Raw genomic sequence first — 72,089 nt, forward strand, 5'->3', positions numbered from 1 at the left:
AAAGGTTACTGAGTCCACACCTACTGAATCAGAGTCTCTTGGGTGAAGGCCAGGAGGTTTGTGTGTTTTCAAGACTCCCTTAAGTGATTCTAAATTGCAGCCTGGGTTGGGAACCAGTGACTGTGCAGAAGTGTCTGGGAGGAACGGAGACTTTCTCATGGATCGACTCTCCACCTCCACTATAAAGCTGTGCACTCTGAGCAGAGACTGGGTGCCATGGCATGGAGCAGTTCAAGTTAAAGGCAGTGCTTCTTTCTCTAAACAGCTGGTGCAAGAAGCACAGACGCTCACATCAGCACAGGTTTGAATATGCTTGTCAAACTGTATTTCCGTTTCACTTTAATGGGTAACAGATCTTGGAAACTGAAGATTGGCTAAGGATTGGCAAAAGTGTTTTAAATGCCCAAGTAATAGTAATTGCTTCACTAGAATTCAATTAACTTCCTTTTGGCCCTCAGTTGTTTTACTTTTTGTAAGTTTCTAGTTGGTCTGTCTGACATTTGATGCTTACTAGGGTGTGTGCAGAATTGCACTGAAAAGAAAGTGTTCCTGGTCAGATTAAAAATCAGGCAAATTTATTCTTTAGTTTCTTATGTCTGGGTCTATAAAGTGCAACTGAATTGGGTGCAGGACCATACAATTAGCTCCAGAAAGTTCTCTAGAAGATATCCTGGTGGCAGATAAACAGCAACCTATTCCTGCTCTTTAGCTCATGGCTTGACTATGTGATGACATGCGGTCATTCCATGGACCCAGTTTTGCCAGCTAGCCTGGGGATGGTATTCACATGGCATTTTTGTAACCACCAGCCTCCTTGGAGCCTGTGGCAGACACTGTATCAATCATGTCATCCTTTTGCACTGAGCCTTGATGTGGCCTTCTGAAGAGTGATGGAAGGCACCACTACCAATTGACCAGAACTGCCTCACAGAATGATCTGTAGTGCGGTGGAGTAGGCAAAGTGGGGAGAAGAAGGGAAGAGACTCTGTTTCTGACCTTGAACAGACCACTTCCTCTCTCAGCATTTTGTGTTCCTCACATATGAAATGAGACAGCTGGTTCCTTTTCAGTTTTCTTCTTTTCCTTTACTTCTTGTTAGTGTATGGCTTTGTTGTAGTTAGAAGTATCGATTAATGGCTACTGTTAGTCATTTTAAAATGGAAGCCAGCTTATTACCTACCTATTTTTACTTTTTCAGTTTAACATTAGATTATCTCTGAGACCTGTTTGTTTTAAAAGAGCAACATCTATGACCTTGTATATTAACTGCTGTTGTTATACTACAGCTTAGGCATCTGTAAATAAGTGTAATACTTCGTGATGGAGATGGGTAGAAATAAATTTACATGAAACTCAGAACTGGCTACTTAGAATAAGGTGTCCCTGAGAAAAGGAATTCATTTGCCCTGAACCTCTTTTTTTCACACCTTTTCAATTTTCTAAAATCTAAAATATCTAATGTCCTACATTATGATTGGGTTGGCACGTTTTCTGTTACAATCAGCTCTTAGATTGTTGACCAACTTCCAGACAGAAACCTCTAAAGCTGGAAGCTGACAAAGTAGAAAAAGAATGGAAAGTCAGAGGTAGTGCAGCAACTTATCCAGGAGTTCCTCCTGCCTTAATTAGCTATTGACCCAGGGCACTCTTCTCTCTGCAGTGGAACTGATCACACCCTTTTAATGAAGCACTTTGGTTGGGGAGGTCTGCTTCATCATGGTGGGGAGGGGTTAGTTTCACTACCTACAGTTTGTTTGGTAGCATAGAGTAGACATAAAGCACTTACTGAGAGAACAGTGTCTTTTTTTTTTTTTTTTTTTGCGGTACGCGGTCCCCTCACTGTTGTGGCCTCTCCCGCTGCGGAGCACAGGCTCCGGACGCGCAGGCTCAGCGGCCATGGTTCCCGGGCCCAGCCGCTCTGCGGCATGTGGGACCTTCCCAGACCGGGGCACGAACCCGTGTCCCCTGCATCGGCAGGTGGACTCTCAACCACTGCGCCACCAGGGAAGCCCGAGAACAGTGTCTTTTGAAAAAAATTTTTTTATCCTAGAAAAGATCAGTTTAAAGGTAAAAACAAACCACTATACTAAATCTTACCCATCAGCTTCTACTATAGGTGATGACACTGATCTTAAACTGATAAAACCTTAAAGTTCTCTCTTTAAATCTAAAGGACCCATGAATAATCCTTTTTTAGAGATGTGGTGCATGAATAAAGTGCTGTGCTCTTTGAGGGTGTTATTCAAAATACAAAAGGTGTTATTCATAATATCTCTTTTACTGTAGAAAATACATGCTTGCTAACTTGGGCTTCAGCTGTTCTTAAAAGAAAATCTGTAGATAGAGCAAAAGGGCAAAAGGGTGACATCTGGCATAACAGACTTTCTAAGACGGTTTCAGTGCAAAGCCTGCATTAAACAGCAGAAGCAGGAAAAAAATCTATTGAAATAAAAAGAAAAAATGAGGACAACGCAACAGTGACGTCTAAACTTTAGCAAACCTGTTTAAACCCAGCGCAACCGTTTTGTTGTTGTTGTGACTTGAAATGGGACATCACCTCTAATATTGGCTCTGAAAGACAGGAGAATATGAATGTGATATTTTCTCAAGTGGAAAAGGCTGAGTCTTTTCATAAATTTCCAACCACTGTATACTTCACCTTTTCACCTGAGTGAGTAGTGCACAGAAATGTCCACATTATTACAGGATCTCCTCCACTTGACTTGTGTGGATACTTGCTAAACGTAATGCATCAAATGCTGCTTGAAGTGATAAAGAATATATATCATCTCCAAAACAACAGTGGCATAGAAATTATGATCCCTGTAGCTTGAAAAGAAAATAACATACTGCTTGATACAAAGGACAAATTAGGATAAAGTTTCTAAATCATTTAATTACTCAAGACACTGAAAGATAAGAATCATTATAGAGAATTACCTTTGCAGAAAGAAGGTTTAAGACTAGCAATTTCATGGGCTTCCTTTTTTCTTAAAATATATTTTGCCTGTATCATCTCAGCTCAACACTGAGTGGGTAAGTGAGAGGGAGGCAGGAGTAGAGCTATCAATTCTGGATGATCAATAGCCAATTGCTTGACAGCTTTAAGGCAGTGATTCTGCTGGATTCTGAGTGACTGAGTCCTTTGGTTAGTTCTGATCTGAGCAGTCTCAAACAGTCTGTGTCTGTTGCTTTTGATATGCATGCACATCTGTGAGGTGATCAAGCCATGGCAACAGTCCTGTAAAAATCAGCCTTTGTGTTTGGCTTTGGACCCCATTCAGTTACACTGGAGCTTGAACTTTACTGATGTAAAGGACTTATGCTGTCACCCTAGTTTCTCACATGGAGATGAAAGTGAGAGTGTTATCTGTGGTAAGACCTTGATCTGCACATGACTAGATCTCAGTGGGAGTATGGCATGTGAATTGGAGACACAATATGGCCCTTGAAATCTGTTTATAAATAGAACCTGTGTTGCCTTACATGATTTATAAAGCCATGATTCCAGAGATTGAGCAATATTTGTTGAGAGAGAGAGTAAACTAACAAATAACAGAATGCTACTTTAAGCAACAGGTATATAAAAACCTTTTTGGGGTAGAGTTTCTGGGCCCGGACATTGGGCCCATAGAATTTTTGTTTCTAATGTCCCATTAATTCTAATAGTAAACATGTAGGCCCCACTATTTGATTATTTTAAGTTAAGGAGAATTACAAAAAAAGGAGACTGGGGAAAAAGTATGAAATGAAAGGAGGATGAGGTGCTGAGAACTTCATTTAGAGGGGATATATCTACAGCATCAATAAGAAATTTAATTCTTTTGAATGTCAGGTTGGCCTGATGATAACCATGGGTTTAAATGTTTTCTCTTGTTTATCTGTGAAAGTGGTTACTCCTTTAATGAGTTAGCTAGGGTTCCAGGGTCTTTATTCTATTAGACTGGGTTTGGATATTAAAAAAAGTAGATCCCAAATGGAAAAGAATCAGTCGGGCATGGATGAGTGTGAATATTTAGAATTAAGGAGGAAGTAGAGAGGAATGACTAATGGCATAGGCTCTGAGATAAGATTGTTTCTAATCCTAATTCTACCACTTACTATCTCCATGAATTATTATGCCCAAGTGTTCTTCTTTGCAGCCTGAGGATAATATGGATAGATGTAGTTGGATGATGCTCAAAAATTATTCTACTTTCTGTCTAGTTTGCCTTCCTCTCTGCAGGGTAGAAAACTACAAACTGCATTTCTGTGAGTGTTTGCTTCTCCCTGTAAAGGATGAACTTTTACAGGAATTGTTCTTCTGCCATAAGCAACTAGAAAGATGGAGAAAATTTATAAAAACAAATGTTTTTTAAAATTGGACAACAAGCACTGCCAGACTGTGATCCCTGAGAGAAGGGGAACAAATGAAGTGTTCACTGCCCAAGAATATTTCCCAGGTCACAACATGGGGAAGGGACACCAAAGAAAGCCTGATAGCCTTGCTAAATCGAGGAGGTAGAGACTAGAGTCAAGGGAAGCCAAGGTAGCTATAATTTGCAAGATCAAATGTTAGAAAGGAGAAAGCTGTAAAGAGAGAGAGCACCAAAGATTTTAGGGGGGTCTTGTTTAGTCTTTGAGTAGTACTGATTTATGTAAATATGAGGTGAAATATCATGAGGCTGGGGGAAATTAAAAAAGCATTGGAAGTCAGTTGCCAAATAATTCCAGAAACATATAAGGCTAGGAATGCATCACATTCCTTCCAGCCAGAGTGGCTAAATTTAATAATACACAAACCACTGGACAAAGTACTCAGAAAGGTCATGCTTTAGTAGTGAAGATAGATTATTCTAGAGGGAAGACTGCTCTGTGCATGCAGGGGAAAAAAGTTTAAAGCCACAGAAGGATCAAAGTGAACTAAGTCACTTTATAGCAGGTCATAACAAAGTTGGACATTTTAAAGAGAATACAATAAAATCTAGCATTCATTATCTTTAAATTTACAATGTCTGGCATCAATGAAAAAATTCCCTGGCATGCAAGGAAGTAGGAAAACATTACCCTTGACCAAGAGAAAAATCAATAGAAACAGATATAAACTGATAAAAACAATGGAATTGACAGAAAAGGATCCCAAACAGCTATTATGAATCTTATTAATTTATAAAAGAAAAAATTAAACATTAAGGAGACCCAAGTAGAATTTAAAGCAATGAAAACACAATGTATGAAATGAAAAATGCACCAGAGAGGATTAATAACAAATTAGGGATGAAGAAATGATCAGTGAACTTGAAAACATAGCACTAGAGATGATTAAAAAGGAAGCATGAAGAGACAAAAAATATTGAACAAAATTTAAAAGAGCATCAGCTATCTGTGGGACAATATCAACATGTCTCACAGACGTTTAATTTGAGTCCTAGAAGGAAAGAAAGATGGTTGGGTAGCGAGAGGGCAGAGGACAGAAGTATTTGAAGAAAACATTGGCCAAAAGTTTTCCAAATTGGTGAAAACTTAAACCCTTGGATCAAAGAAGCTCAAAGAACCCCAAGCCAAATAAAAGTGCAGAAAGCTACGTCAGTGCACAATATAATCAAATTGTCCAAAAAATGTTATAATAAGAAAAAATCTTAAAAGCTGCCAAAGGCACAAAATGTCATTCAAGCATGAAGACAAAAGAAAAATATTTTTCAAACAATTGGGAGCGAAGATAATTGTTTTCCAGCAAACCTGTACTACAATGAATGTTAAAGGAATTTCTTTAGGCAGAGGAAAATTGGTAACAGAAAAAATATGTATAAAAATAACTGAAAAGTGGCCAGAAATAGTAAGTATGTGAGTAAATACAAAACACGTTTTTATCTCAATTAGAATCTCTCAAAAGATAAAAAATAATTGTTAAAAGCAAAATAATACATTGTGGGATTTATAACACATATAAAAGTAAACAGTATGAAAGCAGCACAAAGAATGAGAAGAAATGGACGTACACTGTTGATATAAACAATATTGAAATTATTATGTAAGGCAGATTGCAGTAACATAAAGGTGTGTTTTAAAGGTTGTTGTAGAGCAACCCCAAAAAAACCAAACAAATATATATGGAAAATAAGCCATTAGTGGAGATAAATAGAATCATAATCAAATACTCAATCCAAAAGAAGCAGGAAGAGGAAAAAGGAATAGTGAAAAATCCAGGCAGTTAATGAGGAAGAAAAACAGCAAAATAACACATTGAAAATACTCATAATCACAATAATGGTGTTGTCTAAGCACTCTAAATGTAGACAAAAGACTCATATTGAGTGAAAAAGCAAGACACAACCGTATTGTATATAAAGGAACCCATTTGAAATGTAAAGAGAAAAATAGGTAAAGAAAAAAAAGGATGGGGAAAGATATACTGTGCAAACCATAATCAGAAGAAAGCCAGAGGCTATACTAATATCAAGATAGACTTAAGAACAAGAGTTTTTTTTTTTACCAGGGGAAAAAAAGAGACATTTTATAGGTAAAAGGGGCCAGTTAAAGAAGGTATAACTGTACTAAATGTATACTTTTTCAAATAATAGTGCTTTCAAAATACATGACCCCAAAACTGATAAGACTGAAAGAACAGAAAGATCTATACCTAGAGCTGAAGATTTCGGTACTCCTCTCTCAGAAATTTATATGACAAGTAAACAAAAATAAGCTACGATATTTCTATGGACTGAATGTTTGTGTCTTCCCGAATTCAAATGTTAAAGCTCTAATCTCCAAGGTGATAGTATTTGGAGAATGGGGCCTTTGGGCGGTAATTAAGCTTAGATTAGATCATGAGGGCCCCTCATGATGGAACTCATGCCCTTATGAAAAGAGGACGAGACACAAGATCTCTCTCCACCGGCACCCACCAAGGAAATGCCATGTGAGCACATAGCAAGAGGGTGGCCACCTGCAAGTCAGGAAGAAGGTCCTCACCAAGAAACAAATCTGCTAACACTGGGATCTTGGACTTCCCAGCCTCCAAAACTGAGAAATAGATTGTTGTTTAGGCTGTCCAGTCTGGCATTTTGTTAAAGTAGCATAAGCCAACTAAGACAGTGACATTACATTTTCTGATTCATGACAATACATTTTCTGATTCTGATTCACCAGGCCTATTCAGGCTGGTATAGGCCTCCATTTTCTTTAGATATTCTTTATTTTTTTTCTTAGCAAGGTCTTATCATTTTCAGTGTGAAGAGTATACAGAATTTTCACATATTTTGTTAAAATTTCCGTATTTCAAATTTTTGGATACCAATGTAAATGCTATATTTTAAATCATTCATTGCCAGGATGTTTATAAAAATACTATTGATTCTTTTTTTTTAGGAGCCATTTTATTTTATTTTAATGGAGTATAATTGCTTAACAATGTTGTTAGTTTCTGCTGTACAGCAAAGTGAATTGGCTATACATATACATATATCCTCTCCCTCTTGAGCCTGTCTCCCCTGCCCCGCCCGTCCCACTCCTCTAGGTCATCACAGAGCACTGAGCTGAGCTTCCTGTATTGATTCTTTTTTTTTAAAATAGATCTTTATTGGAGTATAACTGCTTCACAATACCACGTTAGTTTCTGTTGTACAACAAAGCGAATCAGCCATATGCATACACATGTCCCCATATCCCCTCCCTCTTAAGCCTCCCTCCCATCCTCCCTATCCCACCCCTCTAGGTCATCGCAAAGCACTGAGACAATCTCCCTGTGCTATGCTGTTTCTTCCCACCAGCCAACTGTTTTACATTCGGTAGTGTGTATATGTCGACGCTACTCTCACTTCACCCCAGCTTCGCCCTCCCACCCCATGTCAACAACTCCATTCTCTATGTCTACCTCTTTATTCCTGCCCTGCAACTAGGTTCATCAGTACCTTTTTTTTTTTTAGATTTCATATATATGCGTTAGCGTATGGTATTTGTTTTCCTCTTTCTGACTTACTTCACTCTATATGACAGACTCTAGGTCCATCCACATCGCTACAAATGACTCAATTTCATTTCATTTTTATGGCTGAGTAATACTCCATTGTATATATGTGCCACATCTTCTTTATCCATTCATCTGTTGATGGACACTTAGGTTGTTTCCATGTCCTGACTATTGTAAATAGTGCTGCAATGAACATTGTGGTACATGTCTCTTTTTGAATTATGGTTTTCTCAGGGTATATGCCCAGTAGTAGGATTGCTGGGTCTATAGGTAGTTCTATTTTTAGTTTTTTAAGGAACCTCCACCTTTCCAGCATTTATTGTTTCTAGCTTTTCTGATAATGGCCATTCTGAATGGTGTAAGGTGATACCTCATTGTAGTTTTGATTTGCATTTCTCTAATAATTAGTGATGTTGAGCATCTTTTCATGTGCCTCTTGGCCATCTGTATGTCTTCCTTGGTAAAATGTCTATTTAGGTCTTCTGCCCATTTTTTCGCTGGATTGTTTGTTTTTTTGTTATTGAGCTCCATGAGCTGTTTGTATATTTTGGAGATTAATCCATTGTCACTTCATTTGCAAATATTTTCTCCCATTCTGAGGTTGTCTTTTTGTCTTGTTTATGGTTTCCTTTGCTATGCAAAAGATTTTAAGTTTAATTAAATCCCATTTGTTTATTTTTGTTTTTATTTCTGTTACTCTAGGAGATGGGTCAAAAAAGATCTTGGCTGTGGTTTACGTCAAAGAGTGTTTTTCCTATGTTTTCCTCTAAAAGTTTTATAGTGTGTGATCTCACATTTAGGTCTCTAACCCATTTTGAGTTTATTTTTGTTTATGGTGTTAGGTAGTGTTCTAATTTCATTCTTTTACATGTAGCTGTCCAGTTTTCTCAGCACCACTTATTGAAGAGCCTGTCTTTTCCCCATTGTATGTTCTTGCCTCCTTTGTCATAAATTAGGTGCCATATGTGCGTGGGTTTATCTCTGGGCATTCTATCCCATACCATTGATCTATATTTCTGTTTTTGTGCCAGTACCATATTGTATTGATTCTTGTATATTTATTTTATAACCTTCAATCTTACTAAACTCACTTATTAGTTTTAGTAGCTTTTTTTGTAAATTCATTAGACTTCATTTTTACTCAATCATTTATCTTCTATTAAAATCAATTTTATTTCTTTCTCACCAATTTCTATGTCCCTTTTTTTCTTTTTCTTGGCTCATTGACCTCAGCAATAAAAAGAAACAAATCACTACTGATGTATGCAACAACATGTAAACTCAATAGCTTTAAACTAAGTGAAAAAGCCAAACACAGAAGAGAATGTAGTATTATTTCATTTATATGAAATTCTCAAAGGCAAAACTATAATGATAGAAAGTAGATCCATAGTTGCCTCGCACTGTTGTGGCAGGTGATGAGTGACTGGGGAGGAACACCAGTGAACATTTTAGGATGAAGGGAAGGTTGTATATCTTGGCTGTGGTAGTAGTTAAATAACTGTATAATTTCTCAAAACTCATTGAACTCTATTCTTACGGTGGGAGAATTTTATTTCATGTAAACTGCATCCCAATAAAGCCACTTCAAAAGCTGCATATTCCAGTCTCACTTGCAGCTAGGGCTGTGGGTGTGATAAAAGTTAAACAGTAAGATACATTTCTTGAAATTTAAAAGGCTGAAGTGAGGCAGATGATGTACTTCTGCTTTTTCTGCTGGCCAAGATGTATTGGAGGCATTTCATTTGTTCTGTGGCAGCATTAAGCAGAGTTCACCAGTCATTTGCTTTATAGGTGCCAAGTGGCAGACATGGGACATCCATTCTGCTAGTGCAGATTGTAGCTAGCATGGAATGATTCCTAGGCTGACAGCTAGAACAGCTTCTAATTTATGGCAGTTCTCTGATTGTGGCAGCCACCTGGTTGTTGTGGCTTCCTGACCAGTGTTAGTTTTGAGACCAATGATTTTCTGATCTTAGAAGAGGCAACACTGATTTTGTGGTGTGGCTTTTGGAACTGTTCTCTTTTGATTCTATAAGCTATATAATACCCTGTAATAAAAACTCATTTAACTTAACTAGAGTGGAGTTTGTTCTTTAACTAAATGCTAATATAGTACCCTGTAGACATATTGTGAGAAATAAATGAAACTAGGTATGTAAAAAAAACTTAATATTGTCCGGTGCTTAGTAAAGAACTCAATAAATATGTATTGTTATTGTGATCTGATGCTAAGTAAACACATGGTGGGCAAACCAACTTGGGAGTATAAAATAGTTGACTTTTTGCTCATTGTCTTAGTTTGGGCTGCTATAACAAATTATCATAGACTGAGTGGCTTAGAAAACAATTTCTGACAGCTCTGAAAGCTGGAAGTCCAAGATCAAGGTGCCAGCAGACCCACTGTCTGGTGAGGACCTCTTTCCTGGCTGATAAATTGCTGCCTTTTCATAGAATCCTCCAGTCACACAAAGCAGCAAGCTTTCTAGTAACTCTTACAAGGATGCTAATCCCATTCAAGAAGGTTCTGCCCTCATGATCTCATCCAAATCTAATAACCTCCCAAAGGCATTACCTCTTAATACAATCAATTTGGGGGTGAACATGAATTTTGGGGGAACACAAACATTCAGTCATTAAGATTCATCTATTCAGAAGTTTTTCAGTCTATGCTAATTTGCATTATATGATCTGGCCCTTTCCTACCTGCCCTAATCCCATAATCTACTGCTCTCCAGCTTGCTTATGGGACTCCAGATAAACAGGTCTAATGCCCCGTCTCAAATATGCTAAATTTATATCTGCCTGAGGGAATGAATGCACAATACTAACTTAATAGTCCTGGGGAATCTCATTTCTGAATCTTAAGTAAGTTCAAGAGGCAGATGTCTTATGTCAAAAAACCTGGAAAGTTAAGTGTTGGTGTTTGATTATAAATCATAAAAAATAAGAGATGATCCAGAAGATGGAAGGTTGGCAAATGTCATTCTGATTTCTTTCAAAAATAGGGGAAAATTACATTGGAAAACTATGAAGTGACAGTCCTAATGTAAATACCTAGCAAAACTATTTAATGGATGTTTTAAATGAGTTTGAATGGTTGGGGAAAAAAATGTATTAGCAAGATATTAGTTTATAGAGAAAACCTTCAGCCAGGTGAAATGTGCTCTTTCTTTTTAAGGGATGGTTATATGACAGGTAGGTTAAGGGGATGCTATGGACATACTTCAGCAAGGAATGTGACCAAGTTATAATATCCTTAGGAATGAGATGGAGAAATGGAAGCTGGCTCTTAACACAATGCAATGATCTATCTGACCCAGTTCATCTAATGTGGGACCAATTAGTGAGTGCCCACTGGCAGGCTCAACCTCATCTAAGGCTCTGAGACCATTTCTGACCCAGGTCAAGATTTAGGTCAGTAATTTAGTGACTTAGCATGCAAGTCAGCATGATATCTTATTTTCCCAGACATCTTGCTTGAAATCTTGATTTGGGATCTTGGAGTCATTTTTGATATCCCTCTCACTTATGTTCATTGTGTGTTAAGTATTGATTAAATTTATCTCATCCAAATCTTCCCTACAGTCATTTGTCTTAGTGGCTATCTCATCTTCTTTCAACTGTTGCAACAGCCTTCTAACCAGTCTTTTTGCCACAGGGGCTCTGCTTCTCCCAACTGATCCTCCATCTTGTTGTCCCTTATCTTCCTAAAAGTCAAATCTGATCATGTTACACTCCTGATTAAATATCTCAAAATAAAATGAAAACCCCTTCATAACCGACCTAGACCTGTATTTCTAGATTTACTTCCTGTGTCTGTTGGAGTACTCAAACTTTGCAGTTTTAAAACTTACTAAAAAGCTGCAATAATCAATACAGTGTGGTCATGACATAAGGCGAGACATATAGAGAATGGAATATAATTGACAATCCAGAAATAAACCATACATTTATGTTCAACTGATTTGACCCAGGTGCCAAGACAGTTGAATGGGCAAAGGATAGTATTTTCAATAAAAGTTTTCAAGCACAATTGAATAACAACATCCCTAAGATTGAATATGGACCCTTATCATATACAAAAATTGACTCAAAATTAATCAAAGACCCAAATGTAAGAGCTAAAGTATAAAACAGTTTGAAGAATACATAGGTGTAAATCTGTGTAAATTTGTGACCTTAGATCAGAAACTGGTTTCTTAGATATGACAACAAAATCAAAAGTAATCAAAAAATAGATAATTGGCTTCACTAAAATTAAACATTTTCATGCTTTAAAGCACATTATCAAAGTGAAAATATAACCCACAGTATGGGAGAAAATACTGTATATCATGTATCTGAAAAGAGACTACTATCCAGAGTACATAAAAAGTTCCTATAACTCAACAATAAAAAATAAATTGAACCCATTAAAAACTTGCAAAGAATTAAATAGACCTTTCTCTGAAAAAGATATTTATATAGCCAATAAGCATGTTGATGCTCAACATTATTAGCCATCAGGAAAATGCAAACCAAAATCACATCCACTAGGATAGATACACTTCAAAAAGTCAGACAATAACAAGTGTTGGTGAAAGTGTATAAAAAATGGAACCCTTGTGCATACATTTCACTTTGCTAGTAGGAATGTAAATGTTGCAGCTGTTTTGGAAAACAGTTTGGCAGTTAAATGCATAGAATTTTCACATGACTCAGTAATTCCACTCCTAGGTACATATTCAAGAATAAGGAAAAGATCTGTCCAAAAATGTGTACCTAGTATTCATAGCAGTGTTATTCATAATAGTCAAAAAGTGGAAAAAATAACAAAGTATCCATGAAGTGATGCATCGATAAAATATGGTATATCCATGCAATGGAATATTTTTTGGCAATAAAAGTCAACAAGGCGTTTATACATCCTAAAACATGGACCAATCTCAAAAACATTATCCTAAGTGAAGGAAGTTGGTTACAAAATGCCACATTTTGTTGATTTCATCTATGTAAAATATTCAGGATAGGCAAATCTATAGACATAAAGTAGATTGGTACCTAGAACTAGTCAGGGGGGTGCGATACTGCTAATGGGATCTGGGGTTTCTTATCCGGATTACGAAAATGTTCTAAAATTAGATTGTGATTATGGTTCCACAGCTCTGAATATAATAAAATACACTGAACTATAGACTTGAAATAAGTGGTGAATTTTATGCTGTTAGTTATAGCCTAATAAAGCTGTAATGAGAAAATAAGTTTTTACTAAAGTGGTTAAAAATTTGGAGAAAAGTGAGAGAAAAAAGATCTTAAAATTTCTTTCTCCTTACAATGTGTGAGAATGAGGAAATGCAATAAAGGCCATGAAAAACGTTTTATGTCAGCTTTCTACTAAGTAATTTTCCTGGCATCTCATTGAGGCAGAGAGATGAAAGCTATCTTCAGGAACAAATGAAAGAAAAAGAGCAAAAAACTTTAGCAAATCATCTAATTTCCTGAAGAGGCAGACTGCTTCCTACGCTGTCACAATAACATACAAAGGCAAGAGTACGCCCGTCATATAGGCAGTAACCCAGTACTTCATGAAGTATTTTAATTCCTAGACTTTACAGGATGTTTTTAAGTTTCAATTAGGTTAGAAATTGTCTTAGAGATCCATCCGAAGATGCTCTTATTGTATACACAAGACTATTCATGAAGCTCTATTGGCCAAGCAGAAATAATCCAAATACGTATCCATCAAAGGAGCTGGTTGAATAAACTATGTTACATACACACAGTTGAGTATTAAGCAGCTATAAAATAGATTGAGGAATATATGTACCATTGCAGAGCTATCTTCAGGGTATATTCTTAAGCTAAAAAGCTCAGTGGAAAATGGCGTGTACAGTGTGTTATCACTTATCTAAGAAAAGAGGAGTGGACAGAGGTAGTAGTTTGATAGTAGTTTTAAAATAAATCTTTTGTAGACTTGACTTTTGAATTGCCTAAATATTTTATCTGACTCTAAAACAAAGTTTAGAGACTACTCTTAGAGATTAAAAGTAAAATAAAATTAATGGACAAATCATTTAACTGTATTAAATTTATATTTTCTAAATTATCGAGGGAAAAACAAAACCCATTTTACTTCAAAGGATTCTAGCTACGTATTTTGGCATATGTCAACTAGCTTTTCATGGTTCAATGACCTAAAAAGATTTATTTAATGCTTTCATTAGAATTTTTTATCTTACAGAACACGTATTAAGTGGCTGCATAGTACTAATTTAAATTTATCTGATTTAAACCTCACAATGACACAGAAGTGTTAAGATCTGCTTTTTCCAGCTGTGAATGAATACTAAGACTTTGAGACATTGAATGACCTGCCCAAGATCAGTTCGACTCACCCAAGGTAGACAGCTTGACTGTGTAATCTAATGCTCTTAACCAAGACCATACTGCTTGTTATTAAATTGATATTAATCTAAAGGCTATATAAGCATCATAATAGGAATTAATACTTAGACAATGCATGGTTCACTTTTATTATCTTTTCCATTAAGGGAAACTTTTTGCATTTTACACATCAGTTCAAGTAAGAGTTGATTCAACTAATTCTCCTACCATAAAACAGGTAGGTGTGAAATTTGAACATGTCTGTAACACTCAAAAGAATAACATTATTAAAAGAAATGATTAATCAATAAAAGTAGTGTAAATAGGACTCAAATCATTTAATTACTGTTTACTATTGTTTACTAATTGTTTTTTAATTACTATCAAAGGGGTAATTTTGGCCATTTTATAGATACATTTTGATTAAACTTCTTGGGAGCAGTGATGCCTAATGTATATTCTCATAACACTTATTACAGTGCTTTATATAAGTAACAAATGTTTGTTCAATTAATATATGAAAACTTGCTACAAATAAGAACAGAATCCAGATTCTATAAGAAACAATAATCAGCTTTTAAATGAGTAAAGTTGATAGCCAAACTCATCAATTTTCCTCCATTTTGATTTTCTTTTTGCATCACTTACTCATTCCTTTCACAAACATTTGTTGAGCAGAGTGCAGCAGGCTCTGTGCATTGGCTGTCCCCTGTAGAGCCCTCTGTATGCCTCTTTCACTAGGTGAGCGTTCTACCTCATCTGGAATCCTTTAAGGACATGTCTAAGAGACTGAGCCAAATGACAGGTGGGACTTTCTTTTCCTGACTCTTTTAGGCAGAAATTACTAACTCACACGCATACAGACACCTGTCAGATAAATCTCAGTAAGTGCAATGGGCCAGGTAAAGAGACCATAGGGAGTGTGGTGGGTTCCCAACAAACTGGGGACAGCAACACTGCAGATCTCTCTGTTGCCACCATTATAGATTGTGGGACCAAGGTTATAAGAACTTCCAAAAAAGATGGGAAACTGGATTTTTACTTGAAATATTATAATCCAGAAATTTTGACAGTGAAAAAAATAAAGCAAATTACAAAGTGGAGAGCAAAAATTTTAAAATAACATGTAAACTCCTACATAGTTCTGGCTGAATAGAATCTGTTTGCTGACTGAATTTGGCCTGTAGACCAGCACCACATGGACCTCTGCTTTACAATATGTTCTGAATTTCATACCCTTGTCATCTCTTCCCTAGGGGATGAATACTGGGCAAGTTTATACTGTTTAGAAAAGGCTTCAACTTGTAACCAGAGTCGTGACCTTATTCTATGATCTCACTAGGATAGTAGCTCAAAATACAATAAACCCAGCATCCATACAAAATCTACATGAGTTTTTATAAATTTTCTCTTCAAGACCCAGAAGCATAATTTTATAGCTTCTTCACACATGTGTTAAAGTTGTTTTTTTCTTTAATATTCCCCAATACTTCAGACTTTTGTTTCAGTCATTTGTACTTTTTTGACTTTGTTCTTAGAAACTAAGCACACTCAAACTCAAACCAGAGTTTGATGAAAAAGAAATGGTTTTGGAACGCATTAACACTTTCAGGCCTGTGGCCTGATTTCTGTTTCTTACTTGTTTCAAGCAAACACAGTATCGTTGTCTATTTGAACTGAGACTTTGCCTTAGTTTTTTTGTTCAAAAAGACTAAGTCTCTTTGAACTAAAGACTGTCAGTTTTTAGACATTAGGAACGTTGTAGTTGGTCCTTTATGCTAAAAACTCTAGAGACTAGAGTCATAGGTAAAGAGACTAGAGTCATAGGTAAAATAGATTGAGGAATATATGTACCATTGCAGAGCTATCTTCAGGGTATATTCTTAAGCTAAGAAAAGGCTTCTTTTCTCATGCTGTTTATTTGCATAAAATGAAAACTGTCTGGCTAGACTAAGAAATTTGAACTTAAGTTTCTTCTTCCCCACTTCAATTTGGAAGGAATATTAGAGCTCAAGCAATATCCCATTAAGAATGAGGAGTGGTGACTGATGTCTGACAGCCAGTGGTCAAGGAAGTAATATCTCTGGTGAAAGGAATCATCAACCTTAACTGCAAGAATATAGGTAGAACATTGTGGTAGATGTTGGCCCATTCAGTATCCAATTTACTTTATTTCTAGTGTGTCTTCTGTACTTCAGAGTGTAGACAGTAAGACTTCCTTCAATACTAGGACTTGGGATGTAATGTGAGTTCTCTCAACTAGATGTACTTTCATGAGACTTGAATTTGGAACTGGGATTTGGAGAGGCTGGGATACATCTAGCAGAAAAAAATGTGGTTCTGGAGCCAGTTGGTTGTCATAGAAACACCCTAATTCCACAGCTTCTAGTTGAAGCAAGGACAGAAGTTCCCTTGGTGGTCCTGTCCTGCACTGTAGTTTGGGAACTATTCCTAGACACTCAGACTTGAGTCTCTTTCTTCAACCCTCTTAATTCTATAAATCACCTAAAATCCTGTAATAAATCCCTTTCAATATAGTAAAGTTGGAGTAAAGTGTTAGTCACCTACTAAACTGTCCTGCAGCAAGGCTAAGCACCGAACCTCAAAAGAAACACCGTGACTACATTTCCGGGTAAGGTACTGTGTAAGAAGAGAAAGTTAATTTGAAAGTGAAGGCAAAAGTTCAAAGAGAAGGATTCCTTGACCAAGCCTCTTACTGCTAATTTCAGGGATTCTGTCTCCAATCATCCAATCATGTTGAAAGAACTTCTAATCTCCCATTACTAACCCCTGGTGGTGGGAGTGGGGAGAGTAGTATAATTGTGATTCCCTGGTGACTGGCCAGTCATGTACCACACAAGATCCCCTTGTGCTATAAATTTCAGGGGCTCCGGAGCTTTTCCCGTTTCAGAACACTGTAGGGATGGCTCTGACAGTCTGAGCAGAGACTCACATGTACCCATTTGGTAAGGGCTCAGATATTACCTGAAGCCTTAGTTTATATCACCACTAGGAAAATAGTATGCCCAAATCACGTATAAAAGCTTGAGACTAGGGAATCTCTAGGTTTGTTTTATATGCTTACCAATATGTCACCACTGAGCACCACGCAAAATGCAGGCCCTATCTCCCCAGGAACCTGCTTCAACAACTGTCTTCTTTCTCTGGATCACCAGTCTCTCCCCACTATGGGCTCTTCCTCCTCAAACTGTAAATATGCTTTGTTCTTTCCCACATTAAAAAGATTCAACCAACCAAAAAAAAAAAAAAGATTCAACCCATCCTCAATCCACACTATTTGCCAGTATCTTGCCTTTCACTGTCTAAAATTCTTAAAAATGCAGTTGGGGGTATCCTGGCTGAGACACTCGGCCCTAATCATTTTGAAAAACCTAAACCATAGACCCTAGAAACTTTGTCATTTCAAAATAGCAAGCAGATTTTTTAAGGGCAAAATAAAATGGTTTTTTGTTCTGGAAAAATATTTAATTAGACATCTTTGTTAGATAAATATAAAGCAAACATTTCCCTGTTGTTCTTGTGGAGAACAGAACACTATTAACCCAAATCTGATATTTTTTTGGACCTAGAAGTTAAGTATTATGTTGGTAGTACAAACTGTTCTGTATTTCTGGAGTAGATTAACATCTCTGAGACGTTCTTTGCCTTTGTTTATGTGATGGGAGGAGATGAGAACTATTTTTGGTCCTGAATAAATTTAGAATGACCAGTATTGCAAAATGCTGCTTGGTCTTGGGGGAATTGTGGGCATTCTTATTCAAGAGGTTAAGGAAAGAGATAAGTAGTTAAAGAAGTTAGATGACTGCAGAAAGGACATGGAATTGTTACAAGGTGGATTACCTGCACCTGGCATTGAAGAGCAGTTGAAAGAGGGAACCGGACTGGTTCCAATACTCAATGTTATATAAATCTGATTGATGCAGAAAGTACTGATATTGGATAAATTGTCCATAAGGAAAGGCTATGATCCTATGAATGGGAAGAATATTTTCTCTAAAGGTGGAAAAGATTTCTCTATCAATTATTCAACATTCTTGAATACACTTCATTCAAGTATTATATAACCTGGCACAGGAAATGGGGATTTAAGGTCCTGAGTGGCAGTACTCCAGTAAAAGTGGTGTCATGATCTGGCTTTTTTATACCATTCACTAAAATGAACCAGGGCTTGTTGGGAAAAGTCTGCTTCCAGGACTGGGACAGAGAAAGTACAAGATGAGCCTGGGAATTTTATTTTGCTAAAAAATAAGAATGTGCTAATAGAAGGGTGGGGACATGTCAAAGGGCATAGAATCCAGCTCCAAGTGGCTCCCGATGGTCAAATATGGCATAACTTGAGCATCAAAATAAAAAATGACAGTATTGATCATAACCAATTGAATAAAATAATAAGACATGAGTTCATACTGATATAAATAAGTGAATAAGTCAAACATTTGATTATGAGTAGGATATTCACATAATCTCAAAATACCTCCCCATAAAAAAACTGATTACAAAGAGATAGAGTAATTTCACAGCTACTATCCAGGCAGATATTAGTTTAATCAAGAGAATCAAAGCTAACACCACTAATGATGGGGAAAATGGTAATCATGTAGCAGCACATAATAGATGCAATAAGAACACTGTATCACTTCTGTGACATTCCTGCTCAAGATGCAGAACCTGAACCTAATCATGAGGAAGCAGCAGATAAACTGAGGAACATTCTACAAAATAACTAGCCTGTAATCTTCAAAAGTATCAAGTCTTTGAAAACCAAGGAAAGACAAACAATTTCAAACTGAAGGAAACTAAAGAGAAATGACAAATGTGTGTGATCCTGGACTGGATGTCTTTTGCTGTAAAAGACATTAAGGACATATGTTAAAGCTTGAATGGACTTTGATCATGAGATGGGAAAACTTTATCAATGCATTTCCTGATTTTGATGGTTATGTAGGAATCGACAAATAAAACACAAAAGGTTAATGTCATCCCATTTTATTCTCAGTGGCCAGTAAGGCCTGGATATTTGTGTGAGAAAACAGTGATGTACACTCATTGCTTCTAGTTCTTTACCTCTCATTCATGCTTTAACATATCGTAAGTTTTCCTTCTTTTCTTTCTTCTCCATTTTTAACTGCTCACCAAGGACTGCAGTAAAACCTTGGCTAACCAAACTTGTCTCACATAGTGTCTGTGTGATCTTAGAAACTTTACTTCACTTGTGCATCAGTTCACTGTAATCTATTACATGGGAAAATTGTGGTTGAGACTTAAATACATATAAAATGCCTAGAATCTAATGATTAGTGATGTTGAGCACCTTTTCATGTGTTTGTTGGCAATCTGTATATCTTCTTTGGAGAAATGTCTTTTTAGGTCTTCTGCCCATTTTTGGATTGGGTTGTTTGTTTTTTTGAGATTGAGCTGCATGAACTGTTTGTATATTTTGGAGATTAATCCCTTGTCAGTTGCTTTGTTTGCAAATATTTTCTCCCATTCTGAGCGTTGTCTTTTCATCTCGTTTATGGTTTCCTTTGCTGGGTAAAAGCTTTGAAGTTTAATTAGGTCCCATTTGTTTATTTTTGGTTTTATTTCCATTTCTCTAGGAGGTGGGTTAAAAAGGATCTTGCTATGATTTATGTCATAGAGTGTTCTGCCTATGTTTTCCTCTAAGAGTTTGATAGTGTCTGGCCTTACATTTAGGTCTTTAATCCATTTTGAGTTTATTTTTGTGTATGGTGTTAGGAAGTCTTCTAATTTCATTCTTTTTACATGTAGCTGTCCAGTTTTCCCAGCACCACTTACTGAAGAGGCTGTCTTTTCTCCACTGTATATTCTTGCCTCCTTTATCAAAGATAAGGTGACCATACGTGCATGGGTTTATCTCTGGGCTTTCTAATGCAAATCAAAACTAAAATGAGGTATCACCTCACACGGGTCAGAATGGACATCATCAAAAAATCTACAAACAATAAATGCTGGAGAGTGTGGAGAAAGGGAACCCTCTTACACTGTTATTGGGAATGTAAATTGACACAGCCACTATGGAGAACAGTATGGAGGTTCCTTAAAAAACTAAAAATAGAACTATGTATAGACCCAGCAATCCCACTACTGGGCATATATCCTGAGAAAACCATAATTCAAAAAGAGATATGTACCACAATGTTCATTGCAGCACTATTTACGATAGCCAGGACATGGAAGCAACCTAAGTGTCCATCGACAGATGAATGGATAAAGAAGATGTGGCACATATATACAATGGAATATTACTCAGCCATAAAAAGAAACGAAATTGAGTTCTTTGTAGTGAGGTGGATGGACCTAGAGTCTGTCATACAGAGTGAAGTTAGTCAGAAAGAGAAAAACAAATACTGTATGCTAACACATATATATGGAATCTAAAGAAAAAAAAAGGTTCTGATGAACTTAAGGGTAGGACAGGAATAAAGACACAGACATAGAGAATGGACTTGAGGACAATGGGGAGGGGGAAGGGTAACCTAGGACAAAGTAAGAGAGTAGCATTGACATATATACACTACCAAATGTAAAATAGATAGCTAGTGGGAAGCAGCCATAACACAGGGAGATCAGCTCGGTTCTTTGTGACCACCTAGAGGGGTGGGATAGGGAGGGTGGGGGAGAGACGCAAGAGGGAGGGGATATGGGGATATACGTATACATATAGTGGATTCACTTTGTTATAAAGCAGAAACTAACACAACACTGTAAAGCAATTATACTCCAATAAAGATGTTAAGTAAATAAATAAGTAAAAATAAAAATGCCTAGAATCATTCTTGGCACAGGTTAACTGCTCAAAAATGTTAGCTACTCATTATTATTAGAACTGTCTCCATCCCAGAATTCTTGCCTATAATCCAGACCTATATATTCAAGTGACCACTGGACATTTCCACCTGGATGTCCCACAGACACCTGGAACACAGAATGCCAACACCTGAGCTCTGCACACCAGCACTTGTTCCCATTCTTCCCACACCTGTTTTCCCTATCCTCATGAAAGCCTCTGCCAGAAACCTGCATACCACCTTTGACCCTTTCCTTTCCTTTTTTTTAAAAAAAAAACTTATCCTATTCAATGGATGACCAAACAACGTTAATTTTAATATCCGTTTATCTATTCCCCTCCTCCACCTTCCTGATTGTCACTTAGTTCATCATCTCATTACCTCTCCCATGTTTTTGTTCATTTGTTTCTTTGTTGGGTGTTTGGGGAGGGGGTTGTTATTCATTTATTTTCTGAATTAGATGGAAGAACTCTTAAAGTGGAGGTATTTGTACAAGGGGTCTGGCAGGATTGGAGGGTGTGGGTCTGTCCATGTGCCAAGACATCCAGAGAATCTGCAGCACCCCAAACTCAGGTCTTTTTCAGAAATACGCAGAGAGGAGTTCAGTTTTGAACATTGCAAAGCTAACTGATACCTCAGTCACCACGGAAGTTTCCTAGAATGAGCTGAGTTGCAGGAGGGAGTGTGCTGGTCCCGCCCACAGCTCCCCTGCCCTCTTCTCAGCCTGAGAGGTATCGGGAGGGTGGTCCCAGGACAAGTCTCCTGTCATCCATAAACATCTCACCACTTCTACCACTATGCCTGAGATACCAACTCAGCTTTGGAGCCAGGGGTTAGGTCATCACTCAGGATGAAACCCCTCACTGTCTATCCTGTTAATGACTGCAGTCTACCTAGTTTTCCTGCTTATCCTTGACTCTCTCGCATCGTTTTTCTATCCTACCTCAAAAATAATCTTTCTAAAATGTAAATATGAACAAGTCCACCTTCCCCCCTTTAATGAAGTCACACTGTCTTTAACATAAAATACAACCCCTTAGTATGGCTTCCAAAGACCATTCTCTCCAGCTTTATGCTTTGCTCCTCTTCTTCCCCTTCTCTTGGCTTAATATAGAGTTCTGAACTAATCAGGGTATCCACAAGTGCCATCAACTCTCTTAGATCTTTGTGCAAATATTGTTCTCTCTGGGCTGCTGTTGCCCATGTTTCTTGCTTAGCTAACTTTTGCTCTCATTTAAGACTGCTCTCATACATACTCACCTCCAGGAAGCTTTGTCTGAACCCTGCAGTGGGTTACATGCTCTCCCATCTTGTGCTTCTTTGGCAGCACTCATCACGTGGTTTCATACATATTCTCTATTCCTGCATTACACTGAAAAGAACCTGAAGGCAGGGACTCTGGATGTGTGTGGATGTATGAGTCTCTTCAGCTCTTACACTGTATTTCTAGTGCCTAGTACCTTGATAGAAACATAGAAAGTATTTTTTAAAAGATTTTTGAGTAAGTGAATAACACCAGCTGTATTAGTGAATTTCTCCCTAATTCTACATCATTTTAGACCGCCATCTATTTATAGCAAATAGACAAATCATTCAATTACAATATATTGACAAGTCAGTCAATGTTTATTTTCTATTCCCAGTGTCTGGCTTTCAATAAGTACTCAATAAACATTTTAAAATATGCAGTTTTTAAGTAAGACATTGAATCGGATATTAAACTGTTCCTTAAAATTATTTCTTTAAAAATGTATACTTTGCCTATAAGATCTGGACCTTCTAGAGCCTTTAAGATGCCAGCTACTTTTTAATGGCTCACTCATTAAATATGAAAATGATTGTTTTTGTAATTTTCAGGGGTTCCTTTTCTACCATGTATGTCAGTGGCATTGGAACAGTTCCCCCCTCCAGCTTAGACCAATGAGTTATTTTCTATATATTTCCTATAGCTTTATAATCATCCAAACTTCACATGGTACCAAAAAGCAACTAGTGCATTTTATACCACAAGAGTTGAGTTCATAAAACAGAAAACATAAAAACAATCGATAAATCCTAAAAAGGAGTCTCTTAAAAGTATTTTATAAAAGCTCAGAGGAATATCTCCAGGAAAATGCAGACATAGCTTTTAAAAAGTTCTAGGTTTCTAGCTTGGGTGTAAATTAAGCCTCAATGGCTTTAGTTCATGTGATTAAAAGAGATACGACTCAAAGATATTTGTTATTTGTTTTATATATTTTCAATGACCCTGGATTGGTATTATAAGTATTAATATCTAGCTTATAGGGTACAGTAAAATAAAGTACTAAGCATGGAATCACCAAGGACTTCAACAATGGACCTGTTTTGGGCATTTCTCCCCAATGATAGACAAATATTTGATGAAAGTACCTTTACATCTAGGATCTTTCACCGTTCTTAGGAAGTACTGACTCCACGGGTTAGCTCTGTGCTGCCACTATAGCAGAATCAGTCAGTTTGCATCCTCAGTTGAATGGTCTCCACTAAAAAATGACTGGGATGTAGCAATAGAGGCATTCATTGAACTCCATGCTATGACTTTGGTGCCTCTATCATCTCATATACATATTGAAGATTAATGTTTAGTTCAGGCCCTGGGTGACTAGAATGATAGAGGACATTTAAGACATCAGTAGGTTATTATGAAAACCAAGCTTGCAGAAGAAGAAAAGTAGATGCTATTGTATCTAATGATCTTTGCCAGCATGACAAGATCCCCCAAAGTTGGAAAGCTGACCCTGCTCCATAAGCAAAGGACATGGCCCATTGACTCTGGAAGGATCCTAGAGTCAGAGGTCACCACACTGGAGCCTGTTTACATGGTCACTAGCCTGCAAATAGGCCTATAAGTCCTGGATGTTACCTCTAGAGAGAGACGTTTAAACTATCAGAATCATCAGGAGGTGAAGAAAGCCTACTGTTCTATCCCAGGATTCAGGGGAAAAAAATCTGTACATATCATCAATGGGTAGGTTAGCTCATCTCTAAAGTACCTTCCCAACTTGATGTTAGGGCAGCTCAAAGTGCCCATGGTGCCTTCCTAAGCATATCCACATTTGCGTAGAAAGCATTAGATAGGTTGAATTCTTTGTAACTTCAAGTCACTTACTCTGAGACTCAAAAGCAAAGTAGGATTTATCAGTAAGGTAAAGATGTTAATACAAATATCACAGTGTCTGATTATAGAAGCACCCAGTGGGTGGTATCCTTCATTATTACTTTATACTTACATTTGTATTTCTTGAAATACTTTGATAGTTCTCAAAGCCTCTCGAAAAACAGGGAGTATTATTATCTGCTTAATAAATACATTCTTGAGTAATCATTTCCACTAAGTTTCTTGCAAAGCTTTGCCATTTATTTCACACGTGAACCTGTTGACAAATGAATGACCAAAGTAACTACAGAAGGAACATCGTTTCCTACGTCTACCCAGAGTAAAATGACATGAAAATATAAAAGATGTAAAATAAAAATCCATGTGTTTATTTTAAACTATTTATTGAAATCTGCTTATAAAGTGCTGTCCTTAATGTCTGTAGGGCAAGAGAGGATGCTCCTCTATAAGTGTACAGTCCAGTGAGAAAGATTAGATATTGCTGAGGTAAGGGGACTAACATAAGACTTAGGAACACTATTTCTTCATGTCTGTTTTATGTCACAAACCCCCTTCTGAAATATGACTAAAGTCAATTATGGAACAAGCTATAGTTTGTTTTGTGTGTTTCACTGTTTAAAAAAATTTCTAGCAGGGTGATAACTATAATTTTTTAAGAAAAATTATGGCAAATTTGGTAAAAAGTAATCACAGCAAAAGTCTGAATCATGTACTACAATCAGGATGCATGATTTTGTGGTTGGAAGGCCTTAGACAACTCACATTTATTATCTTTTGGTTTTCTCAATTGTAAAATATAAAAGATAGAACTGTGCCACTGTCTTTTGCATGAAGACATATGGGATTAAAGAGATATATAAAGTAAAAGAAGAGAGACAATACCTTGTAATGTAGATATTATTAACATATGAGGAAATGAAGTTTCAGGAAGACTAAATATCTTGTAAAAGGTTATACAAGGACTGGCTGAGTTGTGTCAAGGTTCATAAACTCTTATTACCATTTTCATCGTAGAGATATACAGGAAAAGGTAATTCTTGCATTTCGCTCTCTTTACAGTTTTTATATAGCAGCTACCATTTAATTCCTGGGTATGGTATCTGTACAATGGTTCTGACTTTCTTTGTGCATAAAAATTATCTGGTAGGCTTGTTAAAAATGTGGATTGGGGATGCCCTTAACCTCCCACACTGATTCACTGTATCTGGTGTGGGACTCAGGAATCTACATTTTTAACAGCCACTCCCAGGTGATTCCATCACAGGTGATCCATAGATCACCTTTTGAGAAACACCTATCTCCATCACATGGGGGATTTTAACAGAAAAGCTAGGTATCTTTCAGTTTTATTAGAACCTAACATACTGACAGTGTCTAGGTCCTAGCAAAATACCTATGACACTAAATACACTTTCTGGAAAAATGTTTAGTTTTCTGACCACACAGAGACTACATCTCAAGGATTCAAAACCTCTGATCCAGGTAGAAAAGCTCCTAGTCTGGCCTCTTCTTTTGCCTTTGAACTTAATATTCTTCTTACACATTCCCAGAATACCATAAATATTTTGCCATTGTGGCATTAAGAACAAACAGAAAAATTGCTAGTCCTTTGATGTTTATCCTGACAAGGATTGCAAGGAATTTCAGTAACCAGAAAAAAAAAAGTCAATTACTCTGTCCATTGATTTATTACCAGTTCTGGACTAGACAAAGGACGATTAGACACCTTTAGGTACAAAGTTAATGGCTGTATGCTAAGCAGATCAAATTACAGCTGAAGTCAATTTAATGAGGAGACAGAGTAGAAGATTTACAAAAGCATAAATAGAGCACCTTCCTCTATGATTTCTAAAGAGTGGCCTAAGCAAAGATTTGTGGAAAGATTACCTCAAGGCCTCACAATTCTTTGTTCTGCTTTGTTTCACAGAATTAAATTTACACACTTTTTAAAAACCTAATCCAGAGATATCAATTTAGTAGATCAAAAAGAAACAGTGATATAATACATTTCCTTTAAGAATGTTAGTATCAAACCTAGCTGAAAATTCAAGAATTATAATACTCTTTGATCAGTGATAGTTTCCTGCTTTCTTCTACCACAGAAAGCATCTACCTTGTATATATGCATATAATTATATGTATTAAATCTTGTGGAGGGCTCAGTTCAAATCCATCCAAATACGATCCATAGCATTTTTGTGCTATTAGTTTTATCTTCAGCTAGTCTTTTAAAGATCAACACACTTGTCATGTTTACAGATGAATGCCGAGACCAGCTGTGAATTAAGCAGAGACCGTGGATTATGTAGATTAGACAACATGGCTACTCATTTCCTATTCCAGGGAGTGATCCTGATTTGAGGGCAGTTGGGGATATTGAGAGAAGCTCTGGGGATGAGGTAATTTATATCACAATTGTAGGTCTGTCCCTTTACTTTGTAGGGGAACACTTTTATTGTGAAACTGAAAGTTTGGGTCAGACCGGCTCTTAGTTCCTTTCTACCTGGAAAATCTTAAGATTCTATGATTTTTGTGGATTCATGCAAATCTTTAATATCAGTAAGTCCCCATGGATACTATAAATTTATCTTCTTGTATAATATGTGCAACCTTTGTCAAGTACTCTTGGATGTAGATGAATCTGGCATAATTTTTAAGTATTCTACTTTACCAGCACCTCACTGTATTTGGGTAAGGCTGATCCCCCTAGATGAGAGGCAGAACCTCTTGTGGGTAGATCAGGATGATTTGTAAAAGTCCTCACCAGTTTCTTTCAGAATGCAGTATCAGTTGCTTTCTGTCCCTTATTTATTCTTATTCTTCCCTAAGAGATATGACTGCATACTTAGTGCCTAGTTCAGGGCAATGCTTCCATCCATGGACAATTTTAGAGGATAAATCTAGGTGCTTCTCTCTTTTCTACCTGCAGGGAACATTAGACTGGGAAGAACCTATTAAAGAAATCTCTTGGAGGAAGGCCAACCATTGTTTACACATTTATAGTAATAATATTCCTAGGTCTCTGTCACAGATTATTATGGTTGCTCTTAAATTTTCAGTATGCATCATTCTACATGGAAAAGGCACAAGCAAATACCAGAATAACAGTCCCTTTGTTATTTTTTTTCTCTAACTTCCTTACTCCCCCTCAACCAACTATAATAGCCTGTCTCTACTGATTTTTTTAACACTTCCTACTTTAGTATTAACAGTAAATTTAATTAACATGTTGTTTACCCACACTTCTATTTCCTTAATAAGCATCTCAAAGTATTGGACTCAAACCACCCTTGCAGCACCTGGTCATAACAATCCCCCAGTGATGAGTCTTCATGTATCATTGTCTTTGATTTTTAGTCCTTGAGATATTTTTAAAAATCCTGCATAGCTGTGTTCTTAGTTAACATTCCTTGAGTATATTTTTGAAGTAAAATATTTTATGGGACTAATTTTTTGCATCCAGCTGTACTCATATAAAAATCAATTGTCATGATTTGCTAACAGTAAACTCAGCCTGCTGCACATTCCCCATTAATTTATGATACCCTAAGTTCATAAATTTCTTTTTATTTGTTTTAATTTTTTTTTCAGTTGCTTTGCTCAGATTCAGCGATATTATTTACAGGAATGCTCTCTTAGGAAACTCTTATTTACAGATTGACAAGTGAATATTCAGAAAAATCATGCATTTTCTTTATATTCCTTTTTAGGTTGGTTTTAGTTGTATCTGGCTCATTTTTAGTGATGTTATAGGGTGGGAGATGAAAGAAGGTTGTCAGTTCCTTGAGGACCAAAACTATGTCATTCATTCATATTCCTCACAGAGGTTTAAATAGCAGATATTTAGTTAGTGTTTGCTACAACACCCAGTAGACCGTAAGCTCTATTGGCATGGAGATCACTTTTACACAGGGGACCCACAATGCCTAGTAAATATTGGCTGGCTTTCTGTCTCTTTTGCTCTCAATCTGTGTATTATTCACACGAGCATATATTTATTGAAATGTTTTTCACTGATGTATAATTCATTTTTAGTGAAATGCACAGATCTTAGATGTAGAGTTTGATAAATTCTGACAAATGCATACACACGTGTAACCGACATCCTATCAAAACACAGAACATTTTCATTATCCTAGAAAACTTCCGCATGTCTCTTCCCAGTTAAAACCTCCCTGACAGAAGTACTCTTCTGATTTTTTTTTCTAGTATGTACTAATTTTTCCTGTTATAGAACTTCAAACAGTATGAACTCTTTTGTGTTTAGCACATTTTACCACTTTTTGATGTTTACCCTTGCAGCTCATCTGGCAGTATTTTCTTATTGTTAATGGGCATTAAATATACCAGAATTTTAAATCCATTCTCCTGTTGTTGGAGAATTACTATTAGTCTGAAACAACTAGCATTGTTTACAGTCTTTGGTTATCATGAATTAAGCTGCTATGAACATCCTATACAAGTCATCTGTGTATGTGCATGTGTACCTATGTTTATTTCTCTTAGACAAATACCTAGAAGTAGTGTTGTTAGGTCACAGAGGTAAGTATGTGTTTATGGGAAACTGTCAGGTTGATTCCCAAAAAGATTATACTATTTTATGCTCTCAGTAGCAGTGTGTGAGTTCCAGTTCCTCCAAATCCTTGCCCACAATTGGCATTGCCAGTCTTTTAAATTTTATCCTAATAGAAATATACAATGGCACAGCCACTTTGTAAAACAGTTTATCATTCATCAAAATGTTAAACATAGTGTTACCATATGCTCCAACAATTCTGCTATGTACATAATAAGAAAAATGAAAACATACGTCTTCACAGAAACTTGTACAGGTACATTCATGGCACCATTATTTTTTTTTATTGAATTATTATTGATTTACAATGTTTCAGGTGTATAGCAAAGTGATATTTTCTATATATATTCTTTTGCAGATTCTTTTCCATTATAGATTATAAGATATTGATATAGTTCCCTCTGCTATATAGTAGGTCCTTGTTATTTATTTTATATATAGTAGCGTGTATCCGTTAATCCCAAATTCCTAATTTATCCCTCTCCTCCTTTCCCCTTTGGTAACCGTAAGTTTGTTTTCTATGTCTGTGAGTCTATTTCTGTTTTGTAAAGAAGTTGTTTGTATCACTTTTTAAGATTGTGGTATATATATATATATATATATATATATATATATATACATACATACTTATGTATACACCACATCTTCTTTATTCATCTGTCAATGGACATTAAAGTGGCTGTCATGTCTTGGCTATTGAAAATAGTGCTGTTATGAATATTGGGGTACATGTATCTTTTTGAATTTGAATTTTCATCTTTTCTGGCTATATGTGCAGGAGTGGGATTGCTGGATTACATGGTAACTCTATTTTTAGTTTTTTAAGTAACCGCCATACTGCTCTCCATAGTGGCTGCACCAATTTACATTCCCACCAACAGTGTAGGAGGGTTCCCTTTTCTCCACAACCTCTCCAGCATTTATTGTTTGTAGACTATTTGATGATGGACATTCTGACTAGTGTGAGGTGACACCTCATTGTAGTTTTGATAGCAGCATTATTCATAATAACCAAAAATTGAAAACAATTCAATGTTTATCAACTAATAAATGGATAGATTAAAAATGAGGTATATTCATACAATGGAATATTAGCAATAAAAAGTAATGAAGTATTAATGCATATTACAATATGGAGGAACCTTGCAATCATTATGCTGAGTAAAAGAAACCAGTCACAAGACTACATATTGTATGATTCCATTTATATAGAATGTCCAAAACAGGGAAATGTAGACAGAAAGTAGATTTACAGTTGTCTAGGTCTTGGGCAGGGAGGGGAATAAGGAGAAATGAGGAGTAAGACATGGCCATGGGATTTCTTTCAGAGGGGACAAAATGTTCTAAAATTGAAAGTGATGATGGTTGCACAACCCTGTGAATACACTAAAAAACATTGAATTTTGTACACTTTAGATTGGAGAATTGTATGTTCTGAGAATTATATCCCAATAAAGCTGTTTTTTTTTTCAAAAAGAAACTTATGCAGACGGGATGTAAGTGCAAAGGCCCTGAGGCAGGAAATGCTTGGTGTGACTGAGGAGTAACAAGAAGTCCTGTGTAGCTGGAGCGGAGTGAGCACAGCAGAGAGAGTAGTGGGAGAGGAGGTTGGAGAGGTAGGCAGGGAGGGGCCAGGATATACAGGGCTGTGTAGTCCATGAAAAGGAGTTTAGAATTTATTATGAATGTTGTAGGAAGCCACAGGAGGGTTCTGGACAGAGAAGTAGCATGATCTGATGGGTATAGTAAAAGATCACTCTACTGCCTGTATGGGGTAGGAGCTATGGAATGGGAACCGGGAGAGCAGTTAGGAGGCTCTGACAGGAGTCTTAATGAGAAATGGTTGTGGACGGGACCAGAATGAACTCTGTGATGGTCATGAAAAGTGGTTGGACTTGGGATGTATTTTGAAGTCAGAACTTACTGGCACACTGGATGTTTGATGTAAGGGAAAGCAATCCATTAAGGAGGAACAGGTGTTGTATATCTGTGTGTATATTTGGATGTGCATTCTGCTTTGTAATAAAGAAAAAGCTGACTTCATTATTTTACTTTGTTCTAAAGACACAATAATTTATTTGGAAGAGAAAACAAAATGCTCACATTTGTGTCTCTGCAAACTCTTATTCGTTGGATGGGCATATTCACATAAACTCAGAGAATGTTCTTAATATTGTTGGTGTAAGAAATAAAGTACCTATAAAGTTCAAACATACAGTGTTTTACATAAATAGTAATGACCTAAGAGAGAGAGTGCTTTGTGGAATCTCATATTTCTCTGTGAAAATTTCATGTTGTAGTCCTGAACTGAATGTTTGCAATTGATCACATACTTATTTTATTTTTACTTAGTTTTTAGATAATTGTTTTTTCTGTTGAGTGTTTTTTGTAGCCATTTTTACCTTTTCACATGGTTTCTTGCATCTTCCATTATTTTTATATTAAAGCTGATTCTACATGTCTAAGTCCTATTTAAATTAAATCCTCATTCTCTTTATGTAATCATTTCATAGTTGGCCTCTTTATAGCACTGAATTTATTTTCTAAATAGCATTATTAAGTACAATTTACATGTGGAAAAAGCATCAGCAACATTCAGATTTTGTACTTTAAGTGACCATTTACATGTGTGTTGTACCTTGCATGTGTAGTTGTGAAACCAAGAGAAGATAAATAGCTAGCCACAAAATTCATCAAGTGCAGTGTTGACTGCAAAAATCACAATGAGCTATTAGCCAGTTCATTTGTGTTTCCATTAGGATGCACTGAATTGCATAATTATGCTATTGTTGTTGAGTGGTGACCTAACATAAAGGTGCCTGTGGTTATTGCTTAAGATTCTTATCAAGGTAAATAAAGGTCTTAAATATTCAAAATAAATTAGTCATCCTGAGACTCTTTTATTGTTGTAGGTTTGCAGGCATTTCAGAAAATTCCTTTCTTTTGAGGTAAACCCTACCTTCATCTTTCTCGTTCCCTATGTCCCTAGTGTGTGGACAGGCAATCCTTCCAGTAAGGTCTCTTTTCTGGTTTTAATGATAGCAAAGAGTTTTCTAATTCCCGGAAGTGGCTGATATTATTGACTACAGTTCTCACCCACAAGACATTTTGGAAATACAATGATCTGGCCTTTATTCATTCAACGTGCGTAGGGTATAACCTTTGCTATCAATCATGCAGTATGGCTGACATTAAATGCTGCCTGCCCGCAAGTCTCCTGGGGCTCCTTTCTCCAGCTCTATTTTGATTTCCACATCAGGAACGCTCTCCAAGGGTGAAGAGAGTATGGTGGTGGCTTGTGACTCCCAGGGTGTTGAAGTGAGAGAGCTGCAAGTGCTCCTGCTCTTATTGCATGGATAAACAAGGCTGAGGGCAGTTCCTGTTGCCCACAAAGAATTTTAGCTGGAGCTAGATGTCGGCAGGCTGAATCAATCAATCAGAGAAGGCAGGTGCTAGGGACTTGGAGGTGAATACTAAATAAAGGGAAGAGAAACCCCAGGGAAGGGAGAGAGCATAAAGGTAAATGGGGCAGTTGCTCTTTCCTGTACCAAGGAAACATTGTGCTATGCTTCCTGCACATAGCGGGGGGTGCAGGTCAACGATTAAAGACACAAGTAAAATGCTGGCAAGCTTCCTGACTTAAGCAATACTCCACAAATGTTCAACAATATGAACAGCATTTATTGTTGTTTTGTTATTCAGTCTGATTTTTCCTCATAATGGAGATAGCTTGCATTTCCTTAATTACATCCCATACTGACCAGTGGTCTACAATTGGAATCAGCAATCCAGGAAGTGACTGGTCAGTTTACCTCACTGAAAAGCACTTAGAAATAATCCACACAGGCATCTAGTCCTGCCCTAACTTGGGCTCCACTCATGCTTTGCTCACACAAGCTATAATCATTAAGTTATATGCTTACAGGTCATAACTATCATGAAAGTAAATCCTTATATAGGTACTGTAAATGCCTGTCAATCAAATGTGAATGTAAAAAAAAAGTTGTATATCTTCTCAGCAGCTCTTCTAACAAACTAAGTGGGAGAGATGGTCTTGTTAATGCTTCTCAATTTTTTTAACGTTATATGACATGCACAAATTAATCTGTCCAGCCATATCTACTTTTATAGATGTAGGAGTAGCAATGGTAATAGATCTCAAAGTATCTATTATCAATATTATTATTGTGATTCTCATTTTTGACCACTGAGTGAGCTGAGGGGTATAATTGAAAGTTGACTGTCTTCTTGACAGATAAGTCTAGAAGGCCACCCTCACTGTTTATAATGGATAAACCCTATTATCTCATGGCTTTCAGGCTTATTTCCCCATAATTACTTGAAGAGACTGGAAGATGGGATAGTAATGGGTTAGCACAGCAGGTAGAATAAGCTGATGAAACTGTTAGCTTCCTTGCTCTTACTGTACTGAAGTAGATATTTTTGAAACAATAAACATGTTCTAGCTGGCTAGCTTTCACTTATGGTATACTTTAAATCAAACACACAAAAATAATGTAACAGTGAAAAGTGTGCACCCTGGAATCAAACTTTCTGTAATAATTCCACATAAGTTACTTAAAGCTATACATTTCCTCATCTACAAAATGGGGTATTAATTGTAGTTGATTTGTATGGTTCCAATGAGGAAGATGTAATATATGACATTTGGTACTAGTTTAATATATATCTTTATCATTTTACCACTACACATATTTTAGTTTTCCAAGGTGGGGGGAAACAACGTTTGTTATAAGAAAACTCTCTTACATAAATTAACATCTCCCCCCCCCGCCCAATTCCCAATGTAATTACAAAAAACTTTTTAAGAAATAATCTGGTTATAAGGTTAGCTCTTATCACAGCCAGAGATCTAAAACAGGTGGAGTTGGCAAGACATAGGCAGTCATGGACTTATTTTTATTGATATATAATTCACATAACGTAAAATTCACAATTTCAAGTGTGCAATTCAGTGGCTTTTAGTATATTCACTATGTTGTGTAACTGTCACCACTATCTAATTTCAGAATATTTCCATCACCCCAATTAGAAAACCCATAACCCCAAACCTACTAGCAGTTACAATTCTCCTCTTTCCCCTACCAATCATTAATTTACTTTCTATCCCTGTGGATTTGCCTATCCTGGACACTTCATATAAATGGAATCTTAAAATACATTGCCTCTTGTATTGTATCTGCTTTCTCTCAGAATAATTTTTTCAAGTTTCATCCATGTTGTAGCATGTAACAATACTTCATTTCTTTTGTGATTAAATAATATAATAGTATGGACATGACAAATATTGATTATTCATTTACCAGTTGATAGACATTTGAATTCTTTGAATTTGGGGGTTATTATTGAATAATGCTTCTATGAATATTCATGTACAAGTTTTTGTGTCAACATATGTTTTCAATGCTCTTGAGTATATACCTAGGATTGGAATTGCTAATTCAATGTTATGGTAATTCTGTTTTACTTTTGAGAAACTGCCAAACTATTTTCCAAAGTGGCTGCACCATTTTCACTAGCAGTATATGAGAATGTCAATTTCTCTTCATACTTGCTAACACTTTTTCCTGCTTTTTTTTTTTTTTTTTTTTTTTTTTTTTGCGGTACGCGGGCCACTGCTGTGGCCCCTCCCGCCGCGGAGCACAGGCTCTGGATGCGCAGGCTCAGCAGCCATGGCTCACGGGCCCAGCCGCTCCGTGGCATGTGGAACCTTCCCGGACCAGGGCACGAACCCGTGTCCCCTGCCTCGGCAGGCGGACTCCCAACCACTGCGCCACCAGGGAAGCCCTATAGTGATCTTAATCGATACAAAGTGTGATCTCATTGTGGTTTTGATTTGCATTTCTCTAATAACTAATGATGTTGAGAATTTTCTCATGTGCTTATTGGCAATTTGTATATCTTCATTGGAGAAATGTCTCTTAATTGATGGACCCTTGAAAATTGGATTATATGTCCTTTTATTGTTGTGCTGTAAGAGTCCTTTATATATTCTGGGTACCAGACCCTATATAATTTGCAAATATAAAATTCTAAAATTTATAAATTGCAAATATTTTCTCTCTTTCAATGGGTTGTCCTTTCACTTAATTGATAGTGTCCTTTGACACACGAGTTTTTTTTAATTTTAATAAAGTCCAATTTATTTTTTTCTTTGGTTGCTTATGTTTTTGGCATTACATGGAAGAAACTGTTACCTAATCCAAGTTCATGCAAATTTACACCATTTTTCCCTTCTAAGAGTTTTATAGTTTTAGTTCTTATATTTAAGCCTTAGTTTCATTTTGAGTTAATTTTTATATATTATGTGAAGTAAGAGTCCAACTTATTTATTTTGCATATGGATGTCTAATGGTCTTGGTCATGATTTTTTTTTTTTTTTTTGCGGTACACTGGCCTCTTACTGCTGTGGCCTCTCCCGTTGTGGAGCACAGGCTCCGGATGTGCAGGCTCAGCAGCCATGGCTCACAGGCCTAGCCACTCCGCGGCATGTGGGATCTTCCCGGACCGGGTCATGAACCCGTGTCCCCTGCATCGGTAGGCGGACTCTCAACCACTGTGCCACCAGGGAAGCCTGGTCATGAATTTTTGAGAGAGCAAATCCTTAGTAGTTTGAATAACTCAAGTGACTCCTAGGCTGATTCTGTGTCTTATCAGTTGTGCTTAATAGTTTGAACCCTTGAAAACTGTAAATAAAAATAGTTTTTAAATCATTTCCAATTAAACAGATAATTTTTTTTTTTTTTTTTTTTTGTGGTACACGGGCCTCTCACTGTCATGGCCTCTCCTGTTGCGGAGCGCAGGCTCTGGATGCGCAGGCCCAGCAGCCATGGCTCACGGGCCCAGCCTCTCTGCGGCATGCGGGATCCTCCCGGACCGGGACATGAACCCGTGTCCCCTGAATCGGCAGGCGGACTCTCAACCACTGCGCCACCAGGGAAGCCCTAAACAGATAATTTGAAGGACAGGAGAAATATAATGAAAAAATAAAACTCACTCATGCATCTAAAACTTAAGGCTAACCAGTTTAAATATTTTGCTATATGTATTTCTATCCTCTATCTATGCATTCATATCATAATGTGCATACTGTTTTGGAAATCCCTTTTTAATATAATATGAGCATTTTACTGTGGCAATATTTTTTAATTTTATTTACTTACAGTATTAGATTATGACTGTACTATCAATTTCATTCCAATTACACTTTTTAAAAAAATGTCTCGTTAATCTTTTTTATTTATTTATTTATTTATTTATTTATTTTTGGCTGTGTTGTGTCTTCGTTTCTGTGCAAGGGCTTTCTCTGGTTGCGGCAAGTGGGGGCCACTCTTCATTGCGGTGTGCAGGCCTCTCACTATCATGGCCTCTCGTTGCGGAGCACAGGCTCCAGACGCGCAGGCTCAGTAGTTGTGGCTCACGGGCCTAGTTGCTCTGCTGCATGTGGGATCCTCCCAGACCAGGGCTCGAACCCGTGTCCCCTGCATTGGCAGGCAGATTCTCAACCACTGCACCACCAGGGAAGCCCCAATTGTTACACTTTTTAAAAAAAGAATTGAAGTGTTACTATGAGTATTCTTTTACTTTAATGTGTGCATGTGACTCTGATTATTTCCCTACATAAATTCATAGGATTTGAATTTCAGTATCAAAGGCTTTTGAGTGATACTGACAACTCTCTAGAACTATTCCAGATGATGGTGGTTTTTGTCTCTGGCATTTCTTTTTTATTCTTCCTTAGGATTTTTATCTCTCTGCTTACATTGCTCATCTGTTCTTGGATGCTATCTACTTTATCCATTAGAGCCTTTAGAATATTAATCATAGTTGTTTTAAATTCTAAGTCTGATAATCCAACATCTCTACCATGTCTGCTTCTTTTTTCATATACAAGTTTATTTTTGGCTGCATTACGTCTTTGTTGCTGCGTATGGGCTTTGCTAGTTGTGGCAAGCAGGAGCTACTCTTTGTTGCGGTGCATGTGCTTCTCATTGTGGTGGCTTCTCTTGTTGCGGAGCATGGGCTCTAGGCATGCAGGCTTCAGTAGTTGTGGCACTCGGGCTCAGCAGTTATGGCTCTCGGGCTCTAGAGCACAGGCTCAGTAGTTGTGGTGCACAGGCTTAGTTGCTCTGTGACACGTGGGATCTTCCCAGACCAGGGCTCGAACCCATGTCCCCTGCATTGGCAGGCAGATTCTTAACCACTGCACCACCAGGGAAGCCCTACCACGTCTGCATCTGATGCTTGTTCTGTCTCTTCAAATTGTGTTTTTGCCTATAGGTATGCCATGTAATTTTTTTCTTGGTAGCTGAACATGGTACTGGGTAAACTGTTATGAATAGGACTGTAATAATCTGGTAGTGAGGGAGGGGAAATGTTCTATAGTCTATAATTAGGTCTCAGTCTTTCAGTGACCCTATGCCTCTGGACTGTGAACTTCCTGTGTTTCTCAGTTTTCTTTCTTTTTGCTCAGGTAGGACAGGAAGTCTCAGGGGGCTGGAGGTAGGTATTTTTCTTCCTCTGGGTTAGCTAAACTCTGATAATACCAGAGTTTAGGCTCTGATTAACTAGCTTACCCTGAAGGCAGGCCTTGTTAAGAAGAACAAAGTGCTTTGGTATATTTTCAGTGGTTCCTTTTCCCCTCCCCCAGGTGGAAGCACCAGGAAATTTTTCTCTGATATTTACTCTGGGAACCTGGTCAAACTCCTGCAGGTAAATCTCACAGTGTTGTGGAGGTCTCCTTACGACTAGGTCCTCCTAGAGTTTTTCACTCTCAGACTTGGCACACTGTGCCTCCAGCAATTCATCAATTACAGTTCAGGTTTCCCTACCCAATCCTGGTTCCCAAGGCTGTTTCAGCTCAGGAGTCTCTACTCTGGTAAGCCACTCCTCCTTATACTTGCCTGCCTGTCTTTCCAATCGTCAGGCCAGCCATTTGCTCAGTGTCTTCCCCTCTCCTGTGGTTCCACAAAAAGTTTTCAGTTTTTCAATGTGTTCAGCTTTTTACTTGTTATTAGGACATAGTTTCAACTTCCAAGGTCCTTATATTGCAGAACTGGAAACCAGAAATCAGTGATCAACTTTGAATTCTTTTACTATGAATGTAGGATTTACAAAAGATAGATAGGAAGAGAAGCCTAGCTATCCTTTACTTTAAATGGAAAGAAGTTTAAGGAAGATGGGTCAATTGAATTTTTACTTTCAAAGAGATAAGAAAATAAGTGTAGCCATTGAAAGAAATATTTAGAGGCATAAGATTCTCTAAATTGAGAGCTGAATGAGGCAGCATTTATAAGTTTTCTGTGGTCAGGACCTAGATGTCATTTCTTTTGTAAACGCTTATAACATAGAGCAGTCAGTCAGAAAACACTGATTGGCAACCAGGAAGAAATGTATTTTCTTACAGCCGTGGGCTAGTTACCTCAAAATATCTGAAAAGCATAGAGCCCCCTCTAAGGAGGAATTCAACCATAGTTTAAGGGGATGGGGCAGTATTGTGGGCCTAGGTTTTCTACAGTATGGCTTTTTCCCTGCCTCCTGCCATGGTTAATTAGACCAGTGGTGAGCAGCCAGTAGTAGGCTGCTCAGGATCCCATGATATGGCCTCATACAAATAGATGACTGGACCAGTTAGACTCTACCTCTTAGAAGATTGACCTGGGAAACTTTCTGAGACTAACGTCATGAAGAGGAAGGAGATGACGCTGAATGGGTATATTGCCGAGGACATAAGGTAGAACAGGAACATAAGGCATGATGACAAACCAAAAGCATGAGAGAGAAGAAGCCATTACTTAAGCAGAGACTATGAGAAGGTGAAAAAAGAGTACAGGGCGCAGATTTTCATGGTTAGAAGAAAAGATTGGAACAGATGTCAGAAGAAGAGTTTGGAACAGATAACAAAAGAAGAGATTATCATTTACATATTCCTACTGGTAGGATTTCTTAATTTGCTTTGGATCCAGAATGCTACTCTCATTAAGGTCCAGGTCTGCTTTAGCTCCTGTTTCATGAAATTCTACCTCATTTACTGTTCCATATGTATCCTTTAATAACCTACCCATCCAGCCCTTACTTAGTTACCTTATTGCAACAGAAGGGTCCAAACAAAACAATATATATGGACTTTTCTCCATTTTATCTATTTTTATGTAGATAAAGCTTGAAATATTTCAATGTCTAAGACAAAAAAATGCTGGATAATTTTCCGTAAACTCATTAAAAGGGAAATCTCCTTTAATTCAGAATACTTGAATAATATTTGACCTTCTTAAACTGATTTTATTACCTAGTTGTCCATTTAATTTATATTGCTTATGTTTAAGTTAAAACTTATGTGTTTTAGAAGAATGTATCTAATAAGAAAAAAAATAGTTTCTATTAACATACTTCAGACTATAAGCAGCTTACCAGTTGGGATTTAAGAGTTGTTCCCAAAGGCATTTATTTTTTAAATTAGTAGTTGGCTTATGAATTCCTTAGGCTTTCCTCAAGTACATCAATACAGGTCTGTTTAGAAATACAATAGTGGTTTGAAACTTATATTTTTAGCTTAAAACCACAATTATTGAATTCTTATAGAAACTAGTCTAAATTATGCACAGTAAATTTGCTTTATTTTTGTTTTTTCTCCTAAAAGATACAAAAATTAAACAAAAGTTAATTTATTTTTGTTTTCACAAAGAACTCAAGCCCCACAAATACAGTATCTTAATATTTTGATAAAGTGTGATTTGGTCAACTAGATCCCTTAAGCAGTGAACATCTATCCTTGACTAGAAGTCTTTAGTGATACTATACAAAGTTAATACTGTAAGAAGAGCAACAGAAAAAAAGTTCACAGATATTTTGACCTATCTTCCAGGCTCACTGCCAAAAAACACTTGAAAGCAAAGGAGATGCTCAGGTGGGTTGGTGACCTGACACAGTAAATAGAAAAATAGGAATCTTAATTGTTCATAACACAGATGATTTAGATGAGAGGAGAAGAGGGGGAAAAAGTAAAAGGCAAGCTGAAAGATGTGGAAACAATTGGAAAAAATGGAAAGAACCTTAGACAAAATCAGTACACTTGAGGAAAATTATATACTATGTCCATAAGCCTACTCTACAAAAAAAGAAGGGAACAGTATGATTCATAAAGCAGTATTCAATCTCTTACCCTATAATTTTCTTAGCACTTATTAATGCAAAGTAATGGAGAGGTGGAAATGTTCTAGTTCTAAAAGAGAATATAGTCATCTGTTTATATACAATTAAACAATGATAATAAGAAAATTTTCTTGGAACACTCTAATAGTTCTTTTGTTAACATTGCATGAAGGAAAAGTTGGCTTTTTTTCCAGTATTATGGAAAAAATAGATATTCTAAGAACTGTTTGCCATATAAAACATCATGCTTCAGGAAAGTCAGTCATTTACTTTAAAATATGATAGATTAGAATAGTCCAGAGTGCCTATCATAAACAAAGCAAATTATTCTTATGATATATAACTTCAGTGATGCCTTTCAAGATTACTATAGATGTAATCAGCCAAATAAATAGTCTTAATAAAATATAGGAAAAAGCCACCCACTGTGAGAGAAAATCAGAAGAAAATTTCAATTGCAGAAATAGTGCTCAAAAAATATTAGATACTAAAATGATCATCAAAATATATTTTTAAAAATGAATATGATATTTAAAAAATAAAAGACAAAGTTAATAACGTGAAAAGGGAATAAGGATTATTACAAGTAGTTAGGCAAATTTGAAAACACCTATAGCATTTAAAATAAAAACATAAATATTGACATTTAACACCAAAAAATAAAATAGTTAAATAATAGATTAAATACAGCTGAAGGGAAAATTCATGAGCTGAAGGGAAAATTCATGAACTGAAGACAGATCTGAAGAATTAGGCAGACTTCAATTTAGAGGCATGAAGAGATCAAATTTATATAAGAGAGGTTAAGAGTCAAGGAGAATAAAATAAGTTCTTTCGTTTGTCCCAGTGTATTTCTAGATACAATATATAGAATGAGTCAGTCAACATTCAAAGTGATAATAGCTGAGACCTTTTCAGAATAGATGAGAGACATGAATATTCACAGTAGATTCCAAATAGGATAAGTAAAAACAAAGCCATATCTATGCTTGTAGTAAAATGCAGAAGTCAAAAACATAAAGAATTTAAAAGAAAAATGCAAAGAAAGATTCCTACAAAGTAATGACAATAACCTGATAGGAAACTTCTCAATAGTAATAATGGGAGCAAGAAAATAATAAAAGATTTTCTTCAAAATATTGAGAGGAAAAATAAGTGCTAAAATAATATTGTGTACCTATAAACACTTATTTCAGAAGACAGCAAGATTAAGGCAGTTTAAAAAAATAAAAATGAAAGAATATACCATCAACAGGATCTGTAAAAAGAAAATGATCCCAAGAGGAAGATGTGAATGCACAAAAGACTGAAATTCATGAAGATGTGGAATGAGATTAGTAAGCAGTGAAATTTGTTAGCAATGAAATGAGTATTATTAAATTATATATATTAAAAAACTTTTATTGTTTCAAATAATAATTTTGGAATTTTAATAACAAGAAAGATGTTAAGTTTGGATTTTAAGTATGGAAATTAAAGTTTTAAGGATGCCCACGAAAAATAATAGATTAGAGCAGAGGTCAGCAAGCTTTCTCTGTAAAAACAGTAAGTATTTCAAACCTTGCAAGCATATATGGTCTTTGTAGTAACAACTTAACTTTGCCACTGTGGTATGAAAACAGCCAGAGACAACATGTAAAGCAATGAGCATGGCTGTGTTCCAATAAAACTTTATTTATGACAATAAGCAGGGCAGGGTTGACCTGTGGGCTGTAGTTTGCTTATCCCTAGGTTAGATGGTATAACTATCAAACAAATAGAAAGATGAAGCAAAATAAAAAATAACAGATTTACCAAACTTTATCCATCTAAATGTGGGAAAAAAATAGAAAAGAAACAAGATTGGAAAAATCAAATGGATTCATAATGACATAGATAAGTAGAATCAATAAATATAAACAAATTAAAGTACCTAATTGAGAGAGATTGCTAAAAAGGTACAAAGCAAAATCTGATTTTATACTCTTTACAAAAGAACAAAACTGAAAACTAAAATCTTAGGCCACAGAGGGTTGAAAGTAAATGTAGAGATAAACGAAGATATACCAAGAAAATACTAATCAATAGGAAGCTATTATATCTGCATAAATTTTAAAGGAAGTATACTTCAAGACAAATTTTTAAAAATCATTGTTATAAAGAAGATAGAACAGAATAACAAATTGTAAATTCATCAAGAATATATGAAACTACTAATAAATATAAGCAAAAAGTGATAGGATTACAAGGGAAAAAATAGACAAATGCATCACGATAATGGGAGCTTTTAATATATTTCACTCAGGAACTGATAAAACAATCAGAAAAATATCAGCAAAGATATAGAAAATTTAGCTATAGAAACAACATGTATCTAATGAATAACTTTAGAACTTATTTTCTGCCATGAGGAAAGACCAGTCCATAAAAGCAAGTCTCAATAAATTTTAAAGACTGTCTATCATTTTGACCACATTCATCCACTTCAGGGCTGTTAAGAAACAACTTAATTGCATAGCCTTGATAACAAAACAATTGTTAATTATCTCCATAATAATTTATGTACTCAATATGTTGTCAGTAAAAGTCCTGCTAGTGGTTTTCTTGAAACATATAAAATCTGATTATAAAAATGTTTGTGGAAAAGTCTGACCAATAATGACAATTCTGAGGGAAAAAAAAACTTACTCTACCAGAAATTGACTTATTATGAAGCTTTGGCAATCAAGACAAATTGACCAAACAGAACAGAGCAAAGAATCTAGAAATAAATCCATACATATATAGAAATGTAATATATGATGTAATATCATTGCAGATCACTGGTGAGAAATGAATTGTTTAAGAAACGGTGTTTGAAAAAAGCTCACTGTGTGAAAAAATAATATTGCATTCATACCTCACAGAAAACACATGTGCACATGCAAACATATACTCACATAATAATTTCAAGTGCATACATTATCTAAATGTGAAATCCATATCTTTAGATGTTTTAGAAAAATATATAAAAAAATTTTATGTTTGCAAGTCATAGAAATATTTTTGAACTTATATTTCTGTCCTCTAAACACTCAATAATACTTACATTTGCTAGAACTAAAGAAATAAAGTTGCTTTACTACTACATTTGGTAAATGCCTGAGGCACAAGCCTAAGATTATATTTATACGAATGCTTCACTGTGCAACACTTCATAGTACGATTGGGCAACTCCCCGCTATGGCATAAAGCCAATTGAAAAGACAGACGGTTTTTGCAAGCAAATATAAGACTGCACAGTGACAATTCTCTGAGTGGTAGCAATGGCATTTGAAAAATTATACAACATTCTTGGGATATATACAGTGAATGAGTTTGATGAGTAACTCAGAACTGTGATTATTAAAAACACTTCTCCCCCAAATTATTTTACAGTGCTGATGGCCTGGTTCTTTTGTAGGCATCTGTCTTGTGTAAGTGTAAGTAAATTGCTGCCCAGAATTCAGCTGCATGAGTAAAAGTTCACCATTTTTACCTTTGCTAATTTTTCACGAGCCTATAATATAATTTTGGGGTAGGTAGGGAAAAACTTCCTACTTCAACTTTAGTTGTTGTCCCACATTTTGTTTGAATTTTTTGACATTCGAACAAAAAAGGGAAGAAACAGTGCAGGTGGTAGAGCAGCTTTTATTTGTAGATAGTTAAAAGATGAAAGAAGATTTGCTAGTCTCAAGCTTAAAGTACCAGAAGCTGAGCAGTAGAATTGGATGCTGAATAGGACTTCTCCTGGCCTCCAGAAGTAAATAATAGGTTACGTAAAAGGAGAATCAGACTGAAATCAAACTTCTAATCTGTACATTAGAAGTTGGAAGACCATGGAATAACAACTACGAGACTCTTGGGTGAGAAGGTCTGAACATGGGAATCCATTATTCTAGTTAAGATAGCATTCACTTGTTAAGGAGAAAGAAAGATACTTGTTAATATACAGTATTCAAAAATATATCAACCACATACTTTAAATGAGGAAAATACTTGGGTGAAGATTCTGACCAAGTTGAATCACTTTGCTGTACACCTGAAAATAACACATTGTAAATCAACTATATTTCAATAAAAAATTAAAAAAAAACAAATGAAAAAAAATTTAACTAAGTAACAAATCCCAAAGGGAGACATCAAGAGAGGAGATGATAAACAAGAAACAGTAATGAGCAATGAGCCTTCTACCCCATTGTGGATAAATAAATATATTAATAGATGGATAATGTTAAATAATGATGAGGCAAATGAAACATTTACAAATAATTTAGGACAGGAAGGACTAGAAGATTTGGTAAAATCTACAAGGTGAGGTGAGAGGGATAATGATGAAGTAAAAACCTTTTCTAAGGGCAATTTTAGAGTGGAAAAAGTAAAGATATTTTTTAATAAGTTTTATCTTTTGGGCATAAGAAAAGGCACATTGTTGGAAGAGGAATGGTGAGTGCCTTATTTTTATGTGATAGCTGAGAATAACTGCCAAATTATGTGTTTTATTTTTGGAATCTATTTTTTGCTTTGTTTTCACTTGAGATTTTTTTCCTGCTTATTTTTAAAATATTGAATATAGTTGATTTACAATATTAGTTTCAGGTGTACAACATAGTGATTCAACAATTTTATAGGTTGTATTCCATTTAAAAACTCTTGTACACTGTTGATAGGAATGTCAGTTGGTGCAGCCACTATAGAAAACATTATGGCGTTTCCTCAAAAAAAAAAAAAAAAACCCACTAAAAATATAACTACCATATAACCCAGCAATTCTACTCCTGGGTATATAGCCAAAGGAAATTAAAACACTAATTCAAAAAGATACATGCACCCTAATGTCCATAGCAGTGTTATTTACAATAACTAAGAGATATGGAAGCAACCTAAGTGTTCATCAACAGATGAATAGATAAAGAAGATGTAGTATATATGTACAATGGACTATTACTCAGCCATAAAAAAGAATGAAATTCTGCCTTTTGCAACAATGTGCATGAACTTAGGAATCTATTTTCTTGGTAGAAAAAGTAAAGAACTTCAAAATTAACAAAGGGGATAAATGGGATGAATCATACCAGCTTGATCATACCAGCTAACATATAGATCAATAAAACAGGAAGGCATGAAGGATGATAGTGAACATAAATTAAAATGGAAGAAATACAGCCAAGTATATAAGATATTATATTACATGTGAATGGCTTTAAATCCCCTTAAGTCAGAGATTCAGTTTGGATTAGAACGCAAACCCCAGAAATATACACTTCACAGGAAGTGATAAAGGCAGGCTGAAATAAAAGAAATTGGGCAAAGAGACACAAGGCAACTGCAAATTCAAGTAGTCATAGCAATATTAATATTAGACAATGTGGTATTTAAATTAAGAACACTAAACAACATGAAGAGGATAGGAGGGAGCAGTAAAAACTACGATTCATAAAGAGGATGTAACAAACACAATCCTGTATGTCTAAATATTAGAGCTGATACAGAGAGTAAAACTAATTTGAATGAAAGGCCATGTTGCTAAATTATGATGAACGAGTTTAACATATTCATTTTATAGTTGGAAATACTTAACATATAAAATTAGTAAAGTCATGGAATAATTGAATGAAATAACATATCTATATATACATTACATAATACATCAAGATGCAAAGTTTATATACTTATATATGAAATGATGGTACATATTTGCATATATCCATGAACAATTACAAAACTAGATTCTTTACCTCAAAAAACAAAAATAATGCCACAATTTCTTTTCAAAACATTATATTATAAAGTTTAAAATAAATAATGAAATTAAGTAAATGGTGACAAAAATGTTAATATCCTAGAAATTAAGAAACACATTCCAGATAACCTTTGGTTTAGGGAATATAAAAAAATAAAATTACTTTCAAGCGAAAAAGGAATAAAAAGGAAAACATTTCACCACAAATTACAGGGCACAAAGAAAAACCTATAATCAAAAGAATTAATAAGCTTACATACCTTCATTAGACTAAAAGAATATTACTGTTTATCTCAAGCAATTGGGAATTGCATAATAAAATAAACATAAACAGGAGTTAATAAAATATAAATAACAAAGAAAAAATGATAGCATTATACCATGAAAGACTAAATCCCAAATTAGATCTTTGGGAAGAAAAAGTGTTAAATACCATACCAAAGGAAGAATTTTTTAAAAACAAGAGAGTAAAAATATACTTGATAAGTAATGAGAAAACTCACAAATATTGAAGATAAATAGATCATAAGAAACTATTCAATTCTATGTCAAGAAATTTTAAAAACTAAAGGAGATGATCAAACATAACCCCCAAAAGAAAGAAAAACTTGACTAAATGATGAACATAAAAGAGATTATAATGATTAAAGATTACCATTAAAATGAAATAGGACAGGTGGATTCACATCCAATTTGTATCTAAATTTTAAATATAAATTCCATGTTACTTAAACTATGTCAAACTATTGAAAATGATAAATAATTCTTAATTACTATATGAAGGCTATATAACTTTAATATAAAAGATAACATATGCAATGCCCCAATGAAAATGACAGGCAAAGCTATCTGATTAATAAGTTGTAAAAAAAATATTATCAAAGAAAACTCAATAATGCAAAAGTGGTTCAATAACAGGAAATTTGTCAACATAACCCAAAATATCACTCTTATTGTTGGGTAAAAATAGCATGATTATACCAATAGATTCCAGAAAATTCTTTGAAAATCAGCTGTGATGCCTACTAATAACTTTAAGATTAAAAAAATAGATTCAAATATAATAAAGGTTTTTTAAGAAAAATTTATATCATGAAAATATCATTCTTATCTGAATTAATGTGTAAATTTAATGATATGCATAGAACTTCATTTTGTAATGATTGAAATATATGATTTTAAAATTCAAATAAATGTAATTTCCTAAAGATAATTAAAAACTATAAATACTAATGGGAGCCTTGCCTTTCCAAAATACAGAACTATAAAGCTACTGTAATTAAATCAATTTGATACGGGGACAGAGCAGGGAAATTAAAAAGGACAACACCATAATAATATCCAGATATAGTTCACAGTATATATGATTTCTTTGTTATCACAGTAAAAGTGCTATTTAAATTCAATGTGGGAAAAAATGGCTTATTTAGTGAATGGTGCTGGCACAGCTGAATATATATTTAGAAGAACATAAAATTATTAACTTCTGTCTCACATCATACATTAAAAATTCAAGAAAAAAGTAATGACTTTTTTTTTAAGGCAACGATCTTAGGGACATATTCAGTAGCATGATGGAGTTTAGCTCATAACAGCCTGCATAAGACAATCATGCACATCTTTTCCCAACTCCGTATTCTGGGATATCATGTTCAAACTTGAAATTGGCAGTGGTCGAAAATGTACATCACAGAAATCAGCAAACGCTACAAATCAGGGCTTCCACTTCTACCCCACCTGGAGCCAGTTGTTAAACATTTATCAACATACTACTGTGTACATAAAATTGCCTAATACAAGGCTTGAAGGATATCTACATATATACTTCGCTATTCTAAATTTGGGAAACATTCTTAACAGGAAAACTACAACTGGAAAACAAACCCCAAAATACTTGTCTATTTCTCCTTTCAGTTCCATCAGCTGATGCCTCATATTTTTTAGTTGTATACATGTTTAGGATTATTATGGTTTTTGGAGAATTTATTTGTTCATCATTATATCATGCCTCTATCTGTGCTAATCCACCCTTTTCTTTAGTCAGCTTGGACTGAAATTAATATAGTTATTCTAGCTTTCTTTTGATTAGTGTTAGCATGAGAAATCCACTGTAATTCTTACCTTTGTTTCTCTGTGGGTAAGAAAGGTGTCCCCTTCATGCCCCTGGGTTTTTTCAAGATTTTATTTTTGTCTTTGGTTTTCTGAAGTTAGAATATGAATATGAATATGGAATACATGTTTTTGTTTGGTATTTATCCTGCTCTGTGTTCTCTGAGTTTTCTGAATCTGCAGTTTGGTGTTTGTCATTAATTTTACAAAGTTCTTAGCCATATAACTTCAAATGTTTATTTTGGTCTGTTTTCTCTTTTCCTCTGGTATTCCAACTATGTGTGTGTTATATCTTTTGACTTCATCTCACTGTTCTTGGATGCTCTGTTCTCCCCCCTCCCCCATATTTTTATTCTTTTGAATTTCAGTTTGGGAAGTATCTATTGCTCTATATTCAAGCTCATGAACTTTCCTCTTGATGTCTACTCTATCGATGGACCCATTGAAGGCATCCTTCATTTCTCTTGCAGTGGTTTTGGTTTTTAGCATTTCCTTTTACTTCTTTATTAGAGTTTTCATCTCTCTGCTTACATTACTTATTTGCTTTTGCATATTTTCTCCTAATTCCATTAGAGCCCTTAAAATATTAATAATAATATTTAAAATTTTTCTAATAATTCTGACATCTGTATTACATCTGAGTCTAGTTATGATGCTTACTTTGTCTCTTCAGACTATATTTCTTGCCTTTTGTCATGCCTTGTAATTTTTTTTGAAAGCTGGACACATTGTAGAAGGTAATAGGAAATAAAGTAAATAGGCCTTTAGTACAAGAATTTATGAATTAACATATCATGTTAATTATTATAATTATTATAACATATTATTAATTACTAATATAGTAACATATTTTAATAGCTAGGAGTTGGACTAAAATAGGAGTTACAGGTTCCAGAGGCTTCAGATTTCGCTAGTGTCTTTGTTTTTATCTTCCCTTTTGACTTAAGACTTTCCTAAGTACTCCTCCTTAAAGAGTTTGCGTGTTATAGATTTTTCAGATATAATCCACTGTTATTATACTGGAACCCTGTTGGTGTGCTGCTAAGGTATGGGGGAAGATGAGTGTTTTATAATCTTCTAATTAAATCTCAGTCCTTCAGTGGACTTATATTTCAGGACTGTGATACTCACAAACTGAACTCCAGTGGTACAGTTTTTTTTTTCTCCTTTGCCCCATTATTCCTGAATCTGTGACCCCTGATTGCTATATATCCCCTGCCCCCTAATTAGGTGAGACAGGAAGGCTGGAGGGAGCTGGGTGGGAGCAATTCCCTTCCCCTAGCAAGAGCTTTTTAAGTTCTTTCCTCTGGAGTGTAGGCATTTGTTATGGACAAGTTTCTGGGCTGGTTTTGCAATGGCTGCTCTTCCCCTCCCCCTGCCAGAGCCACTGGGGATCTTCCTAGAATCCTCAGCATAAGGACTTCATGGAATTCTGGGAGAAGAAGCCCCAAAAGCGTGGTTGCCCCTGGAGTTTTTCATTCTTCACTTGTTCATAATCAGCCTCCAGTAATTCATCAAAATTATATTTAAATGTTCCTATCACCACATTATTGCTCTAGCAACTTCTGCTCCAAGAAAGCAGATTTCAGTTGCTGTTTCTTCCTTGAGGCACCTGTCTCTCCAGATTTGGGGCTGATAGTTTATCTGCAACTCTGGTTCTCTGATGGTTTCAAAAAAATTGTTGATCTTCAATTTGTATAGCTTTTTCTTGTTGTAAGGATGGGAGTGATGCCTTTCAGGCTATTTGAATGTGGGAGCTGAAACTGGAAGCTGTATGATTGAAAAAGAATCTTTTGAGTATATAAAAATATAGAACTTTAGTATTGCAAAAAATGGCATAGGCAAAGTTAATTTGAAGAAGACATAGATTTTGGAAATATCTATTTGCAACCTACCTGACAGCCAAAGGGGGGACATTTCTATACAATACAAAGAAGGCTTACCAATAGACGAGATAAAGATAGACAGACCAATAGGAATGTGGTCAGTTCACAAAAAGCAAACCGAATGGCCAGTGAACTTATGAAAAATTATTAAATTAATTAATAGTTGTGGGAATGCAAAGAAAAGTAACAAAACTTAAAAATTAATATAAAATAACTCAGGCAGTCATACATTCTGGTAGAAATATGAATTGCTGCAAACTTTTTGGCAAACAACCTGGCAGCAATCATTAGAAGTCCACAAACCTTTAGCCATAGATAACTCAGTGTTTCATAACTATCTTATATAAATAAAAGCAAATTAAGATATTCACATGGATGTTGATGGCACATAACTGTTAACAATGTGAATGCCTGGTGCTAGAAAAATGCTTACATAATAATGAAACAGCCAAACTATGGGGTATTTTGCACTAATTTAAATGAACAAATGAATTACAGCTGTCTGTTGAGTTGGAGGGATTGCCATAAAGTATTTATGAACAAGAAAAGCAGGATGTAGAAAAATATGTTTAATATTAGAAAATAGCAAAAAGGCATACATACGTAGATCTACATAAAGATTTTGCCAAAGTTGCAGATTCTTTTTACAGTATGATTTTATTATGGCAAAATAAGCAACTGAGCAAAGGGGATTTTTTAAATATCCCTTTATATGCATGAAGATGCTTGTATAAGTTTGAATAAGCAAGTTGAGATGTATGGAAAAATACACACAAGACATGGGTTTGCTCGTGATAGGAAGATGGGGTGGGAGAGGGGACATGGAGCAGATGACAAACTTTTTAAAAATATATCTTTGTACTTCTTCACTACTTTCAAGCTTATATTAAAGTAGTAAATTGAAAAAAATCAAATATACAAGTTCTAAATTAAAAAAAAAACATATACTACTATACAGATTTTACTGAGTATATCAGTCTGGATTTGCTGAAGATAACAGTCACAAGCATTAAAGGAACAAGGGATTTAATATAGGAATTAAGTGTTTCATAGCTGTGGGAGTAGCTGAGGGAAGGATGGTCTGTAAGGCTGTATCTAAAAGATCAGAGAAAGTTACTAGCCACTTGAGCAAAGATACTGAGTCAGTTCCCTCATGATCTCCCTAGAAAAATGTTGTTTATTTCACTTCTGCTTTATCTTAACACTAAGTTCTTTCACTTATAAACTCCATTAGTCATAGTTCCAAGCTTAACCAAGATGACAGGCACAATCCAGCACAGTCTACCCTTTTGTCAACTTGGCACTCATACAATCCTTTTAAACTTTCAAATGAGAATAATAACCACATCATGCATCTGACTAATAATTATATCATACTATATATTATAACTGTATTATATATAATGTTATATATAAATAATGCAAATAGGTGTACGTGTGTATGTATATAGATGCAAGAAAATACATATCACTATAGTAGTCCTTATTTCTGCATTGTGGTCACACAGGCATAAGCTGGTATTACATCTTCCTTGTTTTACTCCTCGTACCATATCACCTTAATAACTGAATTTGTCATGGGCTATTGGACTGAGGGCCTGAGGTCCTTACCGACTGTTGGCCAGAGGCTTCCATCAGTTCCTTGCCAAGCAAACATGGCAGCTTGCTTCCTGAAGCTATGCAAGCTAGAAAGACAGTAGAGTCTAACAAGATAGAAGTCATGATATTTTGTAACCCAATAATGAAATAGCAACACATTCCGTGAGAAACTAAATCCATTGCTGTACCCTAATGGTTAGAAGAATGTCACTACATTCATTCCACGCTCAAAAGGAGTGGATTGCACAATGGCATAAATATCAAATGGTGGGGATTGTTGGGGCCATCTTAGAAGTCTGCGTATCACATTGGGCATACTTCTTTCTGCCACCATTGTATATTAGCAACCCAACTGCACCAGTCACTAGAGTCACCACATTTTTGGCTGTAAATTCCATAGTACAAGGAACTTACAGTGACTAGGTGGTATTCTTAGCTTTTAGTTGAATGGAACCATTATTTTATCTCCTTGCAGAATCATTATTTTATTGGAAACTTAAATCTCTAAATCAGAAAACTTTCGAGCAGGGAAGACAAATTCAAATCCAGCTTAAGTGTCTAATTCAATAAGAGCAGATCACTGCCCCTTTCCTGAAAGAAGTATAATTAACCTGCCGTCATATAGCTGTCTGCCCCCAAACCCCCTCAGTAGAATACTGTTATACCAGGGGCTCATGGTTTGTCTCTACTGTTGGTAGGTCAGGCTCTCAGCATTGATATAGCCAGATCAATCTTGTTAAGTGGACGCCCATGTTGCTGAGTGTATCTATTTCAGCTCTACATTTTAGTACAAGGAACATGACCACACGGTGTCTTGAGGGACCCTTGGTTAAACAGCATCAATCACCTGGCTCTCTTAAGCCCTCTTTCTGAAAAGTAGATCACTGTGCTATTTTGTTTCCCCAGGAATTTGTTAGCTCAAAACTAGTGTCCAGTAATCTCTAAGATGTTTATTTCTTTTCTAAAGCACAAATACCCCAGTAAATGGCTGCAGGTTCTTTTGGAAAGATCTAAATAGATAATGTACAATATACATTTTTGGCAGAGTAGCTTTATCCTCACTCAAGGGAATCAAGCCTCCTTTTCATTTAAGGTGCTCTGAGTCTGCAAACCACTCAAGTCTGGGAAGTGAATAAGGACCACGACTATTGTGATAATGCAAGTCAGGCCTCTACTCACCAGTCCCAAAAGTTTGTGCTTATACAAATCAAGTAGATTTAATGTAGTAGTCTGTTCATCTCCATTAGTCCTAGGAATATAATTATTTAGCCACAGACAAGGGTCTCCACATGTCTACATGTCCCTCCTACCCATTATGGTAACCATGCCTACCATGACCCTGGTAATTAAGTTCTAGAGGCAATTAAATTCATCACGTGGCTCCTCGCCACTTCAGAATCCCACCATCCTCATTGTTTTCTGGGAGTCTGCTCCACTGATAGCCTCTCTCTGTCATTCCTGACTTGCAAAGAATAGCCATTAAAGTCTTTCAAGGTTGCTTGTCTCCCCGTCATCACTCTATTTCTGAAAAACTTGGAGAAAGGGGTGGGTGTGAGCAGTAGAACAATAATTCCATTCCTATCTCCATAAGCCTTTGGATACTGCCGCCTTCAGTTCAGTTTGGCCACCACAGGGACCCATTTGTAGTCAACCAAAGAAGGTGTTATAGTTATTCCCAAATGTTCAGGGTAGCACGGTGAATCCAAAATCACCTGTCAGTGATTCATATAAAAAAATCCAGCTCAATCATACAGTGTATTTCTTCTTCCCTGTTCTAACATCCTTAGTGTTCATTCCCAAAGATAATTTCCCCAGTTTCCACTGATGTAAATTGTCAAAATATTGCAATGTTTTTGGTATGTGTAGTATCACCTCCAGAGTAAGACTTTTTTTTTTTCCAAGGCTTGAATCCATTTAAAGGTTTAGAATCAATGAGAGGTGATGGAGTGGGTTGTTATGAGAATCAGCATTTCTCCCATAAGGCTACAGGTTCTTTGGTAAGAGAAGCTGAATTTACTCAGACAAAGGAGTTTCCTACTAGGTGGAATTTGGTGGTTCAAGGTCCTCAGCTTCATTGGAATTTATCCCGATATCTCTGTCTCAATCTTTAGGGTTTCATTCCTTCCCAGTCAGTGTCATAGACATACTATAAAAAACCCCAAGAAGTTATGAATTTGACTCACATTTTAATTCAGCCACTGGCAGTATTAGATTTTGGATTTGGTTTTCAAAAATTTCAAACTTGCAACTAAAAGCAATAGGTAATCTTTCAGGGTAGTCATAGGTGTTTCTTGTTCCTTACTCAGGACTTGAGATGGGAATTTAAAACCTTGACCTCATCATTTACTTTTTTCCAACCTTTCCTGTGCAGTTAAAATAGCCAACCATCTCCCCCTGCCCCCACTCTGTCCTTATGTTTTATATTATGATTTTTTTTTTTTTTGTAGGTAGGTAGGTACTTGGTCACCCAAAGTTGTAGGCACCTGACTCCAGGGGATAATTTAAGAAACTATTTTACAACTGTATATTGTGGTCTATATCATATTTACCACTGACATGAGGTTATTAGTGCCTTTAAATCTAATCATGTTATAGAACCAATTTTAGATTACCATCTTTAAGATTCTGTTCCCCTGGATCCACTTTTAGTACCAAAAACGAAATAAGTCCGTCCTTGTCCAGGAAAACTGAGCCACTACAAGTATTACAGGAATAAATGGTTTAATATAGGAATTGAATTTATACAAATTTGTGTGTAGCTGGTAGAGATTTGTCTGCAAAGCTTCAGCTAGAAGATAAACTCTCTTTAATCACTTCATTCTGAAGCACTAGCATGAGTGAAAAATCTTGCAAGATGTTTGAGAAGTTAAACACATGAAACCTCAAATTGGGAGCTCACGAAGAGATTTGAAGAAGCACCACAGTGAATGAGGTCATCATGTTTGATTCCCATGGCCTCCTAAGAATAATGGCTTCTACCTCACTTCCGCTTTCCAAATAGTTTGTGAGATCCTCTCATTGGCAAATGTCAATGTGAAACCACACAGAGAAGGGGATTCTGTGAATAAATTTCCCAAACTTGAATGGAAGAAGTAGCAGTTGTGTCAGGCTGTCAACAGACAATCCAGAACAACCTAGTTCTTTTCTATCTCTGATACAGTTTTCTAAATGCCCAAAGTCTAAAAAATCCAGTCATCCTTAGAAACACTCTATATTAGAGTGTTGAATTCAACCACCATTTTTTGAGTGCTCTGTGTCGGATGTTACACTTAAATATGGGGATACAAAGATGAACAAGTCAGATTTCTTCAAAATCTCATAGGTTAGCAGGGAAGGAAAATATGGCAACAAAAAAAAGGTTTTTATTGGAAGGATACTACTAATAATGACATAATTCAAGGTAGAGTGAAGAAAAATGGATTTTTGGCAGGTGAGCAAAGTGAAAGTCATTCTAAGCAAAGATGTCAAAGGACATATGTTCTGAAAGATGAAATATTTAGAGGAAATTCAAGGATATTTGTATGGATGGAAATTAAGAGTTCCAAGAGGCAATAGGGGAGATTAAGTTGGAAAGCAGGCAGAAGTCAGGAGAAACACATACAAGAGGTTTAACCATTTTCTGTGGGAAATTGAAACCAACAAAGAGATTTGAGCCCCAGAGATTTGTTTTGTATAAAAATCACTCTTACAGCAATAAAGTGGAGGAATTGGAGTGGGTCAGGGCCAGAGGCAGAAAGGTATTTTAGGAGGCAAATGCCATAGTCTAGGTGAAAATTATATAAATGCTGTGGTAGTTGAAGAGAGGAGAGTGGTTTCAAAAGAGGTCCACTTAATTTAGTGATTGACTGATGGGATCTGGAGATGTGCAGGGAGAGATGATTAGGGATAACCTTTCTAGTTCTGGCTTGGTTGACCAGATAAACAGGTAAAGGCCATTAGCTAAAGTGGGAGCTCAAACTAACATGTTCTTCTGTAAGAGCTAAACTGTGGAGAAATATCTTGATCCATTTTATTACTTTGAAATGGAGCTATTTTAAAATGATAAAATGTATAAAATGTTCCTATGTCTCCATGGTACATAAAAAGAACATACTTTAACAATGTCAAAATAAGAAATATAATATATATGCAAATTTAGCTGCTCAACATGACCTTTCACATCTGTCAGTTAGAAACCCGTGTAAATAGTGTGCTGTGAATGTCAGAAAATGTAAGCAAAGGTGTAGGAAATTTATGGAATTTAATCTAAGCCATTCACTTTATATAAGTCAAGGCATATTTTTTTCTTCATTTCCTTTTTTTTTTCCTTTCTCTCTCTCTTTCTGCCTTTTGGTTTAATTTGTAAACTCTGAGTTCACAGTCTGCATCTTCATCTTATAGTTTTCTTGCCACAGTGACTAACATAGTTCTGTTCATAAGCACACTTTCTGAATAAATAAATGAATCATTTAATAAATTAATCACACAGAAAGAATGACCCTATCACAGAGTACTGTTTATAGCATTAGATTAGAGTTGGAAGAACCTGGGTCCTCAGTTCTGTCACTTTAGCAGGTGACCTAATTCTCTTTGAGTCTCAGTTATTTTACCTGAAAGACTGATTACTTCATATTTTGAATTTATAAGACTATTTTCACGTATTTATTTTTAAGAATGCTCTGCTTGATAGGATAAGCAATGTATCCTAATTATTTTTGTATTCTCAACAATTAGTCTAGTACCAAGCATATGATAGATGCTTAATGAATAATAGTTGAAAGATTAGTTTATTAATTATCAGGAGTGTGAAGGAAGGTTAAGGTTTGGATGGTGCGGTCAAAAACAATATCTTGAGAATCTGTAGTACTCAAGAGCAAGAAAAGATCAAAAACTGAGGTTTGAAAAAACAATAATAAATCAATGGTAAAAAGCCACGGGGTAAGTTTGGAATACCTCAACTCCAGCAGAGCAAGCCTGCCCTTGGGATCAAAAGGAAAAAGTAGGCTTAATCTTGAGCAGGAGTGATTTGCATCTGGCCTACTTTAGCTTTTTAACTAGTTGTGAGAATTTTTTAACCAGTTGTGCTAGGTTTTGAGAAGGTAATGTAAAAAATAATTAGCTGGAGATTCACTGGTTCTGGGTTGTTCCCATTTGTTTTGTGCTGGGGGGTGGTGTGGAGTGGTGTAGTGGTAGTGAGTGGAGGATAGTTAATGAATTGGAAAAGAATGTTTTTCTTTCAACTTTTATCTTAAATATATTTTTCAGAGTCAGAAACATTCTATGGTTAAAAATCTACCCAGGTTTCCACCAGTATCTGTTCAGATCATGTCCTCATAAGGGTGCCTGTCTGAGGCATAAGAATCTACCTCAAGCTCTGTTTGCCAAGTTATGACCCTGGGGAGAGGAAAGGGAGAAGGCAGACACAGGAAGAGCGGTGTTTTTAGTCGATCTGCCCAACAGGAACCTTTTCTCTAATTTGCATAAGGGTGCTTATGTCCTGGCCCTAAGGGTACCAAAAGCACATCCAAAAATCAATAACACTGGTAATAATAATCACCAGTGTAGATTCTGATGACATAAAGTACTGCAGGTTTCTCTATATAATATTCTTAATATTTATCACATGGAAGTTCCACAACTCTAATGCTGAGAATAATAAATCATTTCCAGTAACTTTATGCATAGCAGCTACATTATATCTTGGTACTGACTGCGTTCTTCTGAAGGATCCACAGAGAAATAAGAAACCCATATGTAAGCGTTGACCTGCTACTGTGAGATATTACCCCTTGATCTTTGTGAGAAACTTTTTCTAATGTCCATAGCTTAGAGACATGTTGATGAGTAAGTGACTGATTAAAAACATTTCTTATTGAATTTGTGCACTTTCTGAAAAATTATCTAGGATAAAATTTTAGAAGCTATTGAATATGTGATGTTTTGGAGACTTTATAGGCGGGGTTGATTGGCAAACATTTTTCCCTTGGATTTTTTGTCTGTATCTAGTTTTCTCAGTCTTCATTTTGATTTTTTTTTTTTTAAAAAAGGGCAATTTCAACCCAGGCAAATATATCCAAATATTCTCAAATATTTAAGCCAACTTATGACTTGGTGGTACGTAAGATGGCGAAGATGCTTTAAAATGCATTTATTGGATTCCTGTTTCTACTTAAGACAAGGAATATTTGAACTGGGAAAATCCTAATGGCCATAAACCTAACTTGCCACTTGATGAAGAGATCTCTTCTTTGTCCTCTGCTTGAATACTTTCTATGAATGAAGTGGGAAGAGGTGGAGTCACTTGTTTCCTATATGTCCTGCGTACATTGTTGGACACCAGTAATTCCTCTTATTTTGAACTGAAATTCTGCCTTCCTGAGGATTTATCACTTTAGAGTTCTTCTCACCTCTCTTCTTCCAACCTGAGGTACTCAGCAATATTTTCAAAACAGCTAATATTTTACTAGGTCAAAACAGTTCTAACCTGAGTTTTTGTCTCTTCCAGACTGACTAGTTGCAAGTCTGCCACCCATTCTGTGTACCATCTAATTTCCTGTAAGTTCATACTCTTATTTCTCTTCCTCTTGCCAGTCTTTAGTTTTGCGAACAACCCCTTAAAAGACTGCTTATGTTTGAATTCCAGTTCCACTCTGTACTAGCTCCACGACTTTGGATGGTTATTTAACCTCTCTGTGCCTGTTTACTTATTCCGCGTAAAACATTCATTTTACAAATATTTGTTGAGCACCTACCATATACCACGCAATCTTCTAGGTGGCTGAGAAATAGAAGTGACATAAACAGAATACCTCACTCTCGTTCTTACGATGGCTCCTGGCACATGGTAAATGATCTTAATTATGTGTGCATGTGTTTGCATGTATTTGTGTATGAAGATGGTGTCCAAAGTAGTCAGACTATGTCAGACATACTCTCACTAGTGCTGAATACATCAGGATTATTACCTTCTTAAAGTTGAATGAATATTACTTCTTTGAAAGTAGCATAAAATTGCTTTAGTAGCTGGGTTAATTATTGTTCTTGTTAAGGTTAAGGTCAACTGATACTTAGTTATTACTATTTTTTTTAAATAACACTGAATGCTGTTATTGGTAAGTATAGAAACTCATCCGTGTGTGGGGTGCGAAGCTATGGAGAAGCCCAGAACCTATCCTATGTGTATTTGTACGTGGGACAAAGTTTCCTTGACCTCCTCTGCCTTCCTTACTGCCAGCTCTGCTTCACTTTGTTTGCCTTTGACCCTCTCCACCAGCGCAGTGGTTTGCTGAAGCCAACTTGTACCTGCTGTTCAGCTGATTGTGGAAAATTCAGGAATTTTACAAGCTGGTTGAAAGCTACTATTGGTGGCTATGAAGAGAGTGTTTACACCACAGAAATCAGCAAACCCTGCACATCAAAACTTTTTTTTTTTTTGACTCAGCTCACCAGCACACAGCTCCAGCCCAACAACATGTGACCAGTGTTTCATTTTTGTGTTTTTAGTTGTCAGTTGAACTCTGCTTAAATGTTTACTAAGTGAGGTTTTTGGCTGATACATGTTAAACTGTACCTTCCATCTAGAATATTTTTATTTCAAGACAGGAAATTTTTTTAAGATGAAAAATCTTTCAAAGTATATAGGAAAAATTTTTGATGGTGGGAGGGAGTTCCTAATTACTTTCATGAGGACAGGAGTCTTTGTTTTTGTCACTGATGTATCTCAACCACCTAGAAGGTTATATAGTACATGGTAGATGTTCAATAAATATTTGTGAAACAAACTCATGCTTTACATGTAATAACTAAACTGAAGCACAAAGTTGTTAAATAACTGTGTGAGGTCATGCAGCCAGTACAAAGTGCAGCTGAAATTGAAATATAGGCAGTTTCTTAAGCTGCCTTTTCTCAAAATGAAAAGAGTTAAAAGAACTGGTCTGTGATTTATTCACCCTCCATCCAAGGGGGATACCCTGAGGGAAAGAATAGAAGGTAGGTGATCCCATCAAGTCTCCTTGTCACCTGGAAATTTGGATAAACAGAGCAATAATATTACCCAAAAGAAAGAGACTGTATTTAGTATTCCTAAAAGGATGCTGCTTCTAGGGCACATAAAGCCCTGGGCAAACATTTTCCAATGATTTGGGGATGGGAACCCTGCCTATATAAATAATTTGATTACATAACGTGTAACAAAATTAATTAGTACTCATGATGTATAGTGATATACTGATGAAAATTTAGAGTAATGAACAGAGAAGTGGTACTTAAGTATTTGTTTATTTTCTAATCAGAGTACATGATTATTATTTTCTGATCAGAGTACATGATGATTCTTCATGGTGTCCAGACAGTACCTCTTTTTGTTCACATCTAGGAGCAATGTTCTTCATGTTCTTTCTCGTCAAATGTGCCCTTCCTGACAAATTTTCTATTTCCCACACAATAAAAAGGTAATGATACTGTTGTTACAATGTCATGGATCTTCAAACCTTATTTGTATTGAAAGAACATGGATCTTATTGGCTCTACAGTTCCCTAAAACCATATATTTATTAGTCTGGTTGCATCATTATGCAGGGTGCTATAGTATCCCTCATGCACCTATGAATATGGACCTCAAGGGCTCTCTTTAAGGTCGTAACTGGGCTTTGTTGTTGATACTCACAAACGTAAGACTTTCATTCATAGGGTGTGCAGGAAAATGTGAGCAATAATTTACTTCAAATATAGGCCACATATTCCAACCATGTGTTCTTTTGAACTCCTCAGGCCATAATCACTGCATTCCTATGATGAGACTTCGGTCACTGTTGACCACATCTCTTTTTTCAACACCAGGGAATAATAGGCAGGAGGTCATGGGTAGAGAAAAAAGAGAGATTCTATTTGTGTAAGGAATGCTTGTCATTTGTCCAGTTCAGCTTAAGACTAGCCTAGGAGAGCATGATATCACCACATCAATCAGATGCAAGTGAGGATATTAACTGCAATGGCCCATTAGTGTTGCAAAACAATGATTGAAAAATCCTTGGAAGAGATGGATGTGACTACCTGAGGGGACTGCCTTACATGTGGTATAGAACCTGCAGAAGCGGTAGAGTAACTGCATTGTGTGCCAGCACTAGGGAACACAAGGTTAAAGGATGCCTACCACCACCTCTACCACTCTTGGGTACTGAAGCCCATAGACAGCACCAAAGTCAGGACATAGACAGGTGAGAGCTGACACATGGGCCTAAACAAGCAGCCTCAATTCCAAGGATCAGAGGTGGACTCTCAGAAATTTATAGCCCTGTACTTGTCCAGTGTCCGACATGAGCGAGAGTCACACAGAATCAATGTATAAGCACAATTCTGGTAGCCAAGTTTCATGAGATGTAATGAAAGAAATATTCTGTCCAGTGGAAGCAATCTGTTTATAAGGCCACCCTCCTGGAACTGGGGCCCAGGCCTTGGACTGTGGAGCAACATCAAAATCCATAAATCTCAGAGCTTCTCAGGGCATCTGGTCCATTCCATGTGTAATATAAAGGTTCAGAGAGAGCTCCAAAGAGAAGAAATGGAAACCATGGCACATGTAACTCCCTACCTGTAGGGAACTACTGGTTCCAGGCAGTCCCAGCCACTGGAGGGGACGTAGAAACTTTTGTGGAAGACATTTCTAGCAAAGGGACCCAGATAGAATCTGGTCCTGACCAAGGGCATCTTGATGAGACAGTACTGCTGGTCTCAGGCAGTCCCAGCCATCAGAATGACACAGAAAATTTTGAGTTAGGTTCTCCTGGTGACCAGGATCCATGTAGGACCAGATTTGAGCTTAGGGCATCCTGCCTGGATGGACTACTTCATATAGTCCCAGACACTGAAGCGGAACTTAGAAAATTCTGATGAAGGGACTCTAGAGTCCTCCGAGGGACCTGTCCTGGGGCAGGGGCTCTACTTGGTAGGTCTGAGGGTAGAATTATTCCCTGGCTAATGGATTATTTAATAAACTAGAATCTATGAGTCATGGCTTCCTGGAGAAGGCCATATAAGTGTTATAACTCTCTAGGATATTAAATGGAGATGTTTCACAATTAAAGCCCACTTCTACTATATGAAGTAACCCCGCAGACTTCACTTTTAGAGATTTCTTTTTCATCTATTATTCTGGGCCAAAGGTTAATGTTTCACATGGCAGGATAAGACTCGGGGAACTGCCCTGGATGTCCCAGGCATCTTTCTGCTCTGTGGAGTCTCTTGATTATCTGCATCCTTGAAATTACTAGTAAAACATAATGTCTGGTAAAATCTCTGATTTGTTTAAGTCTGATTTGCCAGTCAGATCTTGTATGTGACTCAGATGGTAAATAGGGTTGATGTTTGGGGGTACGAACGTTGTACTTGGTGGAACATTAGTTGCCTCCTCATCTGCTTCACTCAGAAGTTGACAGGTACCAAAGCAAAAACTTTGGTCTTTTCTTTCAGTGAGGGAAGAAGGGAAGAGTGAAGAAGAGCTGTCCAGTTTTTTTTTAATTCGATATTTATATATACTGAAAAAATTATGTATGTGTACATCACTATGTATGGTGATGGATGTTAACTAGACTTATTGTGGTCAATAACTAGTTAACATCCATCACCATTCATAGTTACAATTTTTTTTCTTGTGATGAGAACTTTTAAGATTTACTCTTTTAGCAACTTTCAAATAAACAATCCAGTAAAATTAACTATAGCCACGATGCTATACATTACATTCTGCCATGACTTATTTATTTATTTTATAACTGAAAATTTGTACCTTTCGCCCATTCCCTCATCCCCCGCCTCTGGCAACCACCAATCTGTTCTCAGTATCTATGAGTTCAGTGTTGTTTTTAGATCCCACATATAAGTGAGATCACATGGTCTTTTACTGTCTGACTTATTTCACTTAGCATAATGCCCTGAGGGTCCATTCAAGTTGTCACAAATGGCATGATTTAATTCTTTTTTATGACTGAATAATATTACATATATATCATATATATATTATTTATATATAATATATATATATATCACATTTTCTTTATCCATTTTTCCATCGTCATACACTTAGGTTGCTTCCATATCTTAGCTATTGTACATAATGCTACAATGAACATTGGAGTGCTATATCTTTTTGAGTTAGTGATTTTTTTTTTCTTCAGATAAATACCCAGAAGTGGAACTGCTGGATCATATGGTAGTTAGATTTTTAACTTTTTTGGGAACCTCCATACTGTTTCCCATAGTGGCTGCACAAATTTCATTCCCATCAACAGTGCACAAGGATTCCCTTTTCTCCACATCTTTACCAACACTTGTTACTTCTTATCTTTTTGATAATAGCCATTCTAACGGGTGTGATATCGCACTGTGGTTTTGACTCGCATTTTCCTGATGAAACCTTTCCATGTACCTGTTTGCCATGTATGTCTTCTTTGGAAAAATGTCTATTCAGATCCTCTGCTCATTTTTAAATTGGACTGTTTGGTTTTTTGCTATTGAGCTGTGTGAGTTCTTTATATATTTCGGATATCAACCCCTTAACAAATATGTGATTTATGTTTTATCATTCATTGGGTTGCCTTTTCATTTTATTGATGGTTTCCTTTGTAGTGCAGAAGCTTTTTAGTTTGATATAGTCCCATTTATTTGTTTTTGGTGTCAAATCCAAAAAAAAATCACTGCCAAGAACAATTTCAACGAACACACATACCACCTATGTTTTCTTCTAGGGGTTTTATGGTTTCAGATCATATGTTCACGTTTTTAATCCATTTTGAGTTAACTTTTGTGTATGATGCAAGACTGTGGTGGTCTAGTTTCATTCTTTTGCATGTGGCTCTCTATTCTCTTCCATTGATCTAGGTGTCTGTTTCGATACCAGTGCAATACTGTTTTCATTACTATAGCTTTGTGATATAGTTCGGAATTAGGGAGCATGATACTTTCAGCTTTGTTCTTTCTCAAGATGGCTTTGGCTATTCGGGGTAAGACCTACCTAGCTTTTTAATTAAGTATTCCCAGAGAAATATGCTATTTCTATTTACATGGCTAGTTGGCAAATAAATTTAGAAACACCTTTCAATAGTCTATGTTAAGAATAGAGACATAGCACTCAAAATTCAAAGCATGCATCACTCTATCAAAATAAACTGTATACTTCTTCTACCCAACCCTTCCTCTGTAAAGGAGAATTATCACAGCAAAGCCCAACTTTTTCTAAATATTTTTGACTTTGAGGCTACACACTTTTAGGACAAGTTATCCAAACAGAGGTGTTGATTTGTATGAGTAAAACTCAGCCAAAATCTCTGAGTTTATATGACTTCACAGAAGTCAAGGTGATCATTTCTGGACACTGCAAACTTAGCTTTTCAAATCCTCAAGAATAATTTATTAATTAGGCTTAATTGATATGTAATGTCCATTTTGAAGAAATGGCCCAAACCATAGTTATTAACCATTATAGTTTAATGGTGTTTACTGTAAATTTATTGAAACTTCACCATGTGTTAGGCGTTGCTCTAAGAACTTTATGTGAAATCTCTCATTTTATCCTTCCAGAGACACTTGAAGTAAATACTTTTATCCCCACTTTACAGATGAGGAAGCTGAAGTAGGGGGTAATTAAATAGTTGGTACATAGTTGGTAATTGCTATGAGTGAAACAGTTCAGATTGATTTCAACCTGCAACCAAACTTCAAGCTCAGAATGGATGTGGCACCCCAGATGTAATAGCTGAGTAATTATAGATGATTCTTCTCTAGCTCTTTATATCTACATCCTAAGCTGAAGGAATGAATCCAGAAATTCAGAAGGACTAGAAGAATGCACTTAGGCCACTCTCCTTATCTGGTAAAATTTTAGGGACATGGAAATAAATATAAAACGTATATTTTTACTTTCTGGCAAACTACCTCCTCCATTCCCAGGTTCACACTACATTCTGAGGAATGGCCTAGAAAAGAGATAGGATGGAGTGGTAAGAAGGTGGTGGTTTGCACTGAGTTGATGAGCTTTGTCCTCTTCTCTCATTTACTGGTCAATCACACTTATTAATAAATACCTGTATTTTATAACGATAGGAAGGTTTTGATATTTGGTATAAAATATGATACCCTTCCAAACTTTATGCATTTAAAAATAAAGAGAAAAAGTTGAGTATAAGAGTGAAAAGTTACAGAATTCTTTTATTATTATTATATAAACCACTTTATTAAATTATGGTTGACATGTAAAAAGCTGTACATGTTTAGTGTATACAACTCAGTGAGTTTGGGGATAAGTATATACCCATGAAACTGTCACCACTATTAAGGCCATAGACATATCCATCACTTCCCAAAGTTTCCTCCAGAGTCTATTATTTGTCTGTGTGTATGTGATATGAGCATTTAATATAAGATTTACCCTCAGCAAATTTTAAGTATTTGCTAGCCATAGTTAGCTAGTATTTTTAGCTATAGGCACTGTGCTAATATATAGTAGATCTTCAGAATGTATCTAGCATACATTTGTACCCTTTGACTATCACCTCTCCATTTTCTCCTCCCCCCCAGTTCCAGTAATCACCATTCTCTCAATTCTTTGGATAAATAACCACAAGTGGGACTGCTGGATCATATAATAGTTCTATTTTGTAATTTTTTGAGAAACCTCCGTGCTGTTTTCCATAATGGCTGTACCAATTTCTTTCCCACAAACAGTATACCAGGGCTCCCTTTTCTCCACATCCTTGACAACACTCGTTATCTCTTGTCTTTTTGATATAATAGCCATCCTAACAGGTGTGGGGTGATATCTCATTGTGGTTTTCATTTGCATTTGCCTGATGATCAGTGATAAAACCCACTTTACTGTATTTTCACATCTTAGTGAAAATACTCCCCTATGTGTAAGATGCATTTTTATATTACTTACAGTCCACATATTATAATTTACTCATATAAATATCACCTTACAAACTTATACTTTAGTTCTTAGTTTATAACTTACTTTAAATTATGTATATTTTTATACTTTTGTAATAGCAATAATGTTTTTGTTTTTTATCCCTTATAAATAATGTGCCTTTATTCAGAAGCAAAGGTAGTTTCCCATCAGTTTATAGTGGGTGGATGCTTTGCATTACATTTTAAATGTTGCTTTGGAAACAGGCAATTAGTTATAAACCAGGCCTGCCATCATCATTTATTGATGAAGAAACACTGATACTGAGTTCCTTCTTTTGTAAATTTGAGATAAGCTGTCTTCCCAAAGACATCTTGATAAGAGGAATCAATGTAAATTGTCATTTTGACAGGGCATACTTTCCTGTTTGTTTACACATCCGCTCAAGGAGAAAAAACTATCAGATATTTTTGCTGACAATGATAAACAAGAGAGGGAGTCTTGGGTTGGCATCTGAGGACAGCCTGTCAGAGCCAAATGGAAATTCAATCCCTGTTCTAATGAATGCCATTGCCCTACAGGGGGAGCCATGATGACAGCTGATCTGTCCCCTGAAATTTGAAGTCCTTGCTAAGGACATGACTGTAATTCTCAGACCTGTCAACAAGGACCTGACATGCTTTTTCAGTCCAGTAGGGTACTGCGAGCTATTTTCATATGTGTGTTTTCAGGACTATATACCTATTTTGAAGTGACTCTGTTCTGTGGGGTGTAGGAACACCAAGGACCATTTAGTTCCTACCAAATGATTTGGAGAAAGAGCTAGTTCATGTTAGAAAGTGAGAAAAAAGTGACAATTTTTACTACAGATACCAAAAATCTTAACAACTCAGGGAACAATACTATAATAAATACCATTTAATTAACTATAAAAAACATATACAGAATGTCCTCTGCCTTCACAAGTACCTATCCAGCCCAGCTCATGGCCTTAGTCTTACAAAATACCTTTGTTACCCCTGCCTCCTCTTCCTTTGTAGGAAGTCAACTAGCTCTGAGTTTGGCTGAAAAACATTACTCTCTTCTCTGTTTTCTCTCTTCTCCCCTCCTTGTGTCAGAAAATATCTAATATTTTCTATTCATCATTACATTAAAGAAATGCTGATGTATTTTCAGAGACTCAGTCTTCAGAACCAATGTATCAGAACCAAAGGAACTGGTAGTTTTATTCTTAAGTCAGATTTTTATTCTTAAAGATGATTTAAGATAAATAAAATTGATCAATTAAATCCAATTAAATTAACTCAATGAAAACCAATAAAAGATGTATAAATATAACCAAAAAATGATTTGAGAATTTTAGAATAAAGAATCAAAAAAAACCAGGGCTTCCCTGGTGGCACAGTGCTTAAGAATCTGCCTGCCGATGCAGGGGACACAGGTTTGAGCCCTGGTCGAGGAAGATCCCACATGCCACGGAGCAACTAAGCCTGTGCACCACAGCTACTGAGCCTGTGCTCTAGAGCCCATGAGCCACAACTACTGAGCCCGCGTGCCACAACTACTGAAGCCCGCGCACCTGGAGCCCGTGCTCTGCAACAGGAGAAGCCACCACAATGAGAAGCCCAAACACCGCAACAAAGAGCAGCCCCTGCTCACTGCAACTAGAGAAAAACCTGTGTGCAGCAATGAAGACCCAATGCAGCCAAAAATAAAAAAAAAATAAGTAAAACAAATAAATTTTTAAAAAAAGAATAAAAAAATTAATTGAACTTTTCCCCAGTAAAACAGAAATCATGGTGTGTTTAACTTGCAAAATAACCTAGATTTTCCACTTTAAAGCCTGAATGAAATATGTGATAAGATGAATAAGTGAACGTGCCTTGCCCAGATTCTAGAACTTAATAAGTACTAAATAAATGTTGATATATGAATGATGGCCTCTGACTTCTGCTGTTTTGACTAAAGATAAAATCCTAAAAATTTATTATGTGTGTGCTACTTGATTTTTCTTTTATTATTATTCTAATGGTATTACAGGACAAAAATTACAAGGATATTCAAAACCCAAGATTATTTTCATGGCTATTGTGGTTTTATAAATTAACGTGGACCACTGCATCATCAGTAGAGCTATGGCATCCATACCAATTGTGAATACTGACTGTAGATTGGGCTTGTCACAATCAGTTTTCTCATCCCATGGCCTGCCGGGCTGAGTTAGTGTAGACATGGCCCACGGAGTACAAAGTCTTTCAGAATCTGATGTAAAACTAAAGAAACCCATGACAAAGAGATCTACAGTACAAGTATTCTGAAATTATTTTTTGTTTTTCTACATTATTCCCCTTCTCACTTGTATTCTGTTTAGGGGCAAAGTATGATATAAAAAGGTAGCTAAGAATTAGCTTTCATAGTCCTTTCAATTACTATACTAAAAGTGATTAATTTATTATTACTTTAACCAACAAACCCCATGGGATGGGTTTCAATAAGGATGTGCTTAGTACCAAAATTCGATCTTTTAACACTACACCTTTAGTAAAATATTAAAAAAAAATCCTGACAAAGAATTACTCTGATCTTTTTCCTTTAGACTATTAATACAAATTGATTCTGGTTTCCTGAATGAGAATTTTACTTGGTTTTAATTCATTTTTGATAACATAAGAAAGAAAACAGCTCTTTCTAAATTATTCACCATGTTGTTTAATGAGTGAGCACCGCACAATGTGATGGCTCCTGAAAATCCATTAGTCTATTGTGAAATATATAATTATAGACTATTATGAAAATAAGAAATTTTTATTACACATATGCATTTGACAACTTGCAGTTAGTTTTAGACTCTAACATGTTTTACTTAATGGTGAGTGATTATGCATTATCATTTAATTATGGATAATTTCAAATACTCATCTATTTTTGTGTGAATCTAGAAATAAAATTAAGCATTTGTCAAGAAGCAAAAGAGTAAGCTTTCTCTGTTTTTGTCCAGTACCAAGAATTATTATGAAATAAATAGTAATAAAGTAGCTTTCCTTTGAGTAAATTGCTGAATATTTTTTTACCATATATATCCTGCTGTTATATTTACGAATGGTGCTGTTCTTTTATATGAGTTATTCATGAGTAATTTTTCACATAAAGAGGAATCAATAGTACAAAGAACTGTAGAAGCTGTTATGAGCTGCATTAATTAAATACCACTTTTTTCCTGAGTAGTTATTCTAAACACTTAGATTTCATCAATCTACCCTAATTAGAAGAATGTATTTGTATAATCAGGTTACAGAACAAATTATACTTTTTAATGTAACAGTACCTGACCATCCTTGAATAGTTCTTTTGTTATTATATAATATTTGATGAACTCCCAAAGTTTTTCTACTTGGTGGTTTTGCTGTATCTCATAGATAAATTTTCTATGTTTAGAAAAATTATATATAAATAGGAAAAACATGAAACTTATGAATCCATTTCTTCCTCCATATAACAAATGAAATTGCCATCAAAATACAAGGCCTTACAGGATTTCCCTGGTGGCACAGTGGGTAAGAATCCGCCTGCCAATTCACGACACACGGGTTTGATCCCTGGTCCGGGAAGATCCCACATGCTGCAGAGCAACTAAGCCCGTGTGCCACAAGTACTGAGCCCTCATGCTGCAACTACTGAAGCCCACGTGTCTAGAGCCCGTGCTCTTTAGCAAGAGAAGACACAACAGTGAGAAGCCCGTGCACTGCAACGAAGAGTAGCCCCCGCTCAACGCAATTAGAGAAAGCTGGTGCACAGCAATGAAGACCCAACACAGCCAAAAAAAAAAAAAAAGGCCTGAGAAATGCTCTTGATTATTTTCTCATTCTATAAATCCAGAGTGAATGGGATTAATGAGTTAATATTTCTAAAATCAGAATATCTTTATTGAGATTTGTAAGCAAGGGAAAGAAATTTAATATTCCTTGTGACATCTATCTTGGTATTTATGGTTTAATTTGCATTTTTGACAGGATATATTGCTTTAAGAAAAGCAAATCCACACATTATAAAATGTGTGGATTATAAAATGTAAGTAGAGTGATTGTAATTAAGTTTGAGCTGTGTAAATGTTTGCTGAAAGTAACTAACACCCTAAAGCAGATTTTTTTTTTTGTAAAAGAGGGCTAGAATTATCTGCTGTGGCTGTCTTTGAAATATTAGTGGCCTAGATAACTGTATTGCTTCTCTGTTTGTTTTGATGTAACCTTAACTAGAATGCTAGATGAGTGGCACGTACTGAGTAACTTATTGTTGTAGGCAGAGTAATGGCCCCAGAGATGTCCATAACCTAATTCCTGGAACCTATGAATATGCTACTTTACAGGCAACAGGAATTCTGCAGATGTGATTAAGTTAAGGTAGTTTGAGATGAGATTTTCCTGGATTTTCGTGGTGGGCTCAGTGAAATCACAGGAGTCTTTATAAATGGAAGAGGAAGAAGGAGGCAGAAAAAGAGAGTCAGAGGGAGATGTGACTAGTGAAGAATGGTCAAGAGATGCATGTGGTTAGCTTTGTGGCCACCTAGGAGCCAAGAAACATGGGTGATTTCTGGATGCTAGAAAATTCAAGAAAACAGATTCACCCTCATCCTCCAGAAAGGAATGCAGCCCTACCAACACCTTAAATTTAACCCCATGGGACCCATGTTAGACTTCTAACCTACTCACATCTCTTTTCCTACGTGGTAAGATAAAATCATAAGATAATAAGTTGGTGTTGTTTTAAGCCACCAAGTTTATGGTAATTTGTTATAGTAGCAATAGAAAACTAACATCCATTAACCACAACTACAATATTCTGACAGCAACCTTTAGTAATAATAAAATAGGTGGTATTTATTACCTCTTATCATGTGCCTGCCACATAAGAATTTTGCAAAAATTATTTAATTTAAATCTCACCAAAAACTTATGAGGTTGGTAGTATCATTAGGTCCATTTTAGAGATATGAAAATTGAGGCTTCAGTTAAAATGTAAGTAAACAAGTACTGTATAAGCTTCCCAGAAGTCTGACTTCAGTCATTTCTCTCTGTCCTTCCTGTCAGTTAGTGATGGGATAAACAGAGTCTTCTTTCTCTTCAATTTTGGTTATTGAAAATCTTTCCAAAAGATTTTCTAAGTTTAACACTCATTTAAATTTAGTCAACTATAATGAACACAATTTAATATTTTATAAGTGAGCATCTTACAGTACCTTAAGATTATAATTAAAATCACCAATTCTTAGTGGGTAGAAATGTGGAGAGACAAATGTCAGGCCTTGGTTGATTCTATACTTAACTGTATCTCAAACCTCAAACAAATCAACATTTTCTTGTCCCTGCTGAATAAAACAATGTGTCACTTAAGTTTTACATTATATAGATTTCCATCATCCAATACTGGATATTTTGATTAAGGTAAAGATTCCCTTTTTTCATTCTTTACCTGAATCCATCCTGTTTGTTTTTATCCCATTATTAATTTGAAAAAGCTAATGTGTAACATATTTATCTGAGAACTATAAAGCCATATTGTATTTAACATGTATCAAGTATCCTGTATTCCTAGTAAACTTGTCTGTTCCTTTTACTTAACTCCTCCTATATTTTTCTTTACATTTTTAATTCTTCCAGATTTGCATTTTTACCTATTTGTCATTTGCCTTCTGAATCTGATTAATCAAATCTACTTACTTTTCCTAAATAGGTTTTTTTTTTCTTCTTGGTTTATATTGTGTACAGTGTGGACAGAAATTATTTTTCTTGGACTTGTTTCTCATTTTCTCCACACTTTTTAACATGTTAATGTCATTCATCTCCTATTTTTCACTTAGATAATATCTGATGATGACAGCTGTTGCAGTATAAATTGTACACAAGGTAGTTTAAAATGCATTTTGTTGATTGCTCCTTGTGAACGAGGCAGGGTGTTAAAGCTTGTCCGTCTTCACTCAAATCTTCCTCCACAGAGCTTAAGCGGGTTACAGATTCCAGCCTCCTGACACAAGAAAAAAACAAACAAGTAGCAAAAGAGTAAAACAACCAATTGCAAATGTCATCTCTTACAAGCTATGAAATAGTGCTAATAATAATTATTATCATGATTACTAAGTGGGGAGCCACAAGACCCACACTGCTTATTTTTGGTCACGTGCCCAAGGCTGAAAGGTACACAGAGGTATTTGGAACTCTGACATAATTCTTCCTTCGGCTTCCTACAACCACTGCAGGTTTATAAGACAAAAGGGAATTACAAAGGAGAAGCTCAGGCCAAAACCAAAGAAAAACACTTAGAAATATCCAGGATTTGGACCCCAAATTTCTCTTCAGAATTTCAGGCCCCCATGAATTAGTTAATTAGTTGTTCTCAAAGCGTGATCCCAGTCCTAGTAACATTAAAATCACCTGGGAGCTTGCTAAATGCAAAACCTCCAGTTCTGTCTCAGACTTACTGAATCAGAAACTCTGGGGAAGAAGCCCAGGAATTTGTGTGTTTTGTTTTTTGTTTTTGTTTTTTCAGTACGCGCGCCTCTTACTGTTGTGGCCTCTCCCGTTGTTGCGGAGCACAGGCTCCAGATGCCCAGGCTCAGCGGCCATGGCTCACGGGCCCAGCCGCTCCGCAGCATGTGGTATCTTCCCGGACCGGGGCACGAACCCGTGTCCCCTGCATCGGCAGGTGGACTCTCAACCACTGCGCCACAAGGGAAGCCCAGGAATTTGTGTTTTAACAGTCTCTCCAGGTGATTCCGGTACACGTCGATGTCTGAAAACCTGTGGTGTAGATCCTAGAGGAGCTGAGAGGTCCTTTCTCAAGGACTAGGCTTG

This window comes from Mesoplodon bidens (assembly GCF_964165515.1).
Source record: "Mesoplodon bidens genome assembly, chromosome: 9".
NCBI lineage: Eukaryota > Metazoa > Chordata > Mammalia > Artiodactyla > Ziphiidae > Mesoplodon > Mesoplodon bidens.